Source organism: Podarcis melisellensis, assembly GCF_964234715.1.
Source record: "Podarcis melisellensis genome assembly, contig: HAP1_SCAFFOLD_298, whole genome shotgun sequence".
Classification (NCBI taxonomy): Eukaryota; Metazoa; Chordata; class Lepidosauria; order Squamata; family Lacertidae; genus Podarcis; species Podarcis melisellensis.
In genome coordinates, this window is record NW_028112911.1 from 1580 (window position 1) to 70706 (window position 69127).

General features: G+C 47.1%; 1 long non-coding RNA gene across 1 annotated transcript; it reads left to right on the plus strand.

Moving 5' to 3' along the window:
• The first annotated feature begins 33655 nt into the window (after window positions 1-33655).
• Window positions 33656-46516, plus strand: LOC309362448. Its single transcript, XR_014164962.1, has 3 exons — window positions 33656-33917; window positions 43372-43467; window positions 44185-46516. It is a non-coding gene; the product is annotated as an uncharacterized lncRNA (long non-coding RNA).
• Window positions 46517-69127: the final 22611 nt, after the last annotated feature.

Sequence of the window (69127 nt, forward strand, 5' to 3'; positions counted from 1 at the left end):
ACAGCACCAACACTTTGAATTGTGCTAGGAAACGTCCTGGGAGCCAATGAAGGTCTTTCAGGACTGATGTTATATGGTCTCGGCGGCAACTCCCAGTCACCAGTCTAGCTGGATTAATTGTAGTTTCTGGGTCACCTTCAAAGGTAGCCCCACGGAGAGCGCATTGCAGTAGTCCAAGCGGGAGATAACCAGAGCATGCACCACTCTGGCCAGACAGTCTGCAGAACACGTACAAGCAGTGGTACATAGCCAGTTACAGAATTCCTGTATAAATCATGGTGCTATAAAAATATGTGAATTGCTTTGTTTTGAGTGCCCTTACAGTAATTGACCTCTCCATGTCCCATCATATGACGAAGGTGGGCTGAGAGAGTGATTCCCTTTATTTACATGATCTACACATAAACCGATCCATTCTGATGGAAATCAGCCCTGAGTGCTCACTGGAAGGACAGGTCCTGAAGCTGAGGCTCCAATACTTTGGCCACCTCATGAGAAGAGAAGACTCCCTGGAAAAGATCCTGATGTTGGGAAAGATGGAGGGCACAAGGAGAAGGGGACGACAGAGGACAAGATAGTTGGACAATGTTCTTGAAGCTACCAACCTGAGTTTGACCAAACTGTGGGAGGCAGTGGAAGACAGGAGTGCCTGATGTGCTCTAGTCCATGGGGTCACGAAGAGTTGGACACGACTAAACGACTGAACAACAACACACATAAACAACAAATTTATATTTTCCCAGCCCTTAATGACCTGGGCTCCCACACAACTCTCTAACCAACCAACCTGGAAATGGGAGCGGTTATGTCTCCCGGCTACGGGGTGAACCCGCCTGATGCTATCAAGCCTTTGTTACTTCACTTTGCTTCCCCGCAACGTGACGCCAGATCCACGTGGATTATGTAATGCATTCATCCTCTCGAAAGGGAATTGGGAAATGTCGGAGGTGATTCCGCGAGGAGATACGGAGCTCTTTGGTGGTGGAAATTCTTCTCTGCAGAGCTGGAAAAAAAACGCCACGCCTGTTGCGAGGCAGAACAATTTGGGCCCAGGATGGAATGTGCTGGTGGACAGCATGTCTGAACTTGTGCTGAGTCAGACAAAGAGGCTTGCGCACGCATTCTGTTTTGGTTTCTGCCATTGCATAAAACTGACACTTGTTTTCCGGGTTTATTTTGCAACCGGCTATGGAAAGGTCCTGTCAGGGAACTGACATCGGAGCCAAGTGGAGCGCCAAGGCTCCCTAATGATGCCGGAGAGGGAACCAGCAAGGGGAGAGAGAGTGCTTCCGCTGGGGAAGGAAACCCAGGTGACACCAGGAAGAAAGGAAGGGCTGAGAGTACTTTGGAGGGGAGGCTCCGAGACTCTTCCAGTGAGGTCAGTGAGGAGAGTGCAGGATCACCCCTTGGCACGCCCACTCTGCGCAGAAGGCTTCCGCGCAGAGAAGCGAGGAGGAGGTTGTCTGTTAAGGAATTCTTATGTTGGAGGAAGTTTAGGAAACGCCCACTGACGGATTCTGCCAGTGATTGAGACAGTCGCGTTTTTAGGGCTGTCAAACCGGGAAAAGGTCCAGCTACGTAGCCAGCTCGGAGCAGTTTGGAATTTACGCACAAGCAACCGCAATTCCCATTATAGGTCCCTTCAGAGAGGAAATGTTGGATACTTTCCTCCTTGAATGGGGAACCCGTGGGCAGCGGAGTTCCACTGATACATTGGTGCACCAATCCGCTCACCAACCATAGAATCATAAAATCATAGCTTTCTCCCAATTGAAGTGCAGAGTGCTTTAGGACCGGGACATTCGCAGAGAAACCAAAATGCTTGTTTACAAAGCTATTGTACTACCAACCTTACTGTATGCTTGTGAAACGTGGACCACTTATCAACGCCATCTATGAGAGCCAGTGTGGTGTAGTGATTAAGAACGGTAGACTCGTAATCTGCTGAACCGGGTTCGCGTCTCCGCTCCTCCACATGCAGCTGCTGGGTGACCTTGGGCCAGACACACTTGCCTGAAGTCTCTCAGCCCCACTCACATCAGAGAGTATTTGTTGTGGGGGAGGAAGGGAAAGGAGAATGTTAGCCGCTTTGAGACTCCTTAAGGGGGGTGAAAGGCGGGGTATCAAATCCAAACTCTTCTTCTTCCCTAGGGTCATCTAGTCCAACGGCCTGCAATGCAGGAATCTCAGCTAATGCACCCAGGACAGATGACCATCCAATCTCTGCTTTGCCATCCCAGCTATGTTCCTGTCTCTTTGAAGTTCTGGCTTTCCTGTTCATTTTTCCTGGCTTCTTAAAAGTACATTCTCCCATCTTTGTGTGTAGTTTCAGAACTAATCCAGGGGCGGCATTGTATTAAATAAAAAGTTTCTATTTCCATCAACAGGATTTTCATTTCACTTGTAATGTAACAAACGCTACGGACCATATGGACAGATAACAAAATACAGACTATGAAATAATATACTGTTGAAAAGATTGATGATAGGACCCATGGAGTGGGAGGGAAGTCTCAAGATTCAGAGAAATCTCTGTATTCGGTATTGTTATAAATTTGTATTTGTAAAATCAAATAAAAACAATTTTAAAAAAGATATCCCTACCAAACAAAAAAAAATTCTATTTAAACATCAAGCAATAAATGTTTATGATTTATTTATGTTTAAATAAAAACTTTTTTCCCTGGTTGGGTAGTTTTGGGGAAATTAGGCCCCTCCTACACACATACACAGTAGGCCAGCATTCATTCTTTCTTGCTTGCAGGATGCTTACACACTTTCCTGTTAATCTTTCTTTCATTCAGGACTTTTCAATGCACTCCCTCACCACTTTACTTGGGAAAAGTCTGTTTCTTGGAAAGCGGGTTGGTTTTGCCAGGGTGACAGAGCGCTGCAATTCAACTTAATTGTGCAAACCTAAATTTCCTGGTATGCTCTCACACCTGCAAAATACTGACAGTCTGCATGGGGGCCACAAATCTCTGGTTTTGCCTTGGTGGATGCTAAGCACTAATCGGTTCTGTGTTCATCCTTCAGATTTTTATTTTTGTGACAGTTTAACCCGCATGCATAACACTGCTGTAATTTTGAAGTATAGAAGAATGACTGTAATGAAAGCTCTTAAAATACCGGGGTGGTTTGTGGGGGGCAATTTACTAGTGAATATATCCAACACAGAAACATCACCTTGCCAACAAAGGTCTGTATAGTTAAACCTATGGTTTTCCCAGTAGTGATGTATGGAAGTGAGAGCTGGACCATAAGAAGGCTGATCGCCAAAGAATGGATGCTTTTGAATTATGGTGCTGCAGGAGACTCTTGAGAGTCCCATGGATGGCAAGAAGATCAAACCTACCCATTCTGAAGGAAATCAGCCCTGAGTGCTCACTGGAAGGACAGATCCTGAAGCTGAGGCTCCAATACTTTGGCCACCTCATGAGAAGAGAAGACTCCCTGGAAAAGACCCTGATGATGGGAAAGATGGAGGGCACAAGGAGAAGGGGACGACAGAGGACGAGATGGTTGGACAGTGTTCTTGAAGCTACCAGCATGAGTCTGACCAAACTGCGGGAAGCAGTGGAAGACAGGAGTGCCTGGCGTGCTCTGGTCCATGGGGTCACGAAGAGTCAGACACGACTAAACAACTAAACAACAACAATATCCAACGGAGGGTTGTAAAGCTTGCTGAGAATCCAGAACAAATGCAGATCAATGAACAGGCTCTCCAGCAGGGTTTACAGGGTCCAAGCTGGGTGTAAAACCCTATACAAACGCACCATTATCCTTATGAAAACTGTCCCATGCAGCTGTTATGAGTTAACTTAATAATCAATGAATATCAAAACAGTGGGTACACACCTACCCGTGTGTGTGTAATGTATACACATCGCATACAGTATAAACATTAAGCTGCAAGGAAGGTTTTGGGCTCATCCTCTGTTTGCTTATGCGGAGAATTCTTATTCAAATGACTTGCCCAGAGTTATTCCAGTTGACCCTCCAGGGCTTTTTTCCACTGCAGCAGCGGCAACCAAATCGGAAGCCGTCCAGCCTGCAACTGAGAAACAGGCATGAGTTGAGCAGAAAGGAATTCCACAGTGAGACAAAGACCATATGCCCCTGGAAAGTAGGGGGGAGGTGCAACATCTTGTCTGCAATGGCTCCCAGCTTAAAGCATTCCGTCCTCCTTAGGAGCAATCATCTCCAGATGTTGCTCCTTCTGATCGCTGCTCATAAATGATCTAGTGCCAGAGAGACCCAACAGGGATTGCTTCTTCTTTCCCAGAACCCAACCCGGGCTGCTGTTTCCTGAGTGTTTGCCACCAGGCAAAGCTAAAGAGAATGCCCTGGATGTCTTCTCAAAGAAGACCCCCTTTTCCCATCAGAGGTGCATATGGGTTCATCTGTACTACCTGTGACTATTAAGCTTCCTGTGCATCCATTAATTCTCTACTGTCTTCCATGCAGCGCATAGCGGGTGGCACTGTGGTCTAAACCACTGAGCTTGCCAGTCAGAAGGTCGGTGTTTCAAATCTCCACAATGGGATGAGCTCCCATTGCTCGGTCCCAGCTCCTGCCAACCTAGCATTTTGGAAGCACACCAGTCAAGTAGATAATTAGGTACCACTGTGGCAGGAAGGTAAACTGCGTTTCTGTGCGCTCTGGTTTCCGTCATGGTGTCCTGTTGCTCCAGAAGTGGTTTAGTCCTGCTGCCCACATGACCGAGAAAGCTGTGGACAAACGCCAACTCCCTAGGCCTGAAAGTGAGAGGGGCACCGCAACCCCATACTCACCTTTGACTCAACTTAACCATCCAAGGGGACGCGGATGGTGCTGTGGGTTAAACCACAGAGCCTAGGACTTGCCAATCAGAAGGTCGGCGGTTCGAATCCCCGCAACAGGGTGAGCTCCCATTGCTCAGTCCCTGCTCCTGCCAACCTAGCAGTTCCAAAGCACGTCAACGTGCAAGTAGATAAATAGGTACCGCTCTGGCGGGAAGATAAACAGCGTTTCCGTGCGCTGCTCTGGTTTGCCAGAAGCGGCTTAGTCATGCTGGCCACATGACCCGGAAGCTGTACGCCGGCTCCCTCGGCCAGTAAAGCGAGATGAGCGCCGCAACCCCAGAGTCAGCCACGACTGGACCTAATGGTCAGGGGTCCCTTTACCTTTACCCATCCAAGGGTCATTTACCTTTTTACCTATAGTTAAACTATGGAACTCATGTCCACATGAGGCAGTGATGGCCACCAACTTGACGTTCTCCAACCTTCTCCTTTTTGTAATATCCCTGGCATGAGAAAATCCAGACTGGAGGAGGGGGAGGTGTGAGAGCCAAGCGCAAGTTGGGGACCAAAGATGGACAATCTACCCACAAGGAACATGACGTGTCTCCCACCAGCCGTACTGCCCCCCCCAACACACCATACATCCCAACAACACTCTTTTAGGCTCCATAAATTGCCACAGTCACGGGTCAAAAGTACTCTGCATAGCTTAAATGTCAAATCCTATGCTTGAACAAACAATGTGCGAGAGCACATTGAAACGCCCACTATCTCTCGTTTGCATCATTTCTTGTTGTGATAGAAAAACAAGGTTTATTTGTTTCATGACCTGCCAGTTACATCATAGGGTTTCAGGTTCCTCCTGCAAAAATGGATTAGAGATTTGGGGTTTTTTCAATGCTATGACTTTTGCTCCCACTCCAGCCGTGATAATATTGAAGCCTGTTCTTATTTGAAGAGGCAGGATGACAAAGTAATGAGGCAAGAAACTTTTCATCCACAATTTTCACACCTTATGGGCCACCTTTAAAGAAGGGCTGGTTGCCAAAACTAAATTTATTTAGCTGCTTACCCTCTAGAGAGAAATGGCATCTATCAGAATCACCAGATTGTACAGACCTTCACTGTATTTCTAGTTTTTTGGGATAGAGTCTGCCTTAATTGGTTGGCTCCATAAAAAGGGAAAGGGACCCCTGACAGTTAAGTCCAGTCATGAATGACTCTGGGGTTGCGGCGCTCATCTCACTTTACTGGCCGAGGAAGTCTGCGTTTGTCCGCAGACAGTTTTTCCAGGTCATGTGGCCAGCATGACTAAGCTGCTTCTGGCGAACCAGAGCAGCACACGGAAACGCCGTTTACCTTCCCGCCAGAGCGGTACCTATTTATCTACTTGCACTTTGACGTGCTTTCGAAATGCCAGGTTGGCAGGAGCAGGGACCGAGCTCACTCCATCACGGGGATTTGAACTGCTGACCTTCTGATCGGCAAGCCCAAGAGGCTCAGTGGTTTAGACCACAGCGCCACCTGCGTCCCTTGGCTCCATAATGCAGTCTAATGCACTCAGGCCTGTTCAGATACAAATATAAGTGTTCCCAAAGGTTTTTGCCATGTGGCCAAAACTTACAGGGGGGGGGGGTGAGGAATTGGTCTCTGAGACCCATCTGATTCTTGCAGCTGATCTGGGGGAAGGGCCACAGCTCAGTGTGAGAGCATCTGTTTTCCATGCAGAAAATCTCAGATTCAATTCCTGCAAGCAATTTCAAGTAGGAATGAGAGACAGCCCTGCCTGAAATGCTGGATGACTCCTGTCTGTCAGTGAAGACGGTGTTGGCAATGGAGCACACCTCCAAACTGGCGGAGAATCACAGTGCCTGTTGTAGCTGCAGAGACCAGTAACTCGTAACTGCTGCTTCCCATGTTGTTTTTGCACCAAAGTGACCTCTCTGGGGTGCCAGCCTGGGCAGCGTGGATGGAGGTCCTGGACCACCCAGACAACCAGACCCCCCTCTTAGCCTGGCTGAGGTGGTCCAAAGGAAAGTAGAGCAAGATGTTTGGCACCAGCTTGGCTGCAGGAGTTTCCAGAAGGAGGTGTACAAGATGTCTTAACTGGTTGAAGAGAATACCACGCAACAATTGCAACAATAATAGTAATAATAGTAATAATGATGATGATGATGATGATGATAATAATAATAATAAATTTTATTTATATCCCGCCCACCCCAGCCGAAGCTGGACTCAGGGCGGCTAACAACAATCAAAATAGTTCAACATTCTAAAAACATTCATTATAAAATTAATTAAAATCAAATTAATGGCAACCATCAAGCAAAATTCTGTGCAGATTGCCAGAGGAGGGGGTCAGGCTGCGCCCTGACCAAAGACCTGGTGGAATTATTATAAAATAATTTATTTATACCCTGCCCTCCCTGGCCAGAGTCGGGCTCAGGGCAGCTAACGCGAGTAAAATTACAATAAAAACATAATGGGGCAGGGGGGACAATTTAAAATACAGGTTAAAAATGCAATTTAAAATGCAGCCTCATTTTAATAATAGCCCATAGATCAAAATTATAAGGGGAGGGAAACATAAGGGTCAGACTGAGTCCAAACCAAAGGCCAGACGGAACAGCTCTGTCTTGCAGGCCCTGCGGAAAGATGTCAAGTCCCGCAGGGCCCTAGTCTCTTGTGACAGAGCGTTCCACCAAGTCGGTGTCACGATCCTGTCTACGGGCGATTGATGTCCCGGCTGAGGACATCGGGACCGGGGGCAAGATGGCGGAGCAGGAACCAGAGTCCAGAAGCCAGGGGTCTGAGGGTCAGGAAGCAGGGAGTCACAAAGTCAAGGGTCCGAGGGTCGAGAAGCAAGGAGTCAAGAAGCCGAGGTACGAGGCTCAGGAAGCAAGAAGCCAAACGCAGCAAGGCAGGAAACGTGTTGCTGTGGCAAAGAGCCGAAGGGAAATGCTGACCTTATATCCCTTCCCAGCTCTTGCCACCACGTGTAGTGAGTTACCAAGTGGCCTCACCTGTGTGGCCGCACCTTGCCTCTCCAGAACAAACTTAGGAAGGCCCCAGTCCTGCGAAGCCCTACTACTCACAGGGCCTGGCTCCTGCATGCACTCCTGACAGTTGGGGCCAGTACTGAAAAGGCCCTGGCCCTAGTTGAGACCAATCTAACCACCTTGCAACTTGGGACCTCCAAAATGTTGTCATTTGTGGACCTTAAAGTCCTCCGTGGGGCATACCAGGAGAGGCACCCGGTTAGTTTGTGCGCATACACTTGCTTCTGTAAACTGCATCCATGCAAGCAAGAGGCATGATCAGAGTGCAAGGACTCGCTCCAGGCAGACCAAAACATTCAGAGTGTGAAGCCAGGGAGGGGCGAGGCCTGGGTAGAGTTTAGAGGGCCAGATGGAGAGAATGGGGTGGCCTTATTCCTCCCCTCTGTCCCACTTGAAACAAGAAGGCTTTTTCTCACTTCCTGCTTGAGATCGCTCAACACTCAGTCTTGGTGGGCCAGGAGTGGCCCGTCCCATTTGACCACCTGAGTCAAGATGGGAAAATGCCACCGTTTCCTCCTTCGCCCCTCAACTGCAGCGTCGCTTGCGAGGGTCACGTGGTAACGGCTTCTGGCAAAAACCTGGGGAACCCTCGCAAGGTCTTGCAGAGCTCTTGAAGGAGTCCTGAGAAATCTTGCGAGAGTCTCCACTCCCATCGTTCAGCCCGGACACTGAGATCCAGCACCGAGGGCCTTCTGGCAGTTCCCTCATTGTGAGAAGTGAGGTTACGGGGAACCAGACAGAGGGCCTTCTCGGTAGTGGCGCCCGCCCTGTGGAACACCCTCCCTTCAGATGTGAAGGAAATAAGCAGCTATCCTATCTTTAAAAGACATCTGAAGGCAGTCCTGTTCTGGAAATTTTTAAATATTTAACACTGTACTGTTTTTAACACTTGATTGGGAGCTGCCCAGAGTGGCTGGGGAAACTCAGCCAGATGGGCGGGGTATAAATAAATTATTATTATTATTATTATTATTATTATTATTATTATTATTATTATTAATCTACTGAGAGCTCGCTGGAAGCTGCCACTGCATGGCTCTGGTGGCAGCAGCGGCAGGTGTAGGCAGGGCACTGTCCTGTCTGAGGAGAAATATAGTTTTCATCAAGGATCGGGGCCAAGCTAGAGCCTGAGGATGACGCACTGCCCAGGACACTGATTCTCAGACTTTTTTTCTCCATGCCTCACTTTCTGAATAGAAATTGCTTACACCACATCGATTTTTTTAAAATCGATAACAAATACATTGGGAAAGGAAAAGAAACAACTTGATTTATAACATGGAACACAGTATAGAACAGCACAGCTACATAAGAGCACAAATCATTCCCAAAATATTTTTAAAAATGACAACTAGGATTGTTCACAGTTTCACTTGATGCTCTTCATCTCATTTCTAAAAGATATTCAGCAAATCAACCTATTATTTTTATACTATATGATGACATGTTTAGATTTTTCTTTGATGGTCCTTGAATCATTTCGCCACACTTGCCTTCCTCTCCTGGCGCACCACAACCTTTGAGAACCACTGGGTTGGATTGTTGAATATTAGGATCTGGGTTCAAATCCTCACGCAGCCAGGAAGCTCGCTGGGTGACCTTGGAGCCCCTCACTCACTCTCAGCCTTACCTACCTCACAGGGTCGTTGTGTGGATTAAATGAGGCGAGGGAGGACCAGGCATGCCACCTTGAGCTAGAAAGGTGTGCTACAAATGCAGTCAATGAAATGAAACAAACATTTCAGCCTTGATTGTCATCATTTCTTATTCATATTGGCCACACCTCTCTCCACAATGCAATGAATGAATGAATGAATGAATGAATGAGAGAAGCTTCTTTGGCCTTTGGATGAATGGCAGGGATACTGAGGTCCAGCTCTGAGGGCCTTGTGGCGGTTCCCTCACTGCGAGAGGCCAAGTTACAGGGAACCAGGCAGAGGGCCTTCTCGGTAGTGGCGCCTGCCCTGTGGAACGCCCTCCCATCAGATGTCAAAGTGATAAATAACTACCTGACATTCAGAAGACATCTGAAGGCAGCCCTGTTCAGGGAAGTTTTTAATATGTGACATTTTAGTGTGTCTTTCGTCTTTGTTGGAAGCCGCCCAGAGTGGCTGGGGAAACCCAGCCAGATGGGCGGGGTACAAATAATAAATTATTATTATTATTATTATTATTATTATTATTATTATTATTATTATTACAGCCAGCCTCTCTTGGGGGAAAGGGAAACATCACGGAGGAAGGTCAAGTGCACCTGGGGCAGTTGCAGAATGAATCACCGCAAGCACAGCGCAGCCACGTCATTGCGTTTTGACTGCAGTCACCGGGAAAATCCATGTCTCACCCTTTGCACCAATTAGTCACCGAGATCTGGAGTCCATTCCCAGGATATCAAATACAGCAATTAGCCTCCAGTTCAGGAATTTTGCAACATTCTTCTGTGTTGTTGTTTTTTTTAAAAAAAAAAAACTTTGGCTAGGAGGGGAAAGGAAATCTTTTTAAAGGACACGATGTTCTGAGTCGGACAGAGGGTTGTTGTGTTCCTTTTCTGTTTTATTTGCCGGGGCTTGGGCTTCCCGGAGGCACCCATCTACCTGCCCTTTGTTTATTTGCAAGCACTAATAGGGAAAGTCTTGCTCTTGACTGGGACTCTCTTTTAAAAAATAATAATAATGACAACCTGGAGGGGGGAAGAGAACAAAAGGAGATAATTCAAATACATAATTGAAAGCACATTCCTAACCCCATCGATGCAGAAGCAATTTCTAATGAGTGCACTCTAAGGTAAGCAGGGTTAGGCTTGCGGGTTAACTTACGGAACTCCCTGCCACAAGATGTGGCAGGCACTGCCAGCTTAGAGCAGGACTAGATGATCCAATCATGCATTTCACATAAAGACAGTGCGGTGAGGTGGTTAGCATGTTGAACTAGGACTTGGGAGACGCTGGGTTCAAATCCCCACTCAGAACTAAGTTCCCTGGGACAGTCACTGTCTCTCAGCCTAACCTACCTTACAGGGTTGTTGTTGACTGAAATCTGAGAGGGAAGGGTAGGCAATGGGTGACACTGACATTTGGGATGCTTGGAGCTCACCCCAGAATCTCCAGTTAAGGGTTCAAGCAGCAGTTGATGAGTGAGACCTCCACTGGAGATCCGGAAAAGCCACTACCAAACTGAGCTACATGGAGCAATGGCCTGATCCATTATCCAGCAGTTTCATGTATTCCCCTTTCACCCTAGGGACTGTAGAGGAGAAGAGCAGTGAAACATTTGGGTCACTGTGATGCCAGCAGCCATACACCCAATCCCTAGCCTCTTCTCAGACCTATTTGCATGCCGAACAACCAACACACTTCATTCCAAGGAAGAGGGAACCAAATGAATGTGCCGACGATGAAGAAGAATGAATGTAAGCATAGGGCCACGAGAAAGAATGCAGCGTAGTCAGAATCTAGCCGAAACCCTGCCGATCAGGCAGTTTGGCAACCCTGCGTTGCGGTTTGCATGCCTAAATTTCTTCAGAGACATTGCACCAATGGAATCTGTGAAGGAAGGGAGTCTAGTTAATTCTGGAAAATCTTGCAAGGAGCAGATGATTTATTGGCATGAATGGTGTTCCCTGTATTAGTCATGGGGAGGAGAGAGGAATAATGAGGAAGCAAGTTGATGAGGCATGTTGCTGATAAACTAGGCTCACCTTGAGATCTGGAGCCATACTTTATTGTTGGGGTGGCATGCAAAGGACGAACAAGTTAAATCTGTGATGATAGATTGGACAAGAGATGTTGGATGTAACATAATGTTTGAAGACTGGGAAAGGTTGTTGAGAAAACGGGTCAAATTCACTGCATGTTATTGTTTAGTCGTTTAGTCGTGTCCGACTCTTCGTGACCCCCTGGACCAGAGCACGCCAGGCACTCCTGTCTTACACTGCCTCCCACAGTTTGGTCAAACTCATGCTGGTAGCTTCGAGAACACTGTCCAACCATCTCGTCCTCTGTCGTCCCCTTCTCCTTGTGCCCTCTATCTTTCCCAACATCAAGGTCTTTTCCAGGGATTCTTCTCTTCTCATGAGGTGGCCAAAGTACTGGAGCCTCAGCTTCAGGATCTGTCCTTCCAGTGAGCACTCAGGGCTGATTTCCTTCAGAATGGATACGTTTGATCTTCTTGCAGTCCATGGGACTCTCAAGAGTCTCCTCCAGCACCATAATTCAAAAGCATCCATTCTTCAGCGATCAGCCTTCTTTATGGTCCAGCTCTCACTTCCATACATCACTACTGGGAAAACCATAGCTTTAACTATACGGACCTTTGTTGGCAAGGTGATGTCTCTGCTTTTCTGCATGTACGGTGTTAAAGGAAAATGTTATGAAAATGATGTATAGATGGTGCTTAACCCCTGTAAAATTAGCAAAGATTTACCATAAGAGTGATAATCTATGTTGAAAATGCAAAGAAGAAGAAGGTACCTTTAATCATATGTGGTGGACATGTCCCAAGGTGAAAGACTTCTGGGAAAAGATTTATAATGAATTTTTAAAAATGTTGAAATATACATTTATCAAGAAACCAGAAGCTTTTCTACTTGGAATAACAGGTTTGGAATTGCCCAAGAAAGATGTCAGATTGTTTTTGTATGCCACAACTGCAGCTAGAATTTTGTTGGCCAAAAATTGGAAATTACAAGAAGTACCAATAGCGGAGGAATGGCAGATAAAGATGATGGACTTTTGGGAGCTAGCCGACCTGACCAGAAGAGTCCACGACCAGAAGGGGTAGGAGTACCAAAAGGAATGGAAGAAATTTAAAGACTATTTAGCTAAATATGTTAAGATAACTTAATTAGAATGACTTGCTAGTATCAGATTGGCCTAGGATTTAAATATGGGATGTTATACAATAATATGTTAAAATGAAAAGAAAGAAAGAGGTTACAGTAATTGACTAAGTAAATTTTATGTGAAAATAGTTTTGGAAAACTACTACAATGATATATATGGAAACTCAGCCAGGGGGATTCAAGGAAGTCATCCAACAATGTAAACAAAAGTGGAACTATTACAGTTAGGATCTATGTTTGCTTGCTTGTTTGTTTTCTGATGCTTTATTTTTGTATCTGTTGATATGTTTGTTATAAATTTGGAAAATTAATGAAAATTTTGAAGGGAAAAAAAGAGATCTGGAACCATGTGTAAAAAAAGTATGAGGTGGAGCTTTGCTTGCACCAGTGCCAACTTATTCCTTTGAAACAAAGCATGAAGGATCCACTGACCATAGTCCAAGGCTCATTTCCTCGTCACTTGACAACCATTCTCTCGTTCTCATTCATGAAATCAGGAAGGGGTAAACATTTGTGCCTCCCACAGATGTGCCAATGTCATCCAGGTCAACCTGAGCAAAGACCCAGAGCATCAACATTGCGAAAACTCCACAAGCACCATCAGGGGTTGGTCCTGTCTCTGTTCAATTGCCTGGATTAGTGCCTTTGGGCAACAATCCAGCCAAATGGCACATACGAATATAATTGCCAAAAGCCTAAGCATGCTTGGTTTGCTCTTTTGGGGGTGGGATTATGGTCCAGGCCTCCTGAGAAGCACTAGCGCAAAGATTAACAAACGCTATGCAGTGGTGTAGCATGGGTTACCTGTGTCCAGGGCATTCACGTCACCCAGGAGATCACAGCCACATAGATAAGAAAAGGAGAGTTGTTCGGTTTTCTGGAGAGGTTACTTCCTGGTTCGCATGGAGAAGTCATTTTCCATGGAGCCCAGCTACGGAAGCATTGGGTGTTGAAATTTTGTACTCCTAACAATTTTGCGCCCAGGGCAACTGCCCCTGTGCCCACTGCCCCAACGCTACGCCACTGTGGAAGCAGCTCACCTGACACTTTGAGCAACTATGCCACAGACACGATAGGCAAAGTATCTCCCCAAAATACCCCAAAGCAGGGCAGGACGCGCCACAACAGAGAACAGTTTGATGTTTTAAAAATGTCACCCTGCTAATTGTTGGGAGTCTTGGAAGGCCGTTAAAAACCTGTAGTGGGTGGATCTGGCCCATGGGTCTAGGTTCTAGAGCAGGAGGAGGAAGAATCCAGACAACATGCCAGTCTTTTGCCTCTAGGCCATTTCCCCCAAACTGCACACGCCCACCCATCTGCTGACATTACTGGAGCTACTTCTAGTAGGTTGTTGCAAAGGGTTTAAGAGTGTGGGGGCTGTTTTAAAGTATTTTGCGAGCTTTCCCCCCTCCCCCTTTAAGTCCCTGATTTTGGAAGCTTAATGGGGAAATAAAAGGAGACTTGGGGGAGGAGTCTGAAATCCTCTAAAATGAGAATTCAAGTTAAAATTTACCTTTCCAGTAATAATTATTATAAATTATTCAATTTATATACCACCCTTTATCAAAAGATCCCAGGGCAGTGTACAACATTAAAAGCACATTACAGAACAACAATGGTAAAAACATAATAAAAAGCAGACTGACAGACAGCCTAATAATAAAATAACAAATATCATTCAAATATCATTCCAAAAACAGCTGGCTGGCCAACCCCAGTCCAAAGTGTTTTGTGTTTTTCAATAGAATCTGCTATACATATGTATTTGTTCATTCTTCCAAGATGTGCTCGTTGCTTTTCACCCTCGTGGTATTCTAATGCCTCCGAAGAAAATCTAATTATTTGTGCAAGGCAATGACTACAAAACCCATGATGCAGTGAGTGAACAACATGGGAGCAAAGGAGCTATTTGAAAAAACAACTGATTAATGGCAGCTGAACCAGATTGGGTTCAAAAATCCTAACAGATTTCCCCAGAGAAGTCTGCTGCTTAGCATCAAGATTTTCTATTTCAAAAAAGTAGAATTTATCTTGTGGTTTCAGCCCAGCCACCAGATCTGTCATTTCAGTGGATCTTCTTCTTATTTTCTTAATCGTCCTTGTTAGGTTAACATGTTTGCACACTAGTCACATTTGGGTTAAGAATGGATTATGTGAGGTCTTTCAGTTCCTTTTTTTAAAAAAAGAAGAATCGCGACCTACAGGATATGTTTACACAAGCTAGGATGGCTTATTTGTTTTGCCTGATTTATGTGCTTTAGGGAATCCGGGCCTATTAGCCAAATACATGAGGAGCTTTGTTAATACTCCAGTGCTCATTACATCACTCACGGTCACCTCTTTCAAAAGTACCCATTCATCCAGGGCAAAGGACTTCCCCTTCGAACAAAAACAAACTGCGGACATGACCCAGAGGCTCACTCTTTAGGTCAGAGTGGAAGGAAGTAGTCACACATCCTTCTTCTTTTCTCTCGGCCATTGAAATATTAATAGCCTTCCATGGTTTTTCAATGTTGCCACAAAGGGAGCATTGAGTATAGAGCGCAGGTCTCTCTCGAGAAGCATGAGCCCTGGCCAACAGCTTGGGAATTAGCAAAAGATGCTGACTTGATTCAGTCTCGAAATTTGGGGAAGCAGAGATTATAGGGGGATTCCCTGGTCCTGAATGGGGTTACTGTGCCCCTGAAGGACCAGGTGCGCAGCCTGGGAGTCATTTTGGACTCACAGCTGTCCATGGAGGCGCAGGTTAATTCTGTGTGCAGGGCAGCTGTTTACCAGCTCCATCTGGTACGCAGGCTGAGACCCTTCCTGCCCGCAGACTGTCTGGCCAGAGTGCTGCATGCTCTGGTTATCTCCCACTTGGACTACTGCAATGCGCTCTACGTGGGGCTACCTTTGAAGGTGACCCAGAAACTGCAATTAATCCAGAATGCGGCAGCTAGACTGGTGACTGGGAGTAGCCGCCAAGACCACATAACACCGGTTCTGAGAGATCTGCATTGGCTCCCAGTACGTTTCCGAGCACAATTCCAGTACGTTTCAGCACCAGTGTTGGTGCTGACCTTTAAAGCCCTAAACGGCCTCAGCCCAGTATACCTGAAGGAGTGTCTCCACCCACATTGTTCTGCCCAGACACTGAGGTCCAGCACCAAAGGTCTTCTGGTGGTTCCCTCACTGCGAGAAGCCAAGTTACAGGGAACCAGGCAGAGGGCCTTCTCGGTAGTGGCACCCACCCTGTGGAACACCCTCCCTTCAGATGTGAAGGAAATAAGCAGCTATCCTATCTTTAAAAGACATCTGAAAGCAGCCCTGTTTAGGGAAGTTTTTAATATTTAATGCTGTACTGTTTTTAACACTTGATTGGGAGCCGCCCAGAGTGGCTGGGGAAACTCAGCCAGATGGGCGGGGTATAAATAATTTATTATTATTATTATTATTATTATTATTATTATTATTATTATTATTACTATTATTAGTCATCGGCTGTAAATTCCGCAGTCAGAATTACAGAACCATCCAACTCACACATATTTTTGGACAGGCTGTGCAGTTTGCATGCTTTGTTCTGATGGGGGTGGGCAACAGAATGACCATGCAGATATTTACTGGCCTGCCTACCAGATGCATTAAATCTGTAGAAGCATTTAAGCATGAGCACATTTTTGTTTTAAGTAACATATTCAGGAAAAGGCCACACAGCGTCAAGGATACATGGAGCAGGGAGACAACTTTTCTCCGCCTACTGCAGTGCCCCATGTGACTTAGTGGTTAGAGTGTAGGGCCAGGACCTGGGGGGCCAGGGTTCAAATCCCCACTCGGCCATGAAGCTCACTGGGTGACCTTGGACCACTCACTTGCTCTCAGCCTAACCTACCTCACAGGGTTGTTGTGGGGATTAAATGAGGAGTAAGGGAGAGTCATGCATGCCACCTTGAGCTCTTTGGAGGAAAAGGTGGGGTGTAAATTCAATAAATAAATAAATAATAAACACTTTCCAAGCCACTGCCCAAATTTGCTGGAGCAGGGGAAATAACATATTTCTCCTCACAGTAAACAGGTGCTTCTGGGAGTGGGGAGGTGGTGTCAACAGTGTGATGGCCTGGGACTCGGGCTCAGACTCGGAACCAGAGGAGTCTCAGTCTGCACTGGATCCTTTGCCTCAGGCGTCATCTGAACCAAGTCTGGGGCCTGATCCTGAAGAGTCCCAGTCTGCACAGGTTCCCCTGCAACAAGCACCAGCTGGGCCGAGTCAGGGGCCTGAGGCTGCCCTGGCTCCAGATGCAGAGATTACCTCGTTGCCTTCAGCTGGGCCATCACTTACAGCTGCTCCACTACCAGTTGGGTCAGGGGAGGCTGAGGCGGCCTCTGGGTCTAGTAACCCACCTACATCTCCCAAGCTGCAGAGACTTAGGTCTGAGAGAAGGAGAGACCTGAGTACTCGCAGGAGGAGTGCTTGCCTTCGGGCAAAACAGGGAGGTGAGTCGCCAGGGGATCAGGACCAGCCATTGCCCCAACAAAGCTAAAAGGCTGAAGGATCCCGCCCCAGGTTGTGGAAGCAACATTGCTGTATGCCAGATCCTGCCTGAGATCCTGTGCCTGCCCTTGCCTGGTTTCCTGCCTTGTGTCCTGCCTTGGCCCTGTTGGACTGACTCCCAGCAGAACCTCCGGATTCTGGACCAGTCCTGGACTGCGTTTCAAGCATTACCCCCAGGCCCAGCACAAACAGGACCATGGCATGGACAGAAAGGTTAAATAACCCTCCCTATATGCCACAGTCCTATCACTGTTTCTTTTTTAACAATCAATTGTGTGACCACAAATTTAATGTGATGTGTAGTTTTGCCATAGTTTCCTGTTTTGGTTCTAATGAGAAGCCCATTAGGATGCAATAAGGTAAGCTGGTTATTGCAGCACCACGGAGAGATCCAAGTTAGCATCTTTCAGTACCACGGAGAGCTCCAGGTTAAGCCCACCTCTGCTGTACTCATTTGCTAGACAGCTGCTGACCCTTATGAGGGCCAACATTTTAGTCTGAAGATAGCTGCTGCTCCTTTGCTGCCTGACCTCCCTGCATTGTTGAACTGCTGAGGTAGTGCCAGAGGCTCCTGATTTCTCAGGTTTAGGGTCCTGGACTCTGGTACTACAAGCTGAGATCTGAGAGAGTTCTGGTCCCCATCCAGTCCTGAAGCTCCCCAGGTAAACTTGAGCCAGTCACTGTCTCTCAGCATAACCTGCCTCACAGTGTTGTGAGAATAAAACGGGCAGAGAGAGAATTGTGTATGCCACCTTGAGTTCCATGGAGGAAAGTGGGATATGCATGGAATAAATGAAGGAATAAATAAAATACTATAGTGCATGGCAGTTCTCCTGTTGTATACAAGCACACTCTCTTTTTGAAGGACTGTCCGGTCCAAGTCGGCTTTGAAAATAAAATAACCCCAAGAAGTGACATCAGTCATTATCTATATGCACGGTCATTCAGCTGATTGGATACTTCCTGGACAGAGGCAGTCTACCTGTGAATACCAGGTGCTGGTGATAGACAACATGGGAGGGTGTAGCTTTCATGCTCTGGTCGCCCTTGGAAATTTTGAGTTAGATCCCAACTTAATCATGCTTAAAGTAAACGTATTGAAAACCCAGTGTGTCCACATTTACTTTGGCACAGGTCCCACTGAATTCAATGGGACTTGCTTCCAAGCAACAATGCATAGAATCACTGTTGAATTTATCTTCAGGCTGCCAGAGTTTTCAGCTGTATACAATTCTTTTCCATATATTCAATAAACGTTTTCCAATCTTCTTTAAACGTATGCTCTTCTTGTTCTCTTATTCTGTATGTTAAGTCCACAAGTTGTGCATATTCTGTCAACTTAACTTGCCATTCTACTTTGGTTGGGACCTCCATTCAACAGTATGAATAGGTTTTGATGGATGCAATAATGGAAAACTGATTGGCATAGTTTTTGTAAAATATGCAGGGACAGTGCTTTTTTCTGGGGGTACGCAGAGGTACACACACCCCTAAACATGTTTGTGAATCTAAGTTTGGCCTCATTGAGGGCCTGTATTTCAATGAGTAGGAAAATGAGAGTACCTCTAAACATTTTTCCCCCAAGAAAAAAAGCACTGTGCAGGGATATAAGACATGTAAAATGAACCATGGAAAGAGAGGAAGGGAAGTCATTGATATCTTAAGTATGTAAAATGCTTATTTGAAATTGTAAAACAGAAAATTTAATAAAAATTATATATATATATATATATATATATATATATATATATATATATATATATATGCAGGTTTTGGTGTCCTCGGGTGTCTTCCCGTGTAAAAGTTGGGGTGTCTAGGCGACGTTTCGACGAGGTCTCACTCGTCATCTTCAGGCTGGTGCAAGATGACGAGTGAGACCTCGTCGAAACGTCGCCTAGACACCCCAACTTTTACACGGGAAGACACCCGAGGACACCAAAACCTGCATTCCTGTACCCGTGAAAATCTACGAAAGCAATATATATATATATATATATATATATATATATATATATATATAAAGAAACAATGCATAGGTTCACTACCAGTCCAGATTTATGTATAAGCTAAGCAAGCTATAGCTTTGGGCCCCACTCTCTTGGGGGCCCCAAAAAAATTAAGGAAGAAAAAATAAAATAAAACCTACGAACATCAACAGTTTTTTGTTTTGGTTTGTGTTGTGTAGGCTGCTATGATGTAAGTCATGGGCCCCGCCTGCTAGCCTGCGCCCTAAAATATCACTGGTTTGCTCATTTCTATATATAGGGTGCCTACATTCTGCATGGGACGCGGGTGGCGCTGTGGGTAAAACCTCAGCGCCTAGGACTTGCCGATCGCATGGTCGGCGGTTCGAATCCCCGCGGCGGGGTGCGCTCCCGTCGTTCGGTCCCAGCGCCTGCCAACCTAGCAGTTCGAAAGCACCTCCGGGTGCAAGTAGATAAATAGGGACCGCTTACCAGCGGGAAGGTAAACGGCGTTCCGTGTGCGGCTCTGGCTCGCCAGATGCAGCTTTGTCACGCTGGCCACGTGACCCGGAAGTGTCTGCGGACAGCGCTGGCTCCCGGCCTATAGAGTGAGATGAGGGTACAACCCTAGAGTCTGGCAAGACTGGCCCGAACGGGCAGGGGTACCTTTACCTTTACCTTTTACATTCTGCATGGACTGGTTGCAGGGCAACACGTAGCATGCAGCTGCAGACTGCAGGGCAGCACAACTGAATGTAGGTCAAGCTGTTGTACCTGTTATCTAATATTAAAGAGTGCTTGTAGACTGATAACATATTTTGTTATGTGCAAATGGCTTTAGATACCTATTCGTTCCATAAATTACCATATAGCAGGAGTAGGCAACCTAAGGCCGGATGTGGCTCAATCGCCTTCTAAATCCGGCCCATGGACAGTCCAGGAATCACCATGTTTTTACATGAGTAGAATGTGTCCTTTGATTTAAAATGCATTCTGGGTTATTTGTGGGGCATAGGAATTTGTTCATTTCCTCCCAAAAAATATAGTCTGGCCCACCACATGGTCTGAGGGATGGTGGACTGGCCCATGGCTGAAGAAGGTTGCTGACCCCCTGCCATATAGCATATATTCAACACAAAAACCAGCGACAGTTTGTTGTTGACAAAGGACAGCTGGATATATAAGGGGCCCCATTACCTTCAGTAGCTTAAAAGGTAAAGGTAAAGGGACCCCTGACCATTAGGTCTAGTCGCGGACGACTGGGGTTGTGGCGCTCATCTCGCTTTACTAGCCGAGGGAGCCGGTGTACAGCTTCCGGGTCATGTGGCCAGCATGACTAAGCCGCTTCTGGCGAACCAGAGCAGCGCACAGAAACGCTGTTTACCTTCCCGCCGGAGCAGTACCTATTTATCTACTTGCACTTTGTGCTTTCGAACTGCTAGGTTGGCAGGAGCTGGGACCGAGCAACAGGGGCTCACCCTGTCGCGGGGATTTGAACCACCGACCTTCTGATCGGCAAGCCCTAGGCTCTGTGGTCTAACCCACAGTGCCACCCTTAGTAGCTTAGGGCCTCATCAAACCTAAAGCCAGCCCTGATAACTACACTAGTGTGACCACGTGCCGGAATTCTCATGGGTTAAATCCAGGATATGCTATTTCCACGCACCCAGCCACTTTTGAGTTTCAGCCCATAAGCCCCCCACAAAGCGCTCTGTCGGCAATGCAGTCCCACTTCCCATGAGGCAAACCCACAGCCCATCGCTGATGCTGCTTGCGCATCAACCAGATTAGCTCTACTGACGCCAAGCGCAGGGAGGCTGGTTTAAGTGGATTGCGGATTACGGTGGGAGTCAGACTCTTCCTGCGCTTCTTCGGCCTAGGAAGATATGAAGATGAACCACCAGTGATCCTGGCAAGTCAGAAAATGGGTGGGGAGACTGTTGAAATGATCCCTTCTGCTGAAAGGCAGGATTAAGAGGGTGACAGGTTAAACACAGCCGCAGCAGAAGCTAATTAAAGCAATCTGACTCACTGCCAAGCACCAGAAATTACAGATCAGGTTGGGTTTGGGTGAGCTGGACTTCTCCACTCAAGCAGGGACCTGCAAATCCATCTACTGAAACCAGAGAGAGCTATTCCTGGCACCGGAGAGGTCAGCCAAAGTTCTGCATATTTTGTCATCCCATACAAGGGCAAACGACTTTCAGGGGGTCTCCGGTTTCATGCTCAATCATTCACAAACACGGTCGCCTGGAAGAGTCTCTGGTCACCAGAGACGATTATGTTTGTGGAGCACAGATCATCCCAGGAAAGAGTGACAAGTGTTGTTGTTCAAGGTCTTCATAAACGACTTGGATGTAGGAATTGAGGAGATGCTCATCAAATTTGCAGGTGACACCTAACTGGGAGGGGTAGAAGACAGATTCAGAATTGAAACAATATTGTTGAAAGGATCTATTAAATTAAGAATTGTAGGTACAGTGGACGTTCAGCTAGCGAACGTGATCCGTGCGGGAAGCTGTGTCTGGGCACGTGCGAGTCGTGATTCGGCACTGCTGCGCATGTGCAAGTGCCGAACCCCAGAAGTAACCCATTCTGGTACTTCCGGGTTTGGTGCGGTGCGCAACCAAAATAATGCAACCCGAAGCGTCTGTAATCCGAGGTATGACTGTACCCAGTGGCGTAGCGTGGGTTGTCAGCACCCGGGGCAAGGCAAGTAATTTGAGCCCCCTAACCTGTGGATTTGCGCCCCCTAACCCATGGATTTGCGCCCCCTAACCCTAACCCCCAGATGTTGCGCCCGGTGTGGCCGGCCCCCCCTGCACCCCCCACGCTACGCCACTGACTTTACCAATACTCCAAAGGAGCAGAAAAGACTTTTTATGTATGTGACGCCAGCCTCACGGATGCTACTAGCCTAGAGATGGAAAAAAGACAAAGTCCCTGCTAGAAAAGAATGGCAAACTAAGATGCTGGACTATGCCAAAATGGTAAAACTGACCGGAAAGCTCAGGAACCAAGAAGACCAAAACTTTAATAAAGAATGGGGGGAAATTATAATTTACTTGAGAGACCACTGTAAGCAGATGAAAACATTAGCACGATTACACTAGCACTTGTAATGCAGCAAATATTATGGACAAAACGGAGTGAGATAAATTGTGGATTACTGAATTATATGCAGTTGAAAAGGTGGACAATAGGACCCATGGAGGGGAAAGTAAGAAGTCTAGAGATTCAGAGTAATCTCTAAATATGGATATGTATTTGGTATTGTTATAATTTTATACTTGTAAAATCAAATAAAAATTATTTCAAAAAAAGCAAAGAAAAGCAGCCTCTAAAACAGATCTGGCACAGATTTGGCTGTCCTGTTCGAAAAGAGAATGGGAGACTAAATGGGCACTGCTTTTCTGATGTGCCCTCCTTACAAAAAAAAAGGATCTACTAAAAATCCAGATAATAACAACAATAGAATTCCTTATGCAAATAGGAAAGGTGGCTTTTGTACAGCCGTGATGCCCATCACATTTTGTTTTGTTTTCTAGAATTTAAGCACCGTCTGTGTCTGTGCAAGATTAGCTCAATCTTCTTCTTCTCCCCCCTGAATTGGATATATGGAGAGCAAGAATGCAAGAGGAGGCGATGCCTAGATAACAGGCTGGCTTGTTAGGACATCCATTGCAGACTGATTGCTGTCAGCCTCAGTGGAATCAATGCCATTAGTCACTTCGTTTTCCCAGAGCAAACTGATCTATTGACATTCTGCCACCAAAAATAGTTCAGCAAAAATGCCGGCCCTGCAAAACACCCCTCCGGCATGCTGATCACATCCACATGGAGACAGAATCATGGAGCAATGAGATCTTGGAAGAACCTTAAACAGGAGGACTGGTAGACAGAAAATATAGACAAATGGCTGTTCACTAGGGCTGGGCGATAACTGGATTTCAGTATCGTGATATATCACCAGCTAAACACCACAATATCTCAATATATCATGATATCTGAAATAAGGAAGGATTTACACAGAGCCAAACAGGACCTGGCAACTGTTACTACTTAAGGTTCTAAAAACTGATAAATGATGATATTATCAATCATCTCATGGTCACTTTCAGTAGCAGTCCCAGGTTATTTGTATTCACTATGCCTCATTGCCATACTTTGGACTGTTCTGAACACCACTATTTGGTAGACAAGCCAAAAACTAAAAGTCTCATTTAGATGCATTTTGGCTTGCCTGTTGATGAAACGGAGTGTGTGATGATTGATAATATTGTCATTTATTATTTTAGACCCCTAAGTAGTAGCAGTTGCCAGGACGTTGTCCTGTTCGCCTCTGTATATTTCCATCCTTATTTCAGACATTGTGGTAGATTGCAATGTTTAGCTGCTGATAACATTGCAACTTTTAGCTGGTGAGTTATTGTGATGTTGAAAACCAGATATCGCCTAGCCCTTACACACATTGTGATTCACAATATATTGCCAGCTCAAATATTATGAACCAATTATCACAATGTGAACTTCAAACCGGTTTTGGATGATACATTTGTACCTCAGAAGTTGAACTGCATCCATTCCAGAAGTCCGTTCTACTTCCAAAACATTTGGAAACCAAAGCACAGCTTTGACTGTCCCGCTTTTCCTTTTTCCTCCCCTCCACGTATTGGAGAACCATTAAAATTGTGTGGGCACAAAAAAGGAGTCCTGTTTCTATGGAAAATAAAATCCCTGCACCAAATGAAGGAAACTGTGAAGCTGGCATACAAAGCCCTTCCTATAATTTTGAAGGAAAAGGTCACCAATTCACTTTAAATTCTTTAATTGCAATGCTTCCGCGACCAGCACCTCCTTAGGAAAATGCGGGGAGTGTTGATTCCTTTGCTGTAGACAAAGTCTTGCACTGTCTACTCAGAAGTAAGTCCCACTGTATTCAAGGTAACTGGGTAAAGAATGTGCAGCCTTACACTGCAATCCAAAGCGTTTTTACTCAGAACTAAGGCCCACTGTTCAATAGGATTTACTGTCTGGTATGTTCCTGATCATTCTCACAGTTTCCATCATCATCATCAACAACAACAACATCTCCTGCCTTTTTCCTGGCAGGGACTCAGGGCAACTTACAGCTGCAATTTTATTTCATTCCATTATCAATTGAAGGTGTTGTACACGATCCCTTCCCTCACATATTTTTTTCTTTGCGACAACCCTGTGAGGTAGATGGGGCAGAGAGGTTGCAATTGGCTCAAAGTGACCGACGTCGATGTTTACATGACATCTATGCGTGCGGCGAGAGATCAAACGCGGGAGCAGCTTCCTGATGTGGAATAGGACGTCGCTATTTTCATCGGAGAAATCCTGGAGGCTATGCAATAGTTTGGCTTCTGTGCTAGCTACCAAGCAACAAAGGAACAGCATGCTCCTGCAGAACACATTGTCCTCGGTGGGCTGCGTCAGCAATCTGGTCCATTCTGTCACCGCAAATATATGTGGAAAGGCCGATAGCAACACCACAGGCAAGAGACGTCCTCCTGCCTGTAGCTCGGGGGCCCCGCACGCTGCTGACTCCATCCCCTGAAATCTCGCATGTGGAGAGAGGCCAGAGCAAGAGCAGCCGACGATATTTTGGGCTATACCATCAGAACCAAAGCCCCCACTCCATGTACTTTGAATAAGGGTGCAGAGTAGGGAATATCAGCTGGTGCAGCTTTGCTTCCCCCGGAAGGATGAGATGTGTTGGTCCAGATGTTGGGCCATGAAAAGTCCATTGGAATGCATTCTGCAAGACCCAGCATCAAACTGACTGTCGGGTCTCACGGACCACTGCAGAAGGTGCTTTGTTGTTGGGGAAGAGGAGCAGGAGGACAGTATAGATTTGGAACTGTGGCTTGCAGAGGGACATGGTTCAGAAATGCAAAAGCTGGGAAATACTGGATGGGGAATAGCTAGGAGAAGAAACACTGGAAGAGAGAGGATTACAGATTCACAGTCTCTGGGCAGCATTCGCCCAACTTCTCCAAGGCCACGGAGAGCTCAGAAAGTGGCAGGACAGAAAGCACAGAGGGTACAACAGGTATAGGCAAACTCCGGCCCTCCAGATGTTTGGGTCTACAATTCCCATCATCCCTAGCTAACAGGACCAGTGGTCAGAGATGATGGGAATTGTAGTCCCAAACATCTGGAGGGCCGGAGTTTGCCTATGCCTGGGGTACAAGCTCATCTCTACAAGATGTAGAAGTGACATAGATGAATAGGGACAGAAGGGGGTGGAATCCTTAACTGGGAGCACCGCCATTACTAGAAGATGTGTTCTTTGTTCTCTCGCTGTGATTATTAAAGTTTCTAACTGGTAAGAAGACTCCTTTTCCTTTGTTCTGCTTATCTACTGCCACGGGGGACGAAGGTGATTCCCTGAATTTGTGGGCTCAATGTATTTGACCACTTGGTTTTGTTTCAAACCACATGGGCAAAAATGAACCATGCTACATTGGGCGTGGGGGACCTGTGGCCCTCCTAATGTTTCTGAAGTGCAACTCCGAGCATCCATGGCCATTGTTCATGCTGTCTGACGTTCCTGGGAGGTGTTGCAGGCATCTGTCTGTCTCCAGGGGCGAAGTCAAACCAGTGCATTAGCAGCATCAAAGAGCCTGGGGAGTGGTGACGGGACAACGATGAGTGGGAAGTGGAAGAAGAAGCAGAATAGGAAGTGTCAGAAGCTGAAGAGGTAACAGGACTCAGTGAGCTGGGAGAGTCTGTGGCAGAGAGAAGTCCAGAATCAGAGGCAGAAGCTGAAGCAGGAGAGGAGGAAGGCCCAGAGGCAGAGATGAGTCTGGTTGGTGAAGAGTCACAAGCGTCTCCTCCTGCTGCTGTGATAAGCTCCCCTCCCCACTGGTCTCCCAGAACCAGAAGAGGCATGAAGAAGGCGGAGAAGTTAGCTTCACACTGTCTCAGATTGCTTGGGGGAAACCCTGGAGTGGAGGGGACTTAGGCAGCTGTGGACCTTCAGTCTCAGCAACTGCTTTATGGGGTCAAATCCTGCTGGGGATGAGCTGCTCTGCTCAGTAGGCACAACCAGGGCTTTTTTTTCAGCTGGAAAGCACCAGAACGCAGTTCGGACACCTCTTCCCACACCACGCCTCTGACTCACAAGAAAGAGTGGACATCCTGGAGAGGGTCTTCAGGATGAGCACCAGAGGTGCTGTGGGGATTTAATGAGGCTCTTCAGCCTTCCGGGCTAACAACTGATGTGCGGGAAGAAGACTTTCCTGTGCCTCAGTTCTGCAAGCTGCCCTTGTTATGTACTGAAGTTCTCACCCTGGGCCAGCAGGGGGATACTGTAGATAGTTATGCAAATAAGGGATTGAAAGTGATGTTCAGTGATTGAATAGTTTTAGAAAATTGTTACAGTTACATTGTACTGGAGCTCTATATAAGCAGGCTGACTGAACGCTTCAGTTCAGTTCAGTTCTGACCTGTGAATAAACAAGAGCTGTTTGAAGAATCGCTGTGTCGTCTGATATGATCATATCTGATATGATATGAGCCAACAGTGTGACGCGGCAGCTAAAAATGCCAATGCAATTCTGGGCTGCATCAATAGGAGTATAGCATCTAGATCAAGGGAAGTAATAGTGCCACTGTATTCTGCTCTGGTCAGACCTCACCTGGAGTACTGTGTCCAGTTCTGGGCACCACAGTTCAAGAAGGACACTGACAAACTGGAACGTGTCCAGAGGAGGGCAACCAAAATGGTCAAAGGCCTGGAAACGATGCCTTATGAGGAACGGCTAAGGGAGCTGGGCATGTTTAGCCTGGAGAAGAGGAGGTTAAGGGGTGATATGATAGCCATGTTCAAATATATAAAAGGATGTCACATAGAGGAGGGAGAAAGGTTGTTTTCTGCTGCTCCAGAGAAGCGGACACGGAGCAATGAATCCAAACTACAAGAAAGAAGATTCCACCTAAATATTAGGAAGAACTTCCTGACAGTAAGAGCTGTTTGACAGTGGAATTTGATGCCAAGGAGTGTGGTGGAGTCTCCTTCTTTGGAGGTCTTTAAGCAGAGGCTTGACAACCATATGTCAGGAGTGCTCTGATGGTGTTTCCTGCTTGGCAGGGGGTTGGACTCGATGGCCCTTGTGGTCTCTTCCAACTCTATGATTCTATGATCACCCACAACTTAACAGTCCTGCCTCTCCGGCTTACAGGAGGGACAGGGCAGAGTTCCTGCACCTTTTTTCTAGAAAAAAAGCACTAGGCCTGACCCTCCAGCAAGTCTGTGCAGGTCGCATTTTTGCTCACAAAGCGTTAACCCCAACTTGCACAAGGTGATTTACTGCCAGCTCTCTCCTGACAGCAGAGAGGGGTGTGTGATTAAATTAACATTTCTTGCGCTGCCCACTTTTGCTCCTGATTCTGCCCACCACTGGGATGTGGCCCCTGGAAGTTGGCCTAGGAGAGAATGTGGCCCCCAGGCTAAAAAAAAGAGGTTCCCACCACCCTGCTCTAAACCATCCACGTTTGGAAGCATCCAGAGTCGAGCTACTGCTGGAATTGACCACAGATGACTGTTTATGAAAATAGCCTTTGGGAAAACCCCTCTCCTTTCTGGGCAGGGGATTCCCACAGGAGTAATAAGGTTCTCATTAGGACCAGGCTGCCTGGCTGTTTGGCCCTGTCTCATATCGCTCACACGTCCCTCCGGCCAGAAAAGCCCCGATTCCAAAACACAGCAATAAGGGGGAAAGCTGCTTGCGTCGTTCACAGAGACCAGTTAAGCTGAACCCTTAAGAACGGCGCTCTCCGAAATCCTGCTGATTCCCTGGGCTTAGGCCAAGTGCCGTCAGCTTACCTGTGTCAAAATCTTGGGGAGAATTTGTGAGCTCTCCCAGTCGCTTATTACACAACAATGCACGGGGTTTTATTTTCCTGGCACGGAGGGCTTTCCCGTCATCCCAGATTAAAATGATGGTGTCTGAAAGGCTGAGAATTACACAGCAAGCCCAGGTGCTGATTTTGCACACCTCTAAGAAGGGCTTGCAAAACTTTAGGCAGCAGAATACTACCCTGGATCTGTGACAGCGGTGGGAACTGCTGCCCATATCCCTGTCAAATGATGTCTGAGAACAGGGATGGGCCATATTTTTTCTGCATTCCTTGCAGTGGCAGCTAGGGCCATAACTCAGAGGTACAGTAATTGCTTTGCATGAAGAAAGTCCCAGGCTAGAGCTGGGGATGTGTTTGTTTCTAAACTCACTTGCTGGTGCCCCTCGTAGAATCATAGAATTGCAGAGTTGGAAGGGACCCCCAAAGGTCATCTATTCCAACCCCCTGCAATGCAGGAATCTCAACTGAAGCATCCTTGACAGTTGGTCCTCCAACCTCTGCTTAAAAACCTCCAAAGAAGGAGAATCCACTGCTTCCTAAGGGAATCTGTTCCACTGCCGAACAGCTCTCAATATTCCTAACAGGAATACTATACAGTGGTACCTCTGGTTAAGTACTTAATTCATTCCGGAGGTCCGTTCTTAACCTGAAACTGTTCTTAACCTGAAGCACCACTTTAGCTAATGGGGCCTTCAGCTGCCACTGCACGATTTCTGTTCCCATCCTGAAGCAAAGTTCTTAACCCGAGGTACTATTTATGGGTTAGCGGGGTCTGTAACCTGAAGTGAATGTAACCTGAAGCATATGTAACCCGAGGTACCACTGTAGTACAGTCGTACCTTGGTTTTCGAACAGCCTAGTTCTTGAACGTTTTGGCTCCCGAATGATTGAAACCAGGAAGTGACTGTTCCGGCTTTCGAACATCCTTTTGGAAGCCGAACGTCCAGCGGGGTTTTTATGGTTTCTGATTGGCTGCAGGAGCTTCCTGCAGCCAATCAGAAGCCGCGCTTTGGTTTTTGAACACTTTGGAAGTCGAACGGACTTCCGGAACGGATTCTGTTCGACTTCCAAGGTATGGCTGTAGTGGGTTTCCTGGATTGGCAGAGGGCCAATATCCACTCAGTTCTATTAATCCAGGGTTGCACATGTATTTTATGTATTTGAGCATTGTACATAGCTTGTCTCACTCCTTATGTCACCAAGAGCACCTGCTCACATGTCCTAAAGCAGATGTGGACTCCCTGTGGCCCTCAACTGAGTTTCATGCAGAACTGGGAGCAAACAAGAGAGAATGAAGGAATGCTGGAAAATATAGAGCAATGGAAGATGAGGGGAAGCCCTCTGCAATCACTTCCTCATCCAGCAGCTTGCCCCACCCATTCTTGGCTCTAGCCCCACCCACTGCTGGCTGTGGCCCCACCCACTGCAGTTCATCCCTTAAGACATGTAACCCTCAACAAAAAAAAAACTTCCCCACCTCTTCGCTAAAGGGAGATTGGAATTATAGGGACAGAACTACCTAAATTGTATAGAAATTTATTTATGTATGCTGCTACAGCAGCAAGAATGCTACTTGCCCCAAAGTGGAAAGAAGAAGACGTCCCAACAAAGGAAGAATGGATACAAAAACTTATGGAATATGCAGAAATGGCAAAACTTACTGGAAGAATAAGAAATCAAGATACTGTAACAAACTTTTTATAGAAGAATGGAAATGGTTTATTGGATATTTACAGATGAATTATAAACAGATAGAAACATTGGCAGGATTATTGTAATAATCTGCAGTTCTATAAGAGTATATATTTAAAGAAGATAAATAAATGAGCAAAATAATTCAATTTGGATACGCAGAAGATATTAAAAACAAATTTAAGGAACCGCAGAAAGAGGAGGATGCAAGTCAAATTTTGAAATGTTAAATTGATTGTAAAACTAATGAAATGTATAAACTTGAAAAGTATAAATAAAAACTTTTTTTTTAAAAAAAGGAAACATTTCCACCGATTGTGGAACTGGGCTTACCTTTTGCGTGTTTCCAGAGATGTTCTTCATTTAGTTCTTCATTCCCAAAAGGTCTGCCCAATGAATCACTGCCTTTGACCTCCAGAAGCTTGGATCCAGCCCCCGGGTGTTGCAGAAGTTGACTAGAAAGGTTTGTTTTGAAGAGCAGACATGGGCTTCCGCCATTATGCAATGGCTTGCATCAATCACGGGAGTTGGCAGGCATGGCATTCAAGCCTGTGATGCAACGCTATTCACTCACACAAGCCAGGCTACCTTGAACTACCTCTGGAAGCCAACGCACGTCACGATGCGTAAAGCCAGGAGTCCAGAGAGCAAATATCTTGAAGCGACATTTGCTGCAGAACTTTCGGCTTGGATCTGGGAGCATGAAAGCAGCAGCAAAATTCCTCACCAAGTTTTTTTGGGGGGAAATTCAGGGGAAGTCCCCTCCGCAGGAGGCCATCTCCTGGCAGACACAACCCCCTTGCCTTCCAAAACCTCACTCTGTGCCATGGTCTGGCTGGATGCAGAGGAGCGGTGGGAGGCAGCAGCTGGGAAACCCCCAAGGGAACCCCCAGGAGAAGAAGGCTCAGAGACCGGGGATTGGTGGTGGGACAACAATGTGTGGTCAGAGAGAGAAGAGGGAGAAGAATGGGAGGAGGAGGAGGCATCAGAAGCTGAGGAGGGAACAGGGTTTGGTGAGCAGGAAGAGGCTATGGCAGAGAGCAGTTCAGAATCAGAGGCTGGAGAGGAGGTTGGTCAAGAGGCAGAGATGAGTCAGGCTTCTGAAGAGGCCAGGGAGTCTCCCCCTCCTGCTGCAACCCGCTCCCCTCCCCACTGGCCTCCCAGGACCAGAAGAGGCATGAAGAGGGCAGAGCAAAGGCAAGGCACGTTGGCAAAGTCTCAGGTGCTTGGGAATAGGGTTGCCACCTATATAATACAGGATTGCCCCATATTTCAATGTAAAATGCTTCATCATATAGAGTTTTCTCCTGTATTTCAGGTCTTCTCTCTCTCTGCCAAGTTAGGGATTCCCTATGCATGTTTTTGAAAGGGCGCATGAAAAGCCATGTATTTAAGCTCTGAGTAGCCAAGCACTGTGTGATGAATTCCAGAGGGGCTATCCTGTTAGGCTGCAATAGACTGCAATGGATTGCTTTGAATGCCCCCCAACCACTCCGCCCCACATTTTGCCAGAACAAAGGTGGCAACCCTCCTTGAGAAGGACCTGGGGGATGAGGAGACTTACGTAGCCAACTGTAGGAAGCTGGGGACCTTCAGTCCCCACAAATGCAAGATCTACCAGGACAAGCTCCTGCACCTCCTGAGTCAATCATGTTTCCTTTAATAAAGAGTTAGTTTCACTGAGTCCAGTTGATTTATTGCTGACCTTTTTCTGACTCCTGCTCCTGACACTCTGCTGCATCATCATCCTGAGATATCTGGGGCAAGGAAAATGACGGGCACCCGCCATTTGCAGAGAGGTTCCCCCAGCCATTCTGGGCAGCTTCCAACGCAATATTAAAATACAGTAATGCATCAAACATTAAAAGCTTCCCTAAACAGGGCCGCCTTCAGATGTTGTCTAAAAGTCTGGTAGTTGTTTTTCTCTTTGACATCTGGTGGGAGGGCATTCTATAGGGCGGGCGCCACTACCGAGAAAGCCCTCTGCCTGGTTCCCTGTAACTTGGCTTCTCGCAGTGAGGGAACTGCCAGAAGGCTTCGGCGCTGGACCTCAGTGTCCGGGCAGAACGATGGGGGTGGAGACACTTCTTCAGGTATACTGGACCGAGGCCATTTAGGGCTTTAAAGGTCAGCACCAACACTTTGAATTGTGCTTGGAAACATACTGGGAGCCAATGTAGGTCTTTCAAGACCGGTGTTATGTGGTCTCGGTGGCCGCTCCCAGTCAGCATTCTGGCTGCCGCATTCTGGATTAGTTGTAGTTTCTGGGTCACCTTCAAAGGTAGCCCCACATAGAGCGCATTGCAGTAGTCCAAGCAGGGGATAACCAGAGCATGCACCACTCTGGCAAGACAGTCCAAGGGCCACATTCCCCCATAGGTACACCTCTGAGGGCCAGACGTGACCCAGGAGCAGAGGCGATAGATAGGACAAGTGCAAATATCTGCCGGAAGTGTAAAGAAAAAGAAGGTACCTTTTATCATATGTGGTGGACCTGTAAGCTTTCTGGGAGATGATATATAATGAACTGAAAAAAACCAGAAGCTTTTTTATTAGGAATTACATGTACTGACATCCCAAAGGATCAGAAAAGACTTTTTATGCACGGAACAACAGCCGCCCGGATGCTACTGTCCCCGAGATGGAAAGAAGACAAGGTCCCTACCAGAGAGGAATGGCAAACCAAGCTGATGGACTATGCCGAAGCGACAAAGCTGACTGGAAAACTCAGGAACCAAGAGGACAAAAACTTTACAAAAGAATGGGGAAAACGTACGAGTTATCGAAAAGACCATTGTAAGCAGATAGAAACATTGGCAGGATTCTGATTCCACTTGTCGTATAACAATTACCGTACCATGGACAATATGGATTGATACAAAAGTTAGAGTTTGGAAGAAGATGCAGTTTAAAATGTTTAAAATGGGACTCTATGGAGGGGGAGGGGAAGTCCTGGGATTTGGAGAAATCTCTGTAAAGTGGTACCTCAGGTTACATACGCTTCAGGTTACAGACTCCGCTAACCCAGAAATAGTACCTTGGATTAAGAACTTTGCTTCAGGATGAGAACAGAAATCGGGCTGCGGTGGTGCAGCGGCAGCAGGAGGCCCTATTAGCTAAAGTGGTGTCTCAGTTTAAGAACAGTTTCAGGTTAAGAACAGACCTCAGGGAAGCATTAAGTTCTTAACCTTAGGTACCACTGTATATGGATATATATTTGGATTTTTAAAACTTTGTATTGGAAAAATCAAATAAAAATGATTTCCAAAAAAAGAAAAAGAAAAAAAGAGCATAGGCGATAGTGATAGGTGCATGTCTCGCTCCACCCATGAAAAAATGGAAATGTTTCTGACTTTTGTCTGAGACTCACACACCTTTCATCGTCCCCAATCCAGGCAGCCAAGAGGCATTAGGACACTAGTCCCTAGTTTCATCAGAATTGTTTGAGGGTGTGGGAAACCCTTCCAGACCCTGACTTATCTTTGCAAATGTGCTAGCAGTTTAATTGCTGCACCACTGCGAGACTAATAATTTGCTGTTTGCATTGTTTTATGCTATTCTTAATAACTGCATTTATTATGTTCTTGATGACTATTTATTAAAATTATATTATGTTGGCTGTGATTAAGAATAGCACAACATTTATATTATATATTATTATATTATATTATATTATATTATATTATATTATATTATATTATATTATATTATATTATATTATATTATATTATATTATATTATATTATATTATATTATATTATATTATATTATATTATATTATATTATATTATATTATATTATATTATAATTTTGATTTCCCACTGTCTCCCTGTACGAAGCCAGCTAAAAAGGCAGCAAAATCGCGCCTGCGCACTACGGAGCGGGAAGCCGCGCCACGGGGCGCTTTTTCCTTGCCCTTCGACGGGCAAAGCCTGTGGGCGGGGCCTGAGAAACGGGGCGGGCCGGGGGGGGTGAAAGGAGACGCTCGCGGGGCGGAGTGTTCCAGCATCCGGGTCCCTTTCCCGCTGTTGTGTGCCTGCGTTCCATCCCGCCTGGCATTGAGCGGCGCCTGTGCCTGTGAAGCGGCTGCCAACGTTCGGAGCAGAGCAGACTCTTCCGCCGGCGCGCAGGCAGCAGCATCTCCTCTGGGTGAGTAGCTAGTCCTGCGTGTGCATAGCCCCCCCCCAAAAACTCACCCCTCTTCTCCGTTCAGGCTGGGCTGGGGTGTGTGGGTCGGGGTCGTTTCCACCCTGCCATGCAAAATTGAGGTGTCTGGGTCTTTCTCCTTAAGGTTTCCAGCCTTCCGTGCAAAAAAAAAAAATGGGGTTTTGCAGCTTTCAGTATCTCGTGCAATAAAAAAATTAAATTTTGGGGGGTGCTCTGAGATGTTTCTCTTTGCCCCTGCCTGCCTGCTTGGCTGCACAGAGGTAGGGCAGTCCTGTCTGTGACTTACAACAAAGAGAGAGGAGAGATGCGCGTTGCGAGAGGGGTTGCTGTCTGCGCGGTCTTTCCCCTTCCCAGTGGCAGCATCTATGGGGGATTTGGGGTGTGGGGAGAGACTAGGAAGGGAGGAGGTGGGGGCCACCCGCCTGTCCTTTCTCTCTTCCCTCTTAACCCCCAGTTCCCCAAGGAAAAGAGCGTCCGTCTGGGATGCCTTTGGCTCCAGCTACTGGTTGGGAGAGAGGCGGGTGATCTGTCCTTGTGGGTCTCTGTGGGGCGTCCGAGTGGGGCGGCCTTTCTCCAGAGATGCTGGGTGGTCCTGTCTGCGCGCTCCCTGCTCTCTGTCTTCTTAGGGGGGGCTGAGGGGCCGGAGGGCTCTGTGAAGATGGCCCTCCCTGGGGGCGATGAGGAGGGGGTAGCTGGGTCTTGGGGTACGGTTGGAGGTCACGTCTATAGGGCTGTGAGAAGATGCGACGGGGCAGTCTGTAGGGTAGTGCTTATGGCTCTTGCCCGGGGGGCGCTGTAGAGCCATGGGGAAGGAATCTTGTCTTATTTGTGGGGCTGGGAGCCGTAGGGAAGACATTTGGTGGGGGGGGTGGTATCTGGAACTTGGGGGGTGGGATAGGGGGCCCTGACCTCATATGCTCCCTGAAACTGTCCCTTTTCATGCTCTGTATGGGGCTAAGGTGAGGGGGAACATAGCTAGACTTTGTATGGGGCTTCTGTGGGGCTGAGGAGGCATATCGCCCCCAGAGCAGCTGTGGGGCTTGCCATCCCCTTGGAGCCAAGAAGGTGTTTTCTATGGGGCCATCCAGAAACGGAACGGCCCTTCTGCACAGCACACCTGTACTGCCATCCCTTCTGCGGAAGCATGTGATGCTGGCGTTCTCCGGATGATGTCTGGGTTGTTCCTGAGAACTGGGAGGTGGCTGTGTCTTGGGTTCCTTTCCTGTCAGGTTGTGGGGTGTGTGGGGTGTGTCATTCCCTAAGGGGTTATTTGACACGTGCACCGCAGTTTGAGGCTTCTGTGGGGTGTTGTTCTGTGGAGCCGAGAAAGCGTGGGCAGGTGCGTTTGGAAATAATGTGGTATCCCTTAGGGGAGATGCCAACACATTTGGCAGCGTCACGGTGGTGGATATATATATGTGTATATTTTAATGTGCGTCCCGAAAGGGCTGGATCCGTTCTACCCACCTTGGCTGTGGGGGAAAGGCCAGGTCCCCAAGGCACTGCCCCAGTTTCTAATTCCGTTGTTGCTGTTTCGTTTGGCTGGCCTCACCAGGTTGCAATGCCCAGTCTCTCTGCTAGTCTGTATTGAACTGGGTTATGCCAAACAGCATGGGCACCACCGAGTGGCTGCATGGATTTCCCCCTCTGGGTCTGGAATGACTCTTCTTCTGTGCTGAGCGCAGGCCCAGAAAACTGTGGATGTGCATTAGCTTTAAGCTGGTCCTTCTCCTCTTTTGAATGCGAACCATCCAGCCTCCCGTCTTTCAAAAGTTGACAGGAGGGCAAGTTCCCTGGCTTGTTTAAAGACAGATCAGACAAGATTATAAGAGTGTCTTTTATATGTCTGGAGAGGAAGTTGCAGCGGTTCTCAGAGACTCCCCTCCTTTGCAAAATAGCCTTTGATTATAGAGTGAGCCAGCAAAGCACAGGAAATTCCTAACGCTGAGTAGGAGAGAGTCTGAAAGCACAGAGCTTAGGTTGTGGGGAGTAGTGGAGAGGGGGGTAAGCACCAGAATGCAGAGATTGCCAAAGTGGTGCTCTCCAGATGTTTGCATGGTTAAACGCCAAGGGTGGCGGGGAATTGGAGCCCCCCCCCAACATCTGCAGGGCTCAGCCAACTTTAGAGACCAACCGCTGCCATAGGCAAAGCGTAAGAGTGTGGAAATTTACCCCGGGGTGTTTGCAGAGCAGCTGGTTTTGATAGCTTGAGGAGCCAATGTAGTTCTCTGGCCCCCTGATGCTGGCCTCCGCCACTCCTTTTTGCAAATATCACAGGAGATGCCAAAGATTTCCTGTGTGTGTGTATTTCTAAAGAAACTTTGGCAATGCATTTCGATTGCATATTGCTTCTCTCCGGCCTTCCCTTTTTCATCTGTAGTTCCTGATCGCGCCTGCAACGTGCTTAGCAACACGGAAAGCTGGCTTAGTGGCTCTGCTTGCTTTCAGGACTCCTTCGAAATGCAGAGCGCGCTTCCTACTGTCTTATTATCCTTGTTTTGGGTGTCTGCGATTGCCACAGATTCCTCCTTTTTGCTAAGTTGCCTGTGTACCTCTGCACTTTTTCTGCAAGTTCTGTTCCGCTCTCTCAAAGTCCAGTAGGTGTACATTGCTGGAAATTTCCAGCTTTTTAAGAAATAACGTCATTCTAACAACAACAACAAAACAGGCTTGTGGTTTTCTCTGGGGGAGTTGTGCAAAAAATTCTCAGTGTTACCGTCTGAGACCTCTCTTCCTTTCCTCTTTGATGATAGCTGTCTTCTCTGCATGTAGCCACATGGTGTTAATTTGAGACTAGATGTTTTGGTGAAATTAAACATTAATACATAGTATGTGGAGTAGATGTGTAGCTGTTTTAACAGAGTGGGGCGAGTTAATTTTCAAACACCAGCCACACTCTGGGGTGGTTTTTTGTTTTTATAAGGGTCGGTGTGAATCGTTGGATGTATTTATGGTAGACTTCTGTGGAACTGAGAGGTTCTGGAGAGCTGGTGTGGCCTAGAGGTTAAGAGGCTGAGCTGATACTTCTCTCTTCTCTGCCATGAACTCACTTGGTGGTCTTAAGAGAGCCGTGCTCTCTTTGCCTCAGTCCCCCCACCTGGAAAATGGGAAACAATATTTTTGTACACTCAAAATTTTTGTGACTCAAAGGTGGAAGGTGGTTTACAAGTAGTCATATAAATAAAGAATGCTAGCTTACCTAACAGGGATGTTGTAGCATCACAACTAGATGATGCATGTGAAATCCATTGAACACCTTGAAAACACTCTACAGGTGTTAGACATTATCGCCAACATGGTTGTTCTGATCTAAAGAAAACTTGGATTATTGAAAAAGGCAGAGAAGCAAACAGTTCTGTGTGCTTGGATCTACAAATCGATTTAAACCGACACGGGTGGCGCTGTGGTCTAAACTACTGAGCCTCTTGGGCTTGCCGATCAGAAGGTCGGCGGTTCGAATCCCCGCAAAGGGGTGAGCTCCCGTTGCTCGGTCCCCACTCCTGCCAACCTAGCAGTTCGAAAGCACCCCCCCAAAAGTGCAAGTAGATAAATAGGTACCACTCCAGCAGGAAGGTAAATGGTGTTTCCGTGTGCTGCTCTGGTTTCGCCAGAAGCGGTTTAGTCATGCTGGCCACATGACCTGGAAAAACTGTCTGCAGACAAATGCCAGCTCCCTTGGCCTGTAAAGCAAGATGAGCACCGCAACCCCAGAGTCATCTGCGACTGGAGTTTACTGTCAGGGGTCCTTTACCTTTACCTTTTTATTTGCTTAATATTTGCATTGGGAACCAGAAGACCACATCAGTGCAGCAAAATACTGGAATGTCTCAACACAAATGGGAGGAACAGCTTGCATTTTAAGTTTTGCCAGATTAGAGAGCCTGGATGGGTTGGTTAGAGCATGCTGCTGATAATGCCCCATATGGGACAGCTGCTTATTCCTGCGTCGCAAGGGGGTTGGACTAGATGAGTCCCTCTGGGTCCCTTCCAATTCTACGATTCACTCTGACCCTTGGCATAGAAGAACTGGGGTGGAAGATCTGACAGCCTTCCACATGGGGCTCATGCTCCCACGACACAACAGAATCAGGAGTGAGACCTTTTCTGTGTAATTGGAACATTAATTGCTCTGTTGGGTTGCCTTTTCCACCTGTGCGCTTTGTAAGAACATCCAAATGACTTTCTTTGCGCCAGTGTACCGTCCACATGGCAGGTGGCAAAGCAAGTGGGTTGGGGGAATGCAGCAGTGATTGTGTACAAAACCCCTGCCTGGAGTTGTGCATGGCTTTTCACTGCAGGTACCACTTTGGTTATTTGCCTAAGATCCGGCAGCCCAGCCGCTGCTCAAGCGATGCTTGGTGTCCATATCTGGCCTTGCAAAGGGATATTCTTCCAGGTCACATTTGTGCAGCTCTGTCCCTACGGCAGTAGTTGCACGTCCAATGTCTCTCCAGCTTGCATTTATTTCCCTGCCAGACAGAACAGCTGACATGCTCTGTCCTGGTCCTCTTCTGCTCTTGGCATGCTGCAATCTGCATGACGATGGCTAATAAATTAGGAATGTTTGGTTGCAGGGAATCCTCCCTCGGAGTTGAAGGCTAGGAAAGCCGAGCTTGCCTTTCCTTTCAGCCGTCTGATTACTGGACATGAGTTTAATTTCAGCTGCTATAATGACACAAACAGAAGATCACATGGCAGAAGCATTCCTGGACTGTACAACTTCAGGCTGCAGGAGTGTGGGAGCATTCTGCTCCATTAAAATACATATATACTCCCTGCACATAGAAAACCTAAGTGTCAGGGAGAAGCGTTCTAGCCTAGCCTTCTGCCTGGCATGCTGTGAATGAGCGCAGGGGAGCCATTCAGACATAAATACATTTCCCCCCGACCTGAAGCCTGTAGTGTAAAGATGGGTTAGATTCCAGATCGTTGGAGGGCCAAAGCTGATTAGAAATGGATCTAGCTTGGGTGCTTTTAGAGGGTATATGGAAATGACTCTGTTCTGCTGCATGAATTGGGCCATGAATTGCAAGGGGCTACAACTATTCCCTCTCCCCAACCAGCATTCGAAATTCGCCAGGAGCCAGGCGCATTTTGCACCTGACTATTGCCCATTTGTGATCAAGTGAAGATGCCTGGTCCACCATCTGGAGGCACACGCCTGGGGATCCTTGGATCTTGACCATTTTCACACACTAGTAACACACCCAGTATAATTCTGTCCGTGATATTTTATCTGTACAATCAGAATGAATTTCAGGTAAACGGCGTTTCCGTGCGCTGCTCTGCTTCACCAGAAGCGACTTAGTCATGCTGGCCACATGACCCGGAAGCTGTACACCGGCTCCCTCGGGCAATAAAGCGAGATGAGCGCTGCAACCCCAGAGTCGTCCATGACTGGACCTAATGGTCAGGCGTTCCTTTCCCTTTACATTGATTATTGCCTTCATTTTATGGGTCTATGGTCTTGTTGGACAGTAAAATCCATGTTAAATTACTGTTTTAGGGGGTGTTTTTCACCATCAATTCACTTTTTCATTACTTTCTATGGAAAAGTGCGCCTCTGCCTATGTACGTTTCTAGTTATGACCGGACCTCCGGAACAGATTATGGTTGTAAGTAGAGGTTCCACTGTAGATTGCTTTGATGCTTCATTAGGGTTCCCTGCAACATGGACACTGGCATCTTCCCCCTGTGCCACTTGGGAATTAATTCCAGTTCGAGCTAAGAGCATTCCACTCATCCCTATGATGGACCATGCCATTGCTGCTTTAGGCTTCATGTGAATACCATCACAACTTGCTCTTTTTCTGCGACATGACTGAAGCAAACAAAGGCTTCCCTGTCGTTGTACAAGTGGATTCCTTGACAACTTGCACCACTGGTTCGAATGCGTATTAAAGATTAACTAAGGCTGCAAGCATCCTTGCTCAACTGAAAGCAAAGTTATAAAACGTGCTCTGAGACCTTGTTTTGGAATGCAAGAGGTGTTTGGTGTCTCATTTCCTTTGTGTATACAAGAATTTGCTACCCCTTTGCTGTGAGTGAGATATATATTGCGTGTTCGGACACCAGCTCAGCTCTGTGCAAACCCCAACACACCTGGGTTATGGAAATCTTAGGCTGTGCACCTTAGCCCACAAACGTGGTAATTTTCATTGGCCTCTCCGTGGCTTGCTTCCAAGGAGATGTGCTGGGGAAGAACTGTAACTCAGGGCTAGGAAACATGCGGAAATTCCAATGTTCAATCTCATGTGAAACCCTAGAGCTGCTGGCTGTTAGTGAAGACAAAACTAACTTGGATGGCTCCAGTGGTCTGATTCTGCATAAGGCATCAATCCTTTGCTGGAGTAGGCACAAATTCCACTGGTCATCTCTCCTAGTGCTGCTTTAACAGTCTCAAAAGTGCCAAAGAAATTTCTTCTTTCTAGTATTGCAGTGGAATCGGCACACACACCAGCATGCAAGTAACCATGGTTTTGTTTTTTAGCAGATATGGCCTTTAACAGATATGGTGCCACGGAGATTTCTACCTTGGTTTACCAACTTAATCCGTTCTGGAAGTCCGTTCTTAAACCAAAGCGTTCTTAAATCAAGGTGTGCTTTCCCATAGCAGCGGGGGACTCCATTTCCAAATGGAACACACTCAACAGGATAAGCTGGTCTCTGACCGTAATAAATGATCTATATATCACTCAACAGGAAGCAAAACATGTTCTGCTTCCAAGACAAAGTTCACAAACCAAAACACCTACTTCCGGGTTTGCAGCGTTCTTCATCCAAGTTGTTCATAAACTAAGCTGTTCTTAAACCAAGGTACCACTGTACTTAAAGAAAGCTCAATTTTCCAATCGGAAGCAATTGCACTTGCTGTTTGTCATTGCATCTTGAGAACTGGTCCTCTCACCCGGCATTAGGCACATACAAAGTTGCTTTCCATCAAGTCAGTGACTCTGCAGGATTTCAGGAAGTGGTCTCTCTCCCAGCCCTACCTAGAGATGACGCGGCTTGAACCTGAGACCTTCTACTTGTGAGGCAGAAGCTCTTCCACTGAGCTACGGCCCTTCCCAGACAGGCCTGGACTAGACAGATCACATTCCCTGTATGGCAGCTTCTCCATGTGCATTATTAATTTTACTTTTGGCAAAATGTTGTTTAGTCGTTTAGTCATGTCCGACTCTTCGTGACCCCATGGACCAGAGCACGCTAGGCACTCCTGCCTTCCACTGCCTCCCACAGTTTGGTCAAACTCATGCTCGTAGCTTTGAGAACACTACCCAACCATCTCGTCCTCTGTTGTCCCCTTCTCCTTGTGCCCTCCATCTTTCCCAACATCAGGGTCTTTTCCAGGGAGTCTTCTCTTCTCATGAGGTGGCCAAAGTCTTGGAGCCTCAGCTTCAGGATCTGCCCTTCCAGTGAGCACTCAGGGCTGATTTCCTTCAGAATGGAGAGGTTTGATCTTCTTGCAGTCCATGGGACTCTCAAGAGTTTCCTCCAGCACCATAATTCAAAAGCATCAATTCTTCGGTGACCAGCCTTCTTCATGGTCCAGCTCTCACTTCCATACATCACTATGTATGCAAAATGTACCTGCTGCTTAACTGACAAAATATCTCCAAACCATTGGTATAAAATGCTGTGAAACAGATATTTAAAACAGCGGCAAACGTGGACTTTAAAAACAAATAAAATTGTAAAAATAAAATTTCAAAACGAAGATAAAATGATTAGATTTTTTAAAATGTCCATAAATAATGTTTGGGTTGCTTCAACAACAACAACAACAAGTTTTTGGCAAGCATTGAACAGAACAGAGAAGGCAGCTGCCTAATATTAACATATTGATACTAATACGGTAATATAATTGTAAACATGATGGGAGAGGGAAGAGAGAGCTCTGAGGAGCAGATGGTTCCCTGGTTTTTACTTCCTTTTGCCAAACCTGTTCTGGCAGGAGAGTTGACACGTGGCCATTGTGTGTTGATTTATCTGCAGTGTTTTCTTAAAATGCTCCTCCACGTGGCTTCTGTAACTCTTTCAAGTACTGTTCCATTGATGATCACTTCCATTCATTCCCTTGTATCTCAGATTACTTGCAGGACTTTGGAATCAATTCTGGAACTGGCGCTTAGATGGCTTCTTTTGCCGCATCCTCTCCTTGCTCACGCAGTCACAACCCTTACGAAGAGACGTCATAATACATGTCTGATTTCACACCGGCAGAGGTCATGCTTTGGTTTAGTGGCGGGGTGAGGTTGACTAAGGTTTGCCTCGCATTTGACACCTTGCTCTGTCCACATTCTTGGTGTGTTTTGAATTAAGTTGGTGGCTCGGGTGCAAATCAGTGGATCAGATTAACATTTGCTGCGCGCTGGTGTAACACCAGGCCCTGCGATCTTTCCCTGCTTTTCAGCAGTGAGGTCATAGATGGGGCAGTGCCCCATATAATCCGACATCCTGTTCTTGCAAGCAGGACCTTAGCCCTATACAGTCCTACAATCTCCTAGATAGGTTTCTTGTACAGTGGTACTTTGGTTCTCAAACTTAATCCGTTCCGGAAGTCCGTTCCAAAACCACAGTGTTCCAAAACCAAGGTGCACCTTCCCATAGCAAGTAACGCAAAATGGATTAATCCATTCCAGACTTTTAAAAACAACCCCTAAAACAGCAAATTTATTATTATTATTATTATTAAAGATTTTGTTGATTTACAAAAGTGTACAATGTCTCTCTCTTGTTCCCCCCCCCCCCATGTAACATTTTTACAAATCATTTTCATTTGTTGAGACATTAAGAAGAAAAGGGGGGAAAGAGGGGGAGGGGGGAGAGATGGGTGAGAGTGGGGTCTAAAACAGCAATTTGACATGAATTTTACTCTCTAATGAGACCATGGATCCATGAAATGAAAGCAATAAACAATATACAGTACTGCAGTCACACAATCAATCAGTCAGTAGCTGAGCTGGGTTCTTCCACACAGTCACAAAAACAAAAACACAAAATAAATAGAAAAAACAGACAGACCTCAGCGTAACACTCAAAACGGAAGTGTGGCACTAAAGACGGAAGCGTAACACTCAAAATGGTGCACGTTCGGCTTCCAAAAAAAGTTCGCAAACCGGAACACTTAAGTGTTTGGGTTCCAAGTTGTTTGAGTACCAAGGCGTTTGAGAACCAAGGTACCACTGTATTGTTAGACGTTGGTAACTTGTGGCTGCTAGGAGTCACAAAGACCCCACCTGCTTGTGCACAGACTGGAGGGAAAGTTTGTGGCAACAAACTATTGTCTCGCAGCTTGAGGGTGGTGCCTTTCAGATCGTTCAGACTGCGGCTCCCACCATCCTTGACCACTGGCCATGCTGACTGGGGCCAATGGGAGTTTGGAGACCAACAATGTTTAAGGGTGTTATGGGAATCTCTGTTGTTTTTCCTGTAGCGGAATAACATGGCTGCCCATGTGGAAATTAGGGTCCGTGATGGAAGGAGGTGGATGTTTCCTGTTGCATTTGTGCAAATGGTGTCGCCTTAGTAGGTAAGCACTGTACGTTTACCTGCTTTTCACTGCTCAGCTGGTTGTTGACTTCTGTCTGTCTTGGGAGACAATGGAGGAGTGCGCCTTTCGCACTCCTATATATATATATTGATTCCCCCCCCCCCAAAAAAAAAAAAACACAAAAAAGGAAGAAAAATCATAACCAAATTATACCATAAATTTGGGTTGACTTCCATCCACTCCCCCTCTTGGTTCCATTATAATATACCGTATTTTTCGCTCTATAAGACACACTTTCCCCCTCCTAAAAAGTATGGGGAAATGTGTGTGCATCTTATGGAGCGAATGCAGGCTGCGCAGCTATCACTGAAGCCAGAACAGCAAGAGGGATCACTGCGCAGCAAGAGGGATTGCTCTTCTGGCTTCTGGGATTCAGAATATTTTTTTTCTTGTTTCCCTCCTCCAAAAACTAGGTGCGTCTTATGGTCGGGTACGTCTTATTGAGCGAAAAATACGGTACTTGTTTATGCACATCCATAAAAGCTTATATAGTTAACAATCCAATTTTAAAACCTTCTTCATCTTGGCTGGTCTTGGCCTAGAATCCAATCTCACATATTGGAACAAAGTCTTTCGTTCAAACAATACATCAAGTCCTATACATCTCAGTATCATAACTTTAGTTTTTTTAAAAACAACAATCATTTCCCACAATTTCTTCAAATCTTAATATGTTTTTTACCTTTGGGGGTGAAGTCAAACGGTCGGAACTTGCAGCGCCTGCTGTGGCTGTGGAGACTGAGAGACATGTTTTGTTGCAGCTGGGGCAGAAGAAGGCATTCGGTTGTGCTGCTGCAGATGCACCGTGATGTTTCTTCTCTCTATGCTCCTCCGAGTGCTTGTTCCTCTTCTGGTCACTGCTGTGCATGGATGACCTGACGATCTGCCTCCAGGCCCTGCGGTCGTCTGCAAGGGGTTGACGTTGCCAGACGTCATGTCACGTTTGCAGGCATCTTTGTAATCGAGTTGGGGCCTGAAACCAGTTCCCCGTAGAACATATCCTTGGGAATCCTGACATCTTCCATTCTGTGTGCATGACCAAGCCAGTGTAGATGTCACTGAGATGGGAATGCAGACGTGCTGGGAATGTGAGTTTGGGAGAGCATGACTCAGTTTGAGACTCTGTCCTGCTGTGTACAAGTGGGAAATAAACACATACAGTCAAACCTTGGTTCCCAAACGCTTCCATTTTGGAACATTTTGAATGCCAAAAACCCGGAAGCAAGTGTTTCTGTTTTTGAACGTTTTTCGGAAGCCGAACCTCCAACGCGGCTTCCATTTGAGGACAGGAAGCTCCTGCAGCCAATCAGAAGCCGCGCCTCGGTTGTTGAACATTTCGGACGCCAAATGGGCTTCCAGAACGGATTATGTTTGACAACTGCGGTTTGACTGCATCCTGAAAACACCATTTCTCTCCAGTATTCTTTCCTCAGTGGGAAATGGACTCAGCTTACGTACAAAGCTGTCCTTGCAACTTCCTCGTGATCAGAGGAGTGTGAAATGCAGGGATCAAAAGCCGCCTCATTGCCGGTCCTTTCGAATGGAAATCCTTTTGCTGAAGGACTTTCCAGGTGTGCTTCCAGCTGCTCCTTGTCCTCAGCATCTGCGCATCCCATGCGAAAGGTACATGTTGGAAGGGAAGTGGCGCATTGATTCATGCAGTCCATTGATCTGCTTTCCACTGTCGGCAAAGTATTGACAGCAGTAAATGGAACTCGTATCCTGTTGGGGATATATTAAATGCAGGCACATCATAAAATTCACACAAATGAACCAGCTCGACTTTATCTCTCTTCTTTGTTGACCAAAAGATTCTGAGGCAGGTGCTGTTATTATAAAAGCTATACTGTTGTATATAAAAGTTAACCCTTTCCCTTCAGCGGCGCAGAGGAAGGAGAGCGCGGTTTATAGAAAATTGGCTACTTGGCGGATTGTGCACAAAATCTTGAAAGAGAAGTTGGAAGACAATGATGGCATAAACCTCAGGGGAGAGGCTTTTTTTAAAAAAATAAAATGTTATTTTATTGAGTTTTGAACAATCTAAACGGTACAATAAAGTGTAACAGTGTCAGCAAAGCAATTGCAGATCTCTTGCAATTTGTTCCGTAAACTAAGACACGCACCGAGAAGACAGAAACAAGGAGCGGAAACAAAGATGGACTCAAATTAGTTCATCAAATCTCCCTGCATGTGAGGCTGGGGGTTTGCAAGCTACAGATGAGGCACTGATAAATAGAAACCATGCAGTTAAAAGCATATCTGGTTTAGCCTGGCCGTTGGCTAATCTGAAAGGTTCGTTTTTCTAATTACATAATGCCTTAAGGCAGTGGTTCTCAGACTTTTCAGTCTTGGCCTTTAGCCTTGGCCACACTTTCAGAATCAAAATGTGCTTGCACCACATCAAAGTTTTTATGGATAAGAAATACGTCGGAAAACAAAAAGAAGCAACTCCTAGCCATGTTTGATTTCTGACATGGAACACAACTGCTTTATGATATGATCATGGGACAGCGCTGAAGGCAGTCCTGTTTAGGGAAGTTTTTAATGACTGATGTCTTAATGTATTTTTAATCTTTTCTTGGAATCCGCCCAGAATGGCTGGGGAAACCCAGCCGGATGGGCGGGCTATAAATAATAAATTATTATTATTATTATTACTTATTAAGGGACATCCAGAAAGTACAAAACAACACAGCTAAAAAAAGAACATGAATCATTCCCGAAATATAATTATAAATAAGCCTTTTATACACATACCTTAGGTATGTATAGAAAACACAGTGAGCGGTGTGAGCTCGCTTTTGCCAGGTAACCTCTGTGCTGGGTCTAACTAGATCAATAAAGGACAAATTAGACTGAGGCTAGGTCTATTTTGAGACCTGCTCATTTCTGATCTTTCATGTTTGTCAGAGTTGAAAATCCCTGTTCTCAACAATATTGTCCTTCGTATCCTTTGATGCTCTTGCTCTCGTTTTGAAAAGGTATCTACCCATATTCTGCAAATAAAAAAAATATTATTTTGATGCTACACTGAAATGTTTAAATGTCTCTTTGATTGTCCTTGAATCTTCCTGCCACACTTGCCATCCTCTCCTGACCCACCAGTGTGGAGTGCCACACCCTTGGAGAACCACTGGATTATAGCAAAGGGATCCTGTGGCCATACAAATGTTTTTGGGACTGCAGTTACCATCATCCCTGCCCATTGGCCGAGTTGTCTGGCTAGGGCTGATGGGAGTTGGTAATCCAACAACTAGAGCAGGGCAAAATTTGAGTATCCAAGCTATTTTTGGACTACGACTCCCATCATCCCTAGCTAGCAGGACAAGTGGTCAGGGATGATGGGAATTGTAGTCCGAAACAGCTGGAGACCCAAGTTTGGGAAACGCTGACCTAGAGAGTCACAGGTTCCCCGTCCCTGTCTTATAAAGAGTAGGCTCAAACTCTGGCCTCTTGTGACTCAGCTAAGCATGCAGAGAGCCCTGGGTTCAAATCCCAGCATCTCTAAGCAGGGCAGGGAGAGATCCTGCTCTGAACTACACGGACCATTGTTCTGGCTTTGTATAAGGCAGCTTCCTAGGCTCCCAACGCTGCTGTGTTGGCTTGAGCGTCTGTGATGTCATGGAATGTTCACCAATATCCCAGATGAAAGGGAACAGCGTCAGCCACAGAAATCTTAAAAGCAGACACAAATGAAATGGGCAAGACCTGGAGATGGAAGATGGTTTGGTGGCTGTAAAAAGAGGACCATGGCAGAGGTACTGGTGGTTGGGGAATCAAGTAGGAAGAGGATCAAGTAGATGCTAAGGGACCCCGGGTGTGTGTGTGTGTGAGTGAGTGAGAGAGAGAGAGAGAGAGAGAGAGAGAGAGAGAGAGAGAGAGATTTTGCTGAAACAGTGCCTGGGAACAAGAAGGCATCTCTGTAATGTGTAGAGCAACAAAGATGCTTTTGGGTGGAAAGCAGAGGTCTTTTGGACTGGAGAGCCCCAGGTTTAAAGAAGCAGAGCGAATTACGTTTCACATATTAATACAGTGGTGCCTCGCAAGACGAAATTAATTCGTTCCGCAAGTCTCTTCGTCTTGCGAGTTTTTCGTCTTGCGATGCACGGTTTTCCATAGGAATGCATTGAAAATCAATTAATGCGTTCCTATGGAAACCGCCTTCCCCCGACCTCTTCTGGCGGGCGGCATTTTAAAATCGCCCGGGACAGCGGAGGACTTCTCCGCTGTCCAGGGCGATTTAAAAGCCCCTGGGAAGGCAGGCAGGGGGGACAAAGGCTTTCCCGCCCCGCCGCTGGGCTTCGGGACATCGTTCCGATGCCGGGCGGCAGGGGGAGGCTTTCCCGCCCCGCCGCCGGGCTTCGGGACATCGTTCTGAAGCCGGGCGGCGGGGGGAGGCTTTCCCGCCCGGCCGCCCGGCTTCGGGACATCGTTCCGATGCCGGGCGGCGGGGGGAGGCGTTCCTGCCCCACCGCCCGGCATCGGAACGATGCCCCGAAGCCGGGCGGCTGGGGGAGGCGTTCCTGCCCCACCACCCGGCATCGGGACGATGCCCCGAAGCCGGGCGGCTGGGGGAGGCGTTCCTGCCCCGAAGCCGGGCGGCTGGGGGAGGCGTTCCTGCCCCACCGCCCGGCATCGGGACGATGCCCTGAAGCCGGGCGGCTGGGGGAGGCGTTCCTGCCCCACCGCCCGGCATCGGGACAATGCCCCGAAGCCGGGCGGCTGGGGGAGGCGTTCCTGCCCCACCGCCCGGCATCGGGACGATGCCCCGAAGCCGGGCGGCTGGGGGAGGCGTTCCTGCCCCACCGCCCGGCATCGGGACGATGCCCTGAAGCCGGGCGGCTGGGGGAGGCGTTCCTGCCCCACCGCCCGGCATCGGGACAATGCCCCGAAGCCGGGCGGCGGGGGGAGGCTTTCCCGCCCGGCCGCCCGGCTTCGGGACATCGTTCCGATGCCGGGCGGCGGGGGGAGGCTTTCCTGCCCCGCCGCCGGGCTTCGGGACATCGTTCCGATGCCGGGCGGGGGGGGGAGGCGTTCCTGCCCTGCCGCCCGGCATCGGAACGATGCCCCGAAGCCGGGCGGCGGGGGGAGGCTTCAATAGCCGTCCGGGGGCTTTTAAATCGCCCCGGACAGTCCCGGGGCGATTTAAAAGCCCCCGGTTAGGCAGGCAGGGGGGGCAAAAGTCTTTGCCCCCCCTGCCTGCCTTCAAAAGCCGTCCGGGATAGCGGGAAGCGCTTCCCTGCTATCCCGGACCGCTTTTAAAATGCTGGCGGTGGGGAGCAAAGCCTTTCGCCCCCGCCGGCCTTCCTGGACCTCTTCTGAAGTCCGGAGGGGGGGGGAAAGGCTTTGCTCCCCACCACCAGCATTTAAAAGAGGTCCCCGAGATTTCCCTATGGGCTTTCGTCTTGCGATGCAAGCCCATAGGGAAAATCGTCTAGCGAAGCGTCGCAAAAACCGAAAAACCCTTTCGTCTTGCGGGTTTTTCGTCTTGCGAGGCATTCGTCTTGCGGGGCACCACTGTATAATATCTGTGAAAGCTGACGCCACAATAGAGTGGTTAGTGTTTAAGATGCAACAAGGTTCTCTTGTTTATATTAATAACAATTCTTCGAAGTGCCTTTGGCTGTGGGTTGCTGGTTATATAACACATGCATCAGCCTTGGCAGTTCACCTTGGGACAAGGAATCCAACAGAATGGATCTCTGCGCCTGGCCAGAATCAGCTGAAATAAATCCAAGGAAAACCACCTAAGCTTCCTCAAACAGAGTTCAAGAGTCAGGCTTGCATCAATGCTCTCCGGGGACTGAGATAGGTGTTGTGTCGCCAGGGTGGATGTGGGGTTATGGCAGACATCTTCACTCAAAAGAGTTTGCAAAACTGTGAGTGAGTGAATGAAAGCTTGATGGAACCAACCTAGAAACTCACCCCTCTAACCAGCTACGGTCCCTTTGGTTGTAAAGGCGAGGAGGTTGGCTCAATACTGTGAGCACAATCCACCTCTAATTATCCCTGCGAGTAGAGATTAAATATCAACGGAGCAGGTGCGATTGCTGCTTGGAACACGCAGCTGGGATCTGGGATAGATGACCCGTCTGTTTTTTTGCCAGGTAAGTCGTGGAAGCAGATGGCCCAACTGCCGTGAAATTGCCCAGCCTCTCTCTGCTAACGACAGAAGCATCTCGGAGGGAGGTAGTTGGCTGCTTGGCGCACGCCTTGGGCACAATGCCGCACATTCAGCCCTTGAGATCTTGGGTAAAGAGCCCACTTCTGAAACTTTGGGATGCCCTTACCTGAGTAGATGGGACTGGTTTGATGGGCCAAAGTCTAAGCCATTTCCCAGAATGTCTAATCCTCTTTTAAAGCCATCTAGGTTGGTGAGTGGGACGCGGGTGGCGCTGTGGGTTAAACCACAGAGCCTAGGACTTGCCGATCAGAAGGTCGGCGGTTCAAATCCCCACGACGGGGTGAGCTCCCGTTGCTCGGTCCCTGCTCCTGCCAACCTAGCAGTTTGAAAGCACGTCAAAGTTCAGGTAGATAAATAGGTACCTCTCCGGCAGGAAGGTAAACGGCATTTCCGTGCGCTGCTCTGGCACGCTGCTCCGGAAGCTATACGCTGGCTCCCTCGGCCAGTAAAGCGAGATGAGCGCTGCAACCCCAGAGTCGGTCACGACTGGACCTAATGGTCAGGGGTCCCTTTACCTTTTTTAGGTTGCTGAGCATAGTTCGGCTGTATGTATAAGTCATTTCTTTTCTATGTGTCAGATGTTCCAACATTCAGCTTCATGGGATCTCTGCCAGTCCTAGTGTTATGAGAGAGGGAGGGAAGTTTTTGGAGAGCCTCTGCACACTTTTTGGAGGAAGTGCTTTCTCTTTCGCCTCTCCTGAATCTTCCAACGTTTAGCTTCATTGAACATCCATGAGTTCCAGTTTTATGGAAGAAGGGGAAGACACTATTCTCTAGCTGCCTTCTCCACATAACTAGTGCACTGAATTCTCTTTTCTGCTCTTATGTACATAATAAGTTATGCGGGTGATAAAGATCGCATTATCTGTTGGCGGAGCTTTTAGAAACCGCCGCGCATTTCATTGAGGCCTGGTGTGTCAACAAACTCTTTTCCGGTTCCAAGATTTCGCAGCTTGCTCTCCGACGTAGGTAAATTCCATTTTGTCTTGCCTCCCATTCTTTCTATTCTAAGCCATGATGATGATAATAATAATAATAAAAACCATTCATTGTTCTATTTATGGCTGAGCCGTGCCTGTGCTTATTGGCCAGCCTCCAAAGGAGTTTCTTCCAGGTGTGCCCAGTGGACGTCTTGGCTCTCAATTTCCCCCTTTCTGGAGCAGTAGACGCCCAACCCTTATCACAAACCGCTTATGGGACTCCCTCCAATTTCAAATGCCACTTGCCATCTGGCACGGGCACCTCCTTTTCAAAGAACTGCAAGCCCAGCCTCCCTTGGATGTGGTTGCATGCTTCAGCAGATCCAGTTCATGATACAGTCATACCGTAGATCCCGAACACCCTGGAACTCGGACGTTTTGGCTCCCGAACGCCACAAACCCGGAAGTGATTGTTCCTGTTTGTGAACATTCTTTTGGAACCCGAACGTCCATCGGGCTTCCACAGCTTCTGATTCAGAAGCTGTGATTTGGTTTTCAAACGTTTTGGAAGTCAAAGACATCTGAAGGCAGTCTTGTTTAGGGAAGCTTTTAATGTTTAATAGATTATTGTATTTTAATATTCTTTTGGAAGCTGCCCAGAATAGCTGGGGAAACCCAGCCAGATGGGCAGGGTATAAATAATAATAATAATAATAATAATAATAATAATAATAATAATAATAATAATTTTCTGTTCGACTTCCAAAGCTTCAGCCTTGTGGCCATCCTGGTGCCTTCCTGACGTTTGGGACTGCTACTCTCACTAGCCATAGCAGGCACAGTTTTGTTGGCTTGGGCTGGTGAGAATTGCAGCCCCAAAATACCTGGAGGGCAGCAGGTTGCACGAGACTGGTCTGCTATTATGGAGTGGCTGGATGCAGAAGAATGGTGGTGGTGGGGAACCCCCAACAGAAAAGGCTCAGAGCCCGGGGATTGGTGGTGGGATGGCGATGAGTGGTCAGAGGGAGAAGAGGGAGCAGACTGGGAAGAGAAGGTGTCGGAAGAGGCAACAGGGTTTAGTGAGCAGGAAGAGGCTGTGCCAGACAGCAGTCCAGAGACAGAAGCAGAGGCTGGAGAGGCAGGGAGCCAAGAGGCAGAGATGAGTCAGACTGCTGAAGATGAATCCAGGGACTCTCCCCCTCCTGCTGCAACCAACTTCCCTCCCCCTGGTGTCCCAGGACATGGAGAGGAATGAAGAGGGCAGAGCAAAGAGAGACAAGGCATCAGCTTCTGAGGAAGAGAAGGGCAGATGAGAGGAGGCTTTAGCCTAGTTGCCACTGAGGTGGCCAGCCTGTGCTTGGGCTGTACCCGCTCAGGCTGCACTTAGGAGCTTGCATGTTGGACCTCTCTGCCATATAAGCAAAAACATTGCATGCAGACAAGTAGCACATCATGGAGAAAGAGCCCTGAAAGGCTTTCTTTCTATTTGCATGGAATGTGTATGAAGAAGCAGCCAACTGTGTGAGCCTATACTGCACTTCTGAATAGTACTACTTAGACGGAGGTTAACAAACCTGGGGGAGAAGGAAATGCGGGGAAGGTAACTCGCAGAGACGAGGAAATCTTTCATCGATTCAGAAACAGGCAGCGTAATGTTTGGCTGCTTGCCTCTAGTCATGTATCTTCATGCTTAAATGTGGCGTTGGAAACTGGGTCAGTCATGTCTAATGGTTATTACAGCCTCTAAAATATCCTGCACAGCAGCTTCCTTTGTTAAAAATAGGATGGACTGTGGCTTAGTGGAATGTACATGCGGAATGTGCATTCCACGTTCTGCAGGTGGCATGTCCTGGGTTCAGTTCCTGGCATCTCCTGCTACCTGATCCTTCTGGCAGGTGATGCCAAACACCTGTGTCCCAAGGCTGTGGGGATCGGCTGACAGTCAGAGTAGGCCAGTATCCTCTAGGTCAGTGGTTCCCAGCTACATATTGCAGACCACCCACTTTTCAAAAGCCAAGCCATGGGCCCCCTACTTGGGAAAATGTTGATATCTATGGTAGAAGGACCCCCTGGGTGGGTTATGCCCACCAATTGGGACCACTGCTCTAGATGTTGTCAACTCTAGCTCCCATCACCCCCGGCCCCTGGTCATGCTGCCTGAGGCTGATGGAAATTATAGTTCATTAGCATCTTGGGGGAGGGCGCCATTTTTGCTACTCCTGGTTGCATTGGGTTAGAATGATGGGACAATTGCTTGGCTTGTCAGCTTCCTGTGGTCCTAAGGCATTTGGGTGTTACTTAAACAGCCTCTAAAGGAGCGTTTCCATCCCCATCGTTCAGCCCAGACACGGAGGTCCTCCTCTGAGGGTCTTCTGGCGGTTGCCTCACTGTGCAAAGTGAAGTTACAGGGAACCAGGCAGAGGGCCTTCTCGGTGGTGGCACCCGCCCTGTGGAACGCCCTCCCATCAGATGTCAAGGAGATAAATAACTATACAACTTTTAGAGGACACCTGAAGGCGTATAGAGAAGGTTTTAATGTTTAATGTTTTATTATGTTTTTGTATATCCTGGAAGTCGCCCAGAGTGGCTGGGGCAACCCAGTCAGATGGACAAAGTGTTGTTGTTGTTGTTTATTTTGCCCCCAGACACACAGTTTTGTAGAAGAGTTGTGCTTGGGCCCTGCTTAAGAGTTTCCCCCAGGCAGGCCCGTCTGAGGCTAGAGATGGGAGTCTTGTTGCAATAAAATAGTAAACTCAAACAGAAAAGCAGCCGTTCGGGTTACATAAGAGGGCAAGGGAGCTCGGATAAACCAGTTTATTTTGCAACATCTCCACCGCAATATCCTTTACATAGCTGTTTCTACATGAGAAGCTCAAAAGTTAGCAATCAACTATACCTGGCGACTTGCTCCGACCGACTCGCAGTCCTTGAGACATGCCACCTCAGCAGCAGCCCCTAATCTGGTTTAATTTCATTTATGATCTATCATCATCATCATCTTTTATTATTATGAATTAGCTTTTCATTCACACAAATCGCAGAGCGGCTCACAAACGACAGTCACATAATAGAGCATCACGAATGCAACTCAAATCGCGTCGAATAATAAACAAGCCATCAGTAGCTCTGTTGGTTAGAGCGTGGGGCTGATAATGCCAAGGTTGCAGGTTTGATCCCCGTATGGGGCAGTTGCATGTTCCTGCATTGCAAGGGGTCGGCCCCGATGATCCTCAGGGCTCCTTTCAACTCTACGATTCTGATTTTGGAAAAGAAAAAACCACTATTCACAAAACTACTAAAATCACAAGCTGAAGAGTACATGTTACAGCAGAAGTTCGTATTGCTAGATTCACAAAGTACTGCATCATTCATAATCTGCAAAGCAATATTAGCAACTTTAGGAAGCCAGCAACCAAAAATAAACCAAGCGTTGCCGAAATTGTACACTCAGCCTTCCCACCCTCATGACTCATAATCTTACACACCAGTTCATTAAAAGACACATGCGCCTAAAGGCTTGTGGTGGCAGTTCCATTCTGAAGGCTCCTCAGGCTGGAGGGCGGGTGGGAAAAGCCTTTGCCTGATCTGACTCTACACGCTAGTATGCAGTAACGCAGCTGCAGATTTTACCATCAGAGCCTTGCAGTGCATACGGACAGACAGGGCATTTTGCCCATTAAGACCCCGGTCAGCTGGGAGGCAGGGGGAAATCTTGGCACAACATCGTAAGTCCAGCAGGACCCAGTCCTTGCTGACCCATTTGCTATCTACCCTGGGCAGGTTACGGAGATGAGGAGAAAGCAATTGCCAATATTTTCATTGCTTGCAAGCGACCTTTGTTCAGATGATGGTATTTGTTTTATTTATGAGTGATTGTTCTGGTTTGCAAACATTCTTTCAGAACCCGAACGTGCGACGGGGCTTCCGTGGCTTCTGATTGGCTGCAGGAGCCGCAATTTGGTTTTCGAACATTTTGGAAGTCAAATGGACTTCCGGAATGGATTCCATTCGACTTCCAAGGTACAACTGTACTTCAATTTCATTTTAAAAAATCAAATCAGTTTACAACAGGTATAATTGCACACACATACACACACACACACAATTTAATATTGCAGATCACCAGCTAACTGAAGTTTTTATTGATTGTCTGCATAAGCCCGAAAGGTTTTCAGCAAATGTGCACAGGTTAATAATAGAATGTCCTGCTGTACATTATGCCCCTGAATCCCAGTTTCTGGAAAGTGCAGGAAGGGAGAGTGCTGGCTGGCCACTGCAGGATGCTGGAGTAGGTAGACCGCTTGCCTGATCCTGTGAGTCTCTCTTCCTATATTTTAGAAGGCGCCTGCTGAAATCTCTGTTGGAGGATCATTGCACTGGGCAAGAGTGCTTCATGTCACTGTCAAATGAGCCTCACCAGCTTAGGGAGCACGGACAACCATCAAAGGTAAAGGACCCCTGACAGTTAAGTCCAGTTGCAGACGACTCTGGGGTTGTGGCGCTCATCTCGTTTTACAGGCCAAGGGAGCTGGTGTTTGTCCGCAGACAGTTTTTCCAGGTCATGTGGCCAGCATGACTAAGCTGCTTCTGGCGAACCAGAGCAGTGCACAGAAAAGCCATTTACCTTCCCATCGGAGCGGTACCTATTTATCTACTTGCACTCTGACATGCTTTCGAACTGCTAGGTTGGCAGGAGCAGGGACCGAGCAACGGGAGCTCACCCCGTCGCAGGGATTCGAACCACCAACCTTCTGATTGGCAAGCCCAAGAAGCTCAGTGGTTTAGACCACAGCGCCACCCGCGTCCTTATAGAAAGGTTAGGTGGTCCCTAAGGCAACTGGACCTAAGAGCCTCAAGCCTGGCTCTGTACCCAACTTGGTACAGTGGTACCTCTAGTTACGAACGTAATTCGTTCCGGAGGTCCGTTCTTAACCTGAAACTGTTCTTAGAGGCGTGGTTTCCGCTAATGGGGCCTCTTGCTGCCGCTGTGCTGCTGGCACACAATTTCCATTCTCATCCTGGGGCAAAGTTCTCAACTCAAGGTAACTCTTCCAGGTTAGCGGAGTTTGTAACCTGAAGCGTTTGTAACTCAAGGTACCACTATATATCTTTCCTGATTGATCAGAGGCTGATGCAAGTCGCACTGCATCCTGTGTCCACTTAGACAGCGATGACCCTGGTTTGGAGCAGATGTGCTTGTCAGTCAACAGCCCCTTCTTGCTTCGTCAGGGCTCTTGCGCTCTGTATTAATTCCCAGCCTCGTTCCAGCTGCCCATCCTTTCGCGGCCAGTGGGATTCGGGGTTAGTGGAGCTCTCTCTCTCTCTTTCGCCGCTTCTGTTGTTTTGCGCTTTATCTTTGAGCCGTCGTTCTGTTTTTATTTTGTTTTCGAAACGCTGTCTCAATGTCCTCCTCCATTCAGATGTCCAGCTTTCTGTAAGTCGGATCTTTAACCAAAGGCAGGGAGGGCCAACGGAAGAGATTGAAGGAATTGTGTTTGGGGGTCGAGAGGGTTCCTAATTCTGAGAGAATCAAGGCTTGGTTGGCTGTCTGGATTTGAAGTGGGTGACTTTAAAAACGCAGGCTCTGCCAGGTTTATTACAACTGCAAAACACGTTTGGTTTTTCGTGCAAAAAAGGGGGGTGCGTTTTTGTGGGTCAGGTTTAACTTGGTGGTGCTACTGACTTTATCACAGAGTGGTGAATTCTTGAAATGTTCTCTTTATAACTGCATTTCCACTTGTACCTATTCATTTAGAAAGCGCAGTGCTTGTCTTCTTATATAGATATGTAGATATAATATGTGTTTCATGTTTCAATGCTAGCCTTCTCCTGCTACTTGTATTTAATTTGGCTGGCACAGCATTGCGTATCTTGAGATCGGGATCGCCTGTCATAACTGACGTGAGCCGAAATATTTAAAAAATTGGACTAGGTGTGGGTAAAAAAAAACAGGTTTCAAATGAAATTGGATTTATTTATCTAAGTCATCCTAAGAACTGAGCTCTTGAAATCAGTGGAATTGACTGACTTAAAGGATCTACTCAGAGTATGAGTTATTTGGATACAGCCAAATATGCAAACACATTAAAAGTATACACTTAGAACTTCTTAAGGTATATCAAACAGATTGAATTTAAACTCTTAGATTTTTTTTTAAAAGGAAGAGAAAACTAGTCTGCTAACCCTCTTAATGGAGTGCTTTCCATTTTATAGGTAGTTCTGAATTCTAGGTTGATTTCCCCCCCATTTATCTCCAGGAGGGTTCTGTTGCCAAATCTGCAACAAGAGATGTGTTGGGTTGGCTCGCTCTGCACATCAAGACGCCCTAGGTTGCATAACAGAAAGCTGGTGTATCTGTTTTCATCTGGCACTATCCTCTTGCAAGTGGAGGGTATCGGGGTTATAAAAATTGCAGGGTTTTCGTGTTTGCTGGATCTGGCAATGATTTTTTTGGCGAACCCTTGCAAAAGACCTGCCTCTGCCCCCGTTGATGGTGGAATTTTGGCCAGGGTATCCCTGACTATCGATGGGAGAGCTTAATTCTCATTTTCGTGAGAACCTCCCTCATTCACACTTCCATACATAATATGCAAATCAGAGCGAAGCAACCTTCCGAAATATCACGCTTCTCTGAATTTTGCAAAAATAATAATAATAATTTATTCAGCTGCAAAACGCGTGTATAAAGAGGAAGCCTACATATAAATGTATAGACTAGTAAAAAGCAAAACAAAACATGGAATTCATTACGCCAGAAGGGATTGTTTGGGGAAAATGCATGTCGTAGGCAAAATTGCATACAAAAGCATATAAATTTGAGGAAAAGCACACCAAACTCATGACTTTTAAAAGAATAAAATAAAAATGGCAGGAATGTGGTGACTGACTATGATTGCAACACGAAAGAAACTGAAACAGAGTTTTATCCACCTATAGACTGTGGCCTTGGCTCACGAGTGTTCAGGTTTTGAGCTAACATACGAATAAATGTACGTTTATTTTGGAGCCTCTGTTCTTGCGTCGGTGTGTAGCCTGGCTAGCTGTGACTATTGCTCCCATGCCACCTGGTTTGCGTGGGTGCTTTTCGGCTCGTGAAAGGCTGCTTCTGAAATTGCCACATCCACCTACAGTTGGACAGGGTGCATGCCTGTAAGTGTTTGGGAAGTAAAACCGATTGTTCTTGCCGGGATTCTTGCGTATAAATGTTTTGACTTGTCGATTGCACGTGCTCAGGTCGGTTATGTAATTCGGTACGATGCAACGAGAAAGTAAGTGGATGTTGTTGTGTTGCAATGGCGTCTTTGTTTATGTTTGATTTGGTCACACATCTCATTATTATTACTGTGTTTCTTTCCATGGGGTGGGTGGCGGGTCTGGCAGAACTACTGTGTGCAAATGGAATTTAATTGATGCTTGTCTTGGGGGGGGGGGGAGTCAACAGTGAATACTTTTTTTTGCAACAGCATTAAGCCTTGTGCATTTCGGACACTCGCACTTCTGTGCCAAGGGATTACCCTTTCTGCTTCACCCTTCTTATTTATTCGGTGCCATCAGATGCCAAGGAAATAAACAACTATCTGACTTTTAGAAGACATCTGAAAACAGCCCTGTTTAGGGAAGTTTTTAATGTTTGATGTTTTACCACATTTTTAATATTCTGTTGGGAGCCGCTCAGAGTGGCTGGGGAAACCCAGCCAGATGAGTGGGGTATAAATAATTTTTAAAATATTATTAAATTATTATTACGAACACTAGACTAAGATTGAAGAGCCCGAGTTTCCTTTCCCACAGAGCTTGCAGTATAAATGTTTGATGCTGGACTGCTTAGAAATTCAGATATATAAGCTAGGTTCCTTAAACCAAGGTTGCAGCCACCAAAACAAAATGTCTAGTTGCCATTTTGGGGCAAGACGGATCTCAAGTCTTCTTTTTCAAAGGATAGCGTGGCTGTGATTGATTCTCAGTTGAACATCTGGCTAGTTCAGATGACAACCTTGAGCTGGTTTAAGAGCTTTGAGAACTTGAGGAAAAGTCACTTGAACCAGGGACAGTCTACGTATATATTGGCCAGTTCTGACCTCTTTTTCTTATCAGTGACATGGATCATTCATAATATAAGAATATTCCTCACAACTGTGGGCAGGGCAGTGGGGCAATTGTTGTAGACGAGCTACAACAACTAACTACAGTGGTACCTCAGGTTACATATGCTTCAGGTTACAGACTCCACTAATCCAGAAATAGTGCTTCAGGTTAAGAACTTTGCTTCAGGATGAGAACAGAAATCGTGCTCCAGCAGCGCGGCAGCAGCAGGAGGCCCCATTAGCTAAAGTGGTGCTTCAGGTTAAGAACAGTTTCAGGTTAAGAACGGACCTCCAGAATGAATTAAGTACTTAACCCGAGGTACCACTGTATACCATTGTTCACTGCTCCTGCTCAGGTTGCACAGAAAAAGCAATTTGGCCCCAGAAATTCATTCCAACTGTGCAGATAAAATATAACGGATGGAATTTTACAGCATGGGGTGCTAGTGTGTGAAAACAGTCCAAATCCAAGAGTATCCCAATGCTGGACATTTCAGGCACCCTCCTGGTACCCAGCCGTCTTCTTCACTTTGTCGAAAGTGGTTGAAAGCCAGGTGTAGCCTGGTACCCAGGTAATTTCAAACACTGGAAGTGTGGCTTGTTAAGGGACATACAACTATTGCTAACTTTATTCTAGCACTTTGGGGGGGGGGGAATGCATGGGTTTTTTCCCTCCCAGTCATCCAGAGCCACACTAAACTCTCCTGACTTTTGAAGCCAAAACTGTTTTTGGCTGAGGTCCTTCTGAGCTGGAACTGGATGAATACTTCCATATTGAATCTTTGTAGCTGGCCTAGAAGCTCCTATCGAGACTTGCAAACTTGGGGATGAATTCAATTGAAGATTGGTGTAGTGGTTAGGAGTGGTAGACTCGTAATCTGGTGAACCGGGTTCGCGTCTCCGCTCCTCCACATGCAGCTGCTGGGTGACCTTGGGCCAGTCACACTTCTCTGAAGTCTCTCAGCCCCATTCACCTCCCAGAGTGTTTGTTGTGGGGGAGGAAGGGAAAGGAGAATGTTAGCCACTTTGGGACCCCTTTGGATAGTGATAAAGCGGGATATCAAATCCGAACTCCTCCTCCTCCCTCCTCTAAAGTGATCCAAGTGCAGTGGTAGCTAAATTGCATGGCAGAACTTGGTGCTTTGACGATGGCAGCTCCTCAGAGCCGCAGTGTTGCACCTGCAAAGCATGGTTGCAATTTGTTTCGGTACAAATGCTCCACTCGTGTGTAACTGTACCGAGAGAGAAATCTGGACGCACGCAGACTCTTTCAAGGCTCTTTTTGGAATTAACTGCTGAGAGAGATAACTTGGAAGTGGAAAAGCGCTTGCTATGAGCTGTTTTCCGTGAACGGCCTAAGTCTTTTATCTATCCTCTTGTGGTTTATGTCTTGATGGCTTATAAAGCAGCTGTTTCCAAAACGTCTGATAGCTGAAGCACAATCCTCTGCACCGCTGCATGAAAACATCACTCCTTGCAGCCAAAAGTTGTTTTATTGGAGCATCCTCTGTCTTAGGAAAGGAGTATGCAGCTGCCCATTACTAGTCTCCGATGAATGGCAGCGGCTGTCCACAGCCTCAGGCAGAGAACTCTTTCCAACATCGGCCACCAGATCTCTTTTAACTGGGCCTGTCGGGGAACGCACCTGGAGCTCTCAGCATGCCACATCCATGCTGTTCCACAGAACTGTGGCGTCTCCAAATTTCTGCACGAATCACTGATGTGGATATCCCTGCTGCTTAGAACAAGGCAAACCCAGGGCAGGAACTCATGCAGAGACGCAACAGCCAGTCTCCTCTGTGAGCATTCAGTTCAGTGTGTGTGTCCTTGGTGCCTGTAAAAAGCATTAAGGCGAATTGTAGATCAAGCTAGGAAGTGGGAGACTGGAGCTGTGGAAGAAATTACCCATGCAGTTTGCAGAGTTTGTAAAACCCTAGGCTGTTGTTTAGTCATTTAGTTCTGTCCTACTCTTCGTGACCCCATGGACCAGAGCATGCCAGGCACTCCTGTCTTCCACTGCCTCCCGCAGTTTGGTCAAACTCATGCTGGTAGCTTCGAGAACACCATCTCGTCCTCTGTTGTCCCCTTCTCCTTGTGCCCTCCATCTTTCCCAACATCAGGGTCTTTTCCGGGGAGTCTTCTCTTCTCATGAGGTGGCCAAAGTCTTGGATCCTCAGCTTCAGGATCTGTCCTTCCCGTGAGCACTCAGGGCTGATTTCCTTCAGAATGGAGAGGTTTGATCTTCTTGCAGTCCATGGGACTCTCAAGAGTCTCCTCCAGCACCATCATTCAAAAGCATCATTTCTTCGGCGATCAGCCTTCTAGCTGCATCATTAAAAGTCCCTTCTCAGAATAATGGATACTCGGGGAAGACAGCCCAGCAGAGCTTCTGAATTGCCTGGAACTGATCGCACGATGGCTACCTGGAACCTCCATCGTCAGAAAGAATGCCAGCCACTGGAGAACACCTGTGGCAGAGAGCTGTTGCCTTCATGCCTCACTTGGGGGCTTCCCAACGGCATCTCTTTGCCCACGGTGCAAGCAGGATCAGACCTTGGGTCTGATGCAGCAGGGCCCTTCTTAAGTCCTGCCAAGCTTGCAGATCTGCGAGTGAAGCAACACCCCGTTTTCGTTGGGGTTGAAAACCCTGAATCATTTAATCGCGACTCTCTCCTGCCTCTTCTCCCATACCTCTCGAGACAGCATGCATGGAAGATATTGGATGGCCTCCCACACAGGCGCTGAGCAAGATCCCAGACCTGGGTGCCTTCAGGCTGTAGACTTGCAACCGGATCGTCATGGAATGCCGAGTCCCTGCTGTGTTGCCAGGCGCCCAGAATGTTCTCCTGGCATGTTTTCTCCTAAGAACTCGCCTCTATGACGCTGGTGAGTTTCTCAAGCTACCCCATACTATGGCAGGAATTCATCTTGGGTGCATGCTTGTACATCTCCTCTTCTTCCCCTGCCTTCCTCATTTATTTAAGCCAGGCAGCTGCGTGGGGATCCCAGAAGCTGTACTGCGGTGTGTGTTTGTTGCGTGCCAGTAATTTCAAAGCAGTGCAATAGGTCATTCACTGCCCTAACTGCTGCTATATGTCTTGGGTCGCATCTGATTTCCTCAAAATAAGCAGTCGTGGCGTCTGTGTGTTGCCTGAGGTCTACACACACATTTCACAATGTCTACAACATCTCCTGTTCCCAAACAAATTGGCTCCTGAACGGCGCAAACCCGGAAGTAAGTGTTCTGGTTTGCGAACATTTTTTGGAAGCCAAACGTCTAACGCGGCTGCTGCGGCTTCCGATTGAGTGCAAGAAGCTCCTGCAACCAATTGGAAGCCGCGCCTTGGTTTTCAAACAGTTCCGGGAGTCCCAGAATTGATAACGTTCGAGAACCAAGGTACCACTGTATAAACATCCAGACGGAGATTATTGCAGCCTTCTGCAGACTACTGCAGCCCTCCCAGGTGCAAAGTTAAGAGAGAAGCCTGTCTGAAATCCCTGCGAGTCAGTATATGCAATACACCAAGTTAGCATTAAGACCACTTCGTATGTTCCTGTTGTCTTCTTTGTTGGAAGACGCCCAGAGTGGCTGGGGAGACTCAGCCAGATTGGTGGGGTACAAATAAATTATTATTATTATTATTATTATTATTATTATTATTATTATTATTATTATCTCCAGCTACCAGCAGAGACTGATGGACTTTGGAGTCCAACATCCCATAGGAGGAGCCCTGCAGGGTGACGAAAGGATAATTCTTCAGCTGTGGATTGTTACGCAGTAGGATCCTTTTGGCGCCGTTGATCATGGGAACGTTTGTGTGTGGCAGGCTAGCAGGGTGTGTGTGTTGTTTTGCTTTTTGGCTGCAAAGGCCTCTTTTTTAAAAAAAAATGCTGGCAGAAGAATGAAGGCCTCTAATTCCTTATAATGAGATCAAGGGCTTAATGGCTTAAAATGCTTAGAAAATTGTGGAGATTATTTTAGTCCACTCGCCCCCTCCCTTGTCAAATATGACAGTGCAGGGGTGTCCATGCAGACAAAAATCCCGTCTTGCAAATTCTGCTCACCGGTGGTGAGGCAGTTCCCCCACCCTCAACCGGTGAGCGGAAAATAGCAGATGGTCATGGTAAACTCCACCCACTCAGTTTTATGCTGCAGAAGGATGCGAAGTCCTCTGGTGCTGCTAATAATAATAATAATAATAATAATAATAATAATAATAATAATAAATTATTTATTATTTGTGCCCCGCCCGTCTGGCTGTGTTTCTCCAGCCACTGTGGGCGGCTTCCAAAAAAGATTAAAAATACATTAAAATGTCACACATTAAAAACTCCCCTGAACAGGGTTGCCTTCCAATGTCTTCTAAATGTCAGGTAGTTGTTCATCTCTTTGATATCCGATGGGAGGGCATTCCACAGGGCTGGCGCCACTACCAAAAAGGCCCTCTGCCTGGTTCCCTGTAGCTTTGCTTCTCGCAATGAGGGAACTGCCAGAAGACCCTCGGTGCTGGACCGCAGTGTCTGGGCAGAACAATAGGGGTGGAGACACTCTTTCAGGTCTACTGGGCCGAGGCCATTTAGGGCTTTAAAGGTCAACACCAACACCTTGAATTGTGCTTGGAAATGTACTGGGAGCCAATGTAGGTCTTTCAGGACCGGTGTTATATGGTCTTGGCGGCTGCTCCCAGTCACCAGCATAGCTGGTAGACAGCTGCCCTGGGCACAGAATTGACCTGCGCCTCCATGGACAGCTGTGAGTCCAGAATGACTCCCAGGCTGCACGCCTGGTCCTTCAGGGGCACAGTTACCCCATTCAGGACCAGGGAGTCCTCCACAGCTATCCGCTTCCTGTCCCCCAAGAACAGTACTTCTGTCTTGACAGGATTCGACCTCGATCCATTAGCCGCCATCCATCCTCCAACCCTGCCCAGGGCTTTGCTTTGGAAAGGGTTTGAAAGCCAGGCTGTGTGGTTTCGTCCATTTTTCCTGGATGCATCATGGACTGCAAACTGCAAACTCTTCTCTGTTGCAACTGCACAGGAAGCAAACATATGTTGTCACTGAATTGCGTAAACGGAGCACAGGCTCTTTAAGAGAGGCATAGAGAGTTGCAAGCCTTTAACGGGGGCGTGGCTTTTGTTCTCCTGTAAAGTTTATATGTCACTTTTCTGACAGTACTGGTCTCCAAGGTAGTTAACGATCAATCAATCAAATCTTTATTACGGTCATAGACCAGCATAAGTAGAGTGCGGTGCAATCATTTAAAATCTGTAAAACGTTTTGGAACAAGCTAAAATTATTAAAACAGAAGGTATATATAAAAGACTAAAAGAAGGGTTAGGAGCATTAAACAGAGGATGTGGAAGAGCATAAAAGGTAAGTATATGAAAGGCTACGGCTATCAATTCACAGAGCTCTCTGATATGAGTGTTCATTAAATCTGTTTCGTGGCACAGGTCATCAAAGGTAGTTAATGAAATATCAAAGCATAATGCAGATAGCAGGCTAAAGTTTATTGTCTTCTGTTATAGGCCATCAAAACAGCTATGCGGGATCACTTGGAAGAACCCTAAGAAGCAATAGTTAGCAGCAGTTAAAGGGGGAAAATTATTATTATTATTATTATTATTATTATTATTATTATACCACCCTTTATCAAAAGGTCTCAGGGTGGTGTACAACATTAAGAACACATTTTACGGAGCAAAAAAATAAAAACATAAAACATAATAATAAAATTAATCACGATAACAGTCCCCCCCCTCCAGCTTTAATGTACACATCAAATTAAATTACTCTTCCTTTTAAAAGAAAAAGTTGCCAGACATCATACACATATATATACACACACTGTGAAAGTATCAATTAGCTCTTTCTTGAGTGAGGAAATGTCTGAACTATTGAATCTGTAAGGGTTCCGCCCCCTTCTTGCTTTTTGTCTGAATTTTTCAATGCTGGAAAAGGATTTCTCAATCAAGATTTTGTGTTCCTCTTTGAGAAGCATGACTTGTATGCATGTCTCAAAAGGCAGAAGCTGGACTGTGTTGCGCCCAGAATGGAGATCTCCTGCGGTTTACTACAAAAGGGCATCTGAGCAGGGAGAGAGTAAAAGGGAAAGTTCATGTGTTTGTTCAGTGACCACACACGAGGATACTAACCATTGCAAAACTCTTTTGCAGTAGGTCTTCCCTGAAGCTACCCACCTCCCCAGAGCTGGCTATGTCTCCTCCTCTTCTGGCTCTTTCCCAAGCAATCTGAGACTGTGCCTGTTTGTTAATACTACTACTACTAGTAGTAGTAGTAGTAGTAATTTATTTATTTATACCCCGCCCATCTGGCTGGGTTTCCCCAGCCACTCTGGGCGGCTTCCAACCGAATATTAAAAAGACAATACAACATTCAACATTAAAAACTTCCCCAAACAAGGCTGCCTTCAGATGTCTTTTGAAAGTAAGATAGTTGCTTATTTCCTTGACATCTGACAGGGCAGGCACCACCACCAAAAAGGCCCTCTGCCTGGTTCCCTGTAACGTCTCTTCTCGCAGGGAAGGAACCGCCAGAAGGCCCTCGGAGCTGGACCTCAGTGTCCAGGCTGAACGATGGGGGTGGAGATGCTCTTTCAGGTATACTGGGCCGAGGCCATTTAGGGCTTTCAAGGTCAACACCAACACTTTGAATTGTGCTTGGAAACATACTGGGAGCCAATGTAGGTCTTTCAGGACCGGTGTTATATGGTCTCGGCGGCTGCTCCCAGTCACCAGCATAGCTGCCACATTCTGGATTAGTTGCTGTTTCCGGGTCACCTTCAAAAGTAGCCCCATGTAGAGCGCATTGCAGTAGTCCAAGCAGGAGATAACCAGAGCATGCACCACTTTGGCGAGACAGTTTGCGAGCAGGTAAGGTCTCAGCCTGCGTACCAGATGGAGCTGGTAGACAGCTGCCCTGGACACAGAATGGACCTGTGCCTCCATGGACAGCTGAGTCCAAAATGACTCCCAGGCTGTGCACCTGGTCCTTCAGGGGCACAGTTACCCCATTCAGGACCAGGGAGTCCTCCATACCAGCCCTCCCCCTGTCCCCCAAGAACAGTCCTTCTGTCTTGTCAGGATTCACCCTCAATCTGTTACCTGCCATCCATCCTCCCACCGCCTCCAGACACTCACACAGGACCTTCACTGCCCTCACTGGTTCTGATTTAAAAGAGAGGTAGAGCTTTTGCTACTCCATTTCATGCCTCTCCGGGTTCTTGGAAACCAGGGGAAGAGGAGACCTTGTCATGGCAGGATGGGGAGACAGCTGTGCCTCTTCACCACCTTTGGCCTCCCCCATGCCCCTCTCCTGCTTCGACTTCTGCCTCTGCTTTTGGAGTTATTAGCAAAAACATCTCCATGGATTTGGTTGAGCGTCAGGCCTAAGGAGCAGAGTGGTCTTACTCCATGAAAATCAGTTGCCGAGACTGAAATTCTAGACACCTGCTCACAGCTGTCCCGTCCTCTCCAGAGCTTTCCCCAAGCAATCGGAGACTGCGCCTTCATGCAGACAACCTCTCCTCCGCCCTTTTCATGCCTCTTCTGGTTCTGGGAGAGAAGTGGAGAAGGGAGCTAGTTGCAGCAGGATGGGGGGACACCACTCCTCTGCATCCACCCAGTCCATTACATCCCGTCGCCCCCCAGCCAGCATGACAAGCAGTCACAGATGAAGGAAGTTGTAGCCCCACAAGATCTGGAGGGTGCCATGTTGGACCATCCTTGGTGTACCCAGTGCAGAACTAGTTGGGCCACTGGTCTGCTGTGCAATAAGACAACTTGCCTGTGTTTACCACTGATCTCTCACCTGGCGCCCTTGAGATGTTTTGCGCTGTAATTCCCACCAACCAGCAGGAGTTGTAGCCAGAAACATCTCCAGGAAGGCAAAAGCTGCTCTGGTGCCTACAGCCGCCTAGGGTGTGAACGTGTAAAAGCGAAGATTATTGTGGAGATTGTGTGTACTCTCCTAAACTTCCGCATCAAAATGCAGAATCTTGCTGGCTAGCGAAGGGGGGGAGGTGGGAATCAAACCTGCCTGTCTTGTTTGATTTTTATTCTGAGTGTCGTAATCTTGGCTCTGACTCCGCAGCTAGGTGTTTCTCATTGGCAGAGGAAGGAAAACCATTCCTGCTGCCCAGGATTTTCTAGGCATGTGGGGTGTGGGGTTTTCGAAATGATACGTAACAATGAAGGAGTCACGTTTTCAAACATGCAGTGTTCCCTTTTGTAGACAGGCTTGTGCAAAGTCATCTGTAACCCTGCCAACAATAGCTACCGTGACAGTATTTTTAGCAGGCTTGTTCCACGAGTTCGGTTTACAATGTCAAATATGTCAGTCTTACTGAAGCTGAGGTGCCTCTCTGATTCAAGGCAACTCTTTTGTTATTTATATATCTATAATAAAAGTGGGAGTGCGGGTGGCGCTGTGTTCTAAACCACAGAGCCTAGGGCTTGCCGATTGGAAGGTCGGCGGCTCGAATCCCCGCGACGGAGTGAGCTCCTGTTGCTCAGTCCCTGCTCCTGCCAACCTAGCAGTTCGAAAGCACATCAAAGTGCAAGTAGAGAAATAGGTACTGCTCCGGCGGGAAGGTAAACGGCGTTTCCGTGCGCTGCTCTGGTTTCGCCAGTAGCGGCTTAGTCATGCTGGCCACATGACCCGGAAAACTGTCTGCGGACAAACGTCTGCTTCCTCGGCCAGTAAAGCGAGATGAGCACCGCAACCCCAGAGTTGTTCGCGACTGGACTTAATTGTCAGGGGTCCTTTATCTTTAACTTATAATAAAAGTAGCTAAGCTGGTTCATAAAAGAAAAAGGAAACTCCCAAATCCTGAAAGACCTACGTTGGCTCCCAGTATGTTTCCGAGCACAATTCAAAGTGTTGGTGCTGACCTTTAAAGCCCTAAGTGGCCTCGACCCAGTATACCTGAAAGAGCATCTCCACCCCCATCGTTCTGCCCGGACGCTGAGGTCCAGCGCCGAGGGCCTTCAGGCGGTTCCCTCCCTGCAAGAAGCAAAGCTATAGGGAACCAGACAGAGGGCCTTCTTGGTAGTGGCGCCTGCCCTGTGGAACGCCCTCTCATCAGATGTCAAAGAGATAAACAACGACCTGACATTTAGAAGACATCTGAAGGCAGCCTTGTTTAGGGAAGTTTATAATGTGTGACATTTTAATGTATTTTTAATCTCTGTTGGAAGCTGCCCAGAGTGGCTGGGGAAACCCAGCCAGATGGGCGGGGTACAAATAATAAATTATTATAGTATTATTATTATCATTATGGTTGGGCAACACCTGTCCAAGCAAAAAGTCACGGAATAGAATCGCAGAATCATAGAATTGTTTAGTTGGAAAGGGACTCCTAGAGTCATCTAGTCCAACCCCCTGCAATGCAGGAATCTCAACTACAACGGGGTTCCTCTCTAAACTTTGACCGTTACAGTAAAGAACTGTTCCACAGTAGATGGACCTTCATTGGAGCTTATATGAGAAAATAAAATATTAAGCACAAGGTTAAAAAGAAAAAAGAAAAGTGCAAAAATTAGACTGGTCACTGCAGGCGTGAAGTCTCCATGTAGATTCTTCTCCAAGTTGGAGACTGCAGACAGAATTAGGCCTCTGGCCGATGCTGCAAATATCAGGTTGCACCTAGAATTCTTGGATCAAGAAGCAATGGCTGATCCCCGTTTCTGAAAATATAAAGGCTGGCTGTGTCCCAGAACCTTGCATGTAACTCAAGACCTTCAGCGCCAGAGAGTAATAATTCAGTCGGCGCTCTCTCCCTCTTAGAACTCGGTGTTTATTAATTGTTTTGATGCTGCTTCGTTTTCCGAAATACACACAGCAGCGCGAGGACCAGGGGTGGGCTTGTCACCTGAGAGCGATCGCTAATTGACTCCGAGGGCTGGCCCCCATTTCTGTCCTCATTGAGTGTTGTCAGCCTGGGAAGTGGGGGACGCCAAGACTTGCGGCAAGGCGCTTTTTCAGCGGCGTTGGTTTCTGTCCGTCGTCTTCTCGTTATTCCCGTCAAATCAAAGCACAAACTATTATTACAACGAAAGAGAAGACCCAAGAGATAATGCAAATGACGTACTGCAGAAGTAATGATAGCTCCTGAAGTGAATGAAGACCTGGTTTCAAACACCTCAAGGGACATCGATTAGCCATCCCTGGTCAAGTTCTGCACTCAGGAAAGATTCTGCACCTTGTGTCGATTCTTCGTCATCCGTGCTGTGCTGCGTTTGCCATTGTGTATTATTGTCATCTGTGTAATCCTCTTTGGCTTTGTTTAGTCACGGCAAAATGCTCTGGAAGGTGCTGGCATCTCGCCCCCGACCTCTGAAAGTCACCAGCCGCTTCTTGAATTGCACCGGACGTTCCCCACGCATTCTTCATGCGTTATCTGCGCTACCGTAAGAGTTAGGGAC